Source organism: Pipistrellus hanaki (assembly GCF_964339955.1).
Source record: "Pipistrellus hanaki genome assembly, chromosome: 1".
NCBI classification, from domain to species: Eukaryota; Metazoa; Chordata; class Mammalia; order Chiroptera; family Vespertilionidae; genus Pipistrellus; species Pipistrellus hanaki.
Window position 1 is genome coordinate 15,628,199 of NC_140503.1, and position 72,089 is coordinate 15,700,287.

Here is a 72,089-nt window from a genome sequence, read left to right on the forward strand (position 1 = left end):
AACCATATCGACACAGAACTAACATATAAAATGTGATTCACATGTCATTGGTTAGAACCAGTCACATGGCCACATTTAGAGGCAGCTGTGAGAAATATGGATGCAGGTGAGCATTCATTTTCCAGTGAAAACTGTAGGGACTGTGGGGGGTTGTCCCATTTCTGTGTTGGCCAACTCTTTATGGCTCTCAGGAGAGTCAATAGCTCCCACACACCCCAGCGAGGGAGATATAAAAATTAAAATTTTGTTTCAGAACAAAGCCAATGCAGAGTTGATAAAACTTGTCATCTGTAACAGCTCTCAGATGGGCAGAAGCCATTCTGTGACCAACAGGGGCCAGTACGGATCCAGAAGCTGGCACTCTACCCAGATGTGTTTCTCCCCTCCTGGAAGAAGAGAGAAGGAGAAGTGTGAGCACAGGCCTGAAATATTGAGTTTTCCTTCCAACGTGAGGAAGCTTCAAACAGGCCCGTGGCTAAAATAATGCCTAAATTTGACTGCATATTCAACTAGATTGAATGGAATAGACCAGAATGCCATAAAAAAAATAATGCTGTCTGCTCTCAGCAGCTTGAGGGAACTTGAGAATGATATGGAGTCAAGTTATAGAAAACTAAAAAGTTATAGTTCTGTGCCCCAGAGTGGGAATGTGTAAATGTATACCTGATCTACTATGTTTATTTTCGTTAAATTGTCTTGTTCCCCCTCAAGCTGAAGGCAATATGTCAAAACACTTTTACCTACTGCAGGAAAGAGTGCTTTAAGTGCAATGTCGGGATGTTAGATATGGAAGAGATCACATAGCAATGTTAGACTCGAGCAGTTGTTATAAATACAAGCTTCAGTGATGGACAGAGCTTAGAGCAATCCATGGCTATGCCATGTGTCAACCCTAAGATTTTGAACTTGACATTGAGCCTCGACTTCCTCCTTTATGGAGCAGAAATAACACATACTTCACAAGGTTGGTGGCAGGTTAATGAGGATGGGTGTGTAAATACTCTTACCTCAGGTCCTGGCACATGATAAATGCTCAAAACAGTATGGCCGGAACCAATCCCGCTCCCACTTTTTCCAACTAAGCACATACTGAATCAAAAGTCTCAGTGGTTCACTAAAAATCCACATCCAACATTAAAAGCATTAATTACATTATTCAGGTTTAAAAAGAGTATTCATTTCCACTCACCCCCAAACCCCTACCCCTACTGCAAAAAAATAAATAAAATAAAATAGGTCAGAGTCTAACTACAGGACCATCTCTAGGGACAGGAAGTCCAATCCAAAACAAATAACTGGCAAAGAGAAGCAATTATAGTATACATATTCCGTGAGTGTGTTTCTGCTTTAAGGCCAAGATCAAGCTATAACACTGTAGTTGTTATAAAAATATATAATTTTTTAATTTTTTTTGCAAAATCACTCTGTTGACATTTTGGAAGTTTTGCTGTTGATTATACACTGAGGATGAACAAGCTGAACATTCAAGGCCAAATTAGTCTTCAGCCCTTGGCTAGAACTGCACGTTCTCACAGATACAGTTAAAACAATGGTGTTGGTATCTGGGGGTACACAGTGGCAACAATAAGAGCTAACAGATAATATCAAGATGAAAGAATTCAAAGTTGGGGGTTTAATAGCAAATGTTTAATAGCAAACCTATAATCTCTGCATTCTACCATTTATGAACAAATGCACTGCAGTCAGCATTTCACCATGCATAAGTCTATTTTTTGGATTTAAAATACCTCTATGAAGGATGTGCAGTACTATTTTCGTTTTACAAAGAGAAGGCTCTGAGAGGTGGCCAACCTAGACAGTGATCAGAAAGCAGGATTTCAGCCAGGCTGACTCGGAGCTGGTCTTGATTCCCTTGGTGCTCAGTGCCTGGGCAGTTATCTCCGCGCTTCCCAAGTGCAGAATATGCCTCCAGTTTTGTTCAAAATTTGTGCTTAACCAATGCACTGTTTCTTCCTTCTTCAGGTTATTGTTTATTCTATTTTTTAATTGATGCTTTTGGATAAACAAAGATGAACAAAACCCCACCTCTAAACAGTAAAAACATGACCACGTTTGTCCATAATGACTATGAAGCCCATCCTCCCTGACAAGTAGAGTAGCCACAGTCACAGCCTGGAAATGGCAATCGATTGAGCCCAAGTAGTCACTCTGCCTTCATAGACCTCATGCTTAGGGACTATAGTCAATGATATTGTAATAACTATGTATGGTGCCACACGGCCACTAGACTTATCGGGGTGATCACTCCTTAAGGTATATAAATGTCTCATCGCTATGTTATATATCTGAAACTAATACAATATTATATATCAACTATAATTTAAAAATAATTTTATTTATTTTTATGTTTTAATATATTTTTATTGATTTCAGAGAGGAACCGAGAGGGAGAGAGAGCTAGAAACATCAATGATGACAAAGAATCATTGATTGGCTGCCTCCTGCACACCCTGTACTGGGGATTGAGCCTGCAAATGAGGCATGTGCCCTTGACCATAATCGAACCTGGGACCCTTCAGTTCACAGGCTGATGCTCTATCACTGAACCAAACTGGCTAGGATGAAAACAATTTTTTAAAACCTCATGCTTAGCCACTATTTCTTAGTTGTATTAGTAGCCATGTCAGCAGAGGTAATCACAGATCTCTGATATGTAATCCTAACTCTGGAGTTAGGCAATTTTTGGTAAAGCAATTTCTCTGAATCTCTACTCATCAGCAAACTGGGACTTGGACAGCTGCACATTTGAGTAATACAAACATGTTATGTGGTAATGTCTGTAAAAAGCAGTGACAGAAAATGCCAGGGAAAATAAACCTGTTAAAATAGGGCTCCCAATGGCCTGGAGAGGGCTGAAGGTATTTTTCAAGGCAGAAGTTAATTCCAAAATAAATGACAAGATTAAAACAAGAGACTCCTGGATAAGATTCTCTATATCACACTTGTAACTGACCTCATCTTGAAAGGCTCTCAAAACATTTTTTTTAATTCAGATTCTGGAAAATATTCTCCATGATAACCAAGTGCAGGCAATGATGATGTTACCCTTTCTAGTCCTCAGAGCCTTGTTTTTTATTTCCCCCCCTCTCTCTTGTGGTATCATTTTTTCTTCCTTTTTCTATTTGTTCTCATAGCAGAATGATGACTCTTTGGCCATGATGAGCTAGAGCCACCTCTTATAGTAAATATAAGACCAGTCTTCTCCATGGTGAGTCAACCTCTCATCCTCTAGGACCTTTTACATCTCAGCATCTTTCTTCCCTGGGATGGGTGTCCGCAACTCTGAGGCTAAGGATGAGTGGGAGGAAGTTCATCAGTCACAAACACTAACACCCGGAAGAAATCTTCAGATCCACCAGCCTTTCCTCCCAATTCACATTTGGCGAACATTGAACCTTTAACATGTACTGAGCTAGCAGTTTCATTGCATTGACTCACTTGATTTCATATAATCTGTACAATGATCCTGTAAGATCTCCATTTTAGAGATGAAGCAAAACTCGGATGTGCTACCTGCTTGTCAAGTAGCTAAGCAGTAGCAACAGGTTGCCCATACTGAGTTCTCTCCCTCAGGTGAGGGGACAAATTGGTTTCAAATTCAAATCAATCACAGTTCACTGTCCATAAAACCCACATTCTTCTGTGACCCAGAATAATGAACCAACAACAGGCAGAAAGTGAACACAAAGACAACATGCTAAATGCCAAGGGTGACATGGTTTGAAAAGAAAATTTTCATTAAAGGAAAAAATATATAATTTTGCTGTATATTGTTTACAGAGTGGTTGTGTTTCATTTCTTGACACTGAAGGATGGTCAGAAATGTTTCTGTCTAGATTGCCTTACAAAATCTAACTCACCCACAGTTACATTTTGCTTGTTTCGGTGGTGAGAATGATGAGCTAGGGAAAAAAAGAGACTGATAAATAGCTTATGAACAAGACTGCTTCGTTGGTCAGATTAGGTGATGAAAACTTCTTTGAAAACCCGTGAGGAACATTCTTAATGGAAATTATTTGCACTTCTCTTCTTGGGTCGTCCTCGTTTTTCCCCCCTCCATGCTGTTGGTTGGATTTTGGCCTCACAGTCACCACTGTGCAGAAATGTAGTAGCAAACACAATGAAAAGCCTTTTCACATTATTATTTTCTAAAGCAATAAGACATGTGTGACCTGGAAAATCAGTCCCTCCAACGTGTCAGGTAAGGAGCTTGGATGATTACATTTTTAAATGCCGCCTCCTTCACACCAGAGAGGAGCCAAGAGGCAAAATTCCAGCAGTGTAGGGTGGACGTTTGCTGCCATCTACTGGCCGGTGATGGGGGAACAACATAGGATCCTGGATTCCCCAAAAGGAAAATGAGAGAATTCGAAGTTGGGGGTTGGGTGAAAAAAAAACATTCTTTTCATTTTAGGTAAGAACATCCCTGTGGAGAGGAATTTCTACAGCCAATCACGGAAACATATGCAACTTTGTGCTAAAGAATGTTTAATAGCAACCCTCGCCTATAATATCTGGACTCTCTCCTTGAGTCTTCGACCACAATAAGTCTGAATACATCCACATACGTTTTCCTTCTGGTGAAGCTCAAAACTGAGGAGGAAGAGCACAGTAGCTTGATTACTCATCTGAGCTTTTCTCATCAATAATTACTAGCTGCCTGTAACTTCAGGGTAGTTACATAACTCCTCTAAACATAGTTTTCTTGTTTACACAGAAGATGAAAAACAACCATACTTCACAGTGTCATTGCTCATCTTTTATCCAACATAGACTTACTGAGATGCTGGCATGATGATGGAATGTTGTGATATGCAGAAACCTCCTTGCAAACTATCCGACACGTGTAAGCTCTCATTAAAGACAAGCTGTTGTCACCCCTTAACGTAATCACTGCTAACTTCACCTGACAATGAATAACGAGTCCAAATTTGCGGTACTGAAGGGGGAAAACTACCCAGAATGATCTCTCTAAGAAATTAGAAACTTTGTTTTTTTGTGCCTCAAGGAAGATCATGGCAAGGAAAAATGGCTATCCCAAAACAGACAGCCAGACAGCCACACAGATCAGAATTTCTGCACTGATTTAGTCTATGTGAGGAGTAAGACGTATCCCAATTCCAGCCCAGCTATCACAATGGTCTGAGAGATGGTGAAACCTTTCACTAAGGCCAAGAAGTTTGAAAGAATGGATATATGTGGAGATTTAAAATTACTGTATTCCAATCATTTCATTTGAACACATATATTTGTTCTATGAGCACCATTTGTGATCTAGTCAGATATACAGAGCCAGGCCAGGGGAAATGGGAAGTTACGTTCTTGGCAGAGAAAAGATAAATAAAAATAGAAAAAGGACCACTTTCTCCAGAATATCAACAAATAAAATGTGTAAGTATTTTAAAGCATTTTAAAATGGCATTTTAAAGCACATTCTCAGCCTTATAATCATCACTATTAAGATTTTTTTTTGGGGGGGGGGGAAATCATGTCATACTCATAAGTCTTCTTCCAACATATTCAACTATAAATGTCATTTAATAAGCTCCAGGAATCTGTTGGCAAAGGTAACAATTGTGCAAGATCCCAAGTTGAATGGTCACAAAATCTAACTCCAAATACATAGCAAGTCACTTCATTTAAATCAGAGACCACATCATTGCTCAGGAAATTCCCATTAAGGAATGGGAAGAGACACAGTATAACCCAGAATGGCATACAGCCAAGAAGCATATAGCAAAGTACATTCAAGGATGGATTCTGAAACCAGGATGCCAGAGTTCAAATCCAAGCTTGGCCATAGACTGGGTGTGGCGGCCTTGGGCTGGCCATAACATGTCTCTGTTTCTGTATTTCTCCCCTATAAACTGGAGGTGAAACAGTGCCTAGGTTATAGAGTTGTTCTGAAGATTAAAAATAAGTCTAATAAATGCAAATCGCTTAGTACAGTGCCTGCTATGTAGTAAGCACCATGGGTTACCAGTAGTTATTACTATAGAAGCAAAGGACATTGAGAATGAATAATTTTTCTTAACAAAGAAAAATGCTGGTCTTTCAGATTTTTTCTTTATGTTGGTAATTTTCAAAGGGTTTTTCTGTTTGCTTTTTTAATAGGATTAATTTTTAAAAATAAAATCTTACTCAAGTCCTAATATTTAAAGGCAAAAAGCAGAACTGAATTGTCTGAAGCCTGGTGGCAACCAGTCTCCTACCCTTGAGATCTCCTGAGTGATAACTGCTATCCCACAGGGGAACCAAGGGTATCCCCAGAAAACTAAGAACAGTGAGAAAAACAAGGATTTTTTCCATTTGTGTTTCTATGCACAAATTTTTTTTAATGAAAATATAGTTGATACGCAATCTTATATTAGGTTCAGGTATACATCATGATTCTGCATTTATGTACCTTATGAAGTGATCACCATGATAGGTCTAGCAACCACCTATCACCATACAAAGTGATTACAATATTATTGAACATACAATATTCCCTGTGCTGTACATTATACCCCCATGACCTTATTTTGTAACTGGAAATTTCTATCTCTCATTCCCCTTCATGTTTTTTTTTTTACCCATTCCCTCCCCACCAACCCCTCTGGCTACCATCAGTTTATTCTCTGTGTCTAAGAGTCTGTTTCTATTTGTTTTGTATGTTCAGTTCTTTGATCTCTTAGATTCACATGTAAGTACAATCATGCAGAATTTATCTTTATCTGACTTATTTCACTTAGCACAATACCTTCTGCATCTATCCATGTCATAATAAATGGCAAAATTTCATTCTATTTTATGGTTGAATAATATTCCACTATATATATATGTAGCACATTTTTTTATCCATCATCTATTGATGGACACTAGTTTGCTTCCATATCTTGGCTATTGTAAATAATGCTGCAATGAACACAGGGGTTCATATATCTTTTCAACTTAGTGTTTCTGTTTTCTTTGAATAAATGCCAAAAAGTGGGATTTCTAGGTCTATGGTAGTTCTGTTTTTAATTTTTTGAGGAACCTCCAAACTGTTTTTTCATAGTGGCTATATCAATCTGCATTCCGACCGAGTGCATGAGCGTTTCATTTTGCTCTATATCCTCACCAATCTTTGTTATTTGTTGACTTTTTTATAAGAACCATGATGACAGGTGTGAGGTGATATTTCATTGTGATTTTAATATGCATTTTTCTGTTGAATAGTGATGTTGAGCATCTTTTCATGAAGTGTCTATTTAGATCCTCTGCCTATTTTTTAATTGGATTCTTTGGTTTTTAGATGTTGAGTTGTCTGAAGTTTCTATATATATTTTAGATATTAACCCCTTATTAAATGTCATTTGTAAATGCCTTCTCTCTCAGTAGGTAGTCTTTTCATTTTGTTAATGGTTTCTTTCACTGTGCAAAGGCTTTTAGTTTGATATAGTTTCATTTGTTTATTTTTGCTTTTGTTGCTCTTGCATGAGGAAATATTTTTTTTTTAAAAATGCTATTACTAAGACCAGTGTCAAAGAATTTACTGCCTATGTTTTCTTCTGGGATTTTTATTATTTCAATCCTTAGATTTGTCTTTAACCCATTTTGAGTTTGTTTTTGTATATGTTACTTTTAAAAAATGGTCTGAACTTTTTTTTATGTATCTGTCCAGTTTTCCCAACACCATTTGTCATTTCCCCAATGTATATAATTGACCATATATGAATGGGTTACTATCCGTGTTTCCCCAAAAATAAGACATCCTCCGAAAATAAGACCTAGCGCATGGAAAGATAAGATATCCCCTGAAAATAAGACCTAGAGCAACTTTGGGAGAATAAATTAATATAAGACACTGTCTTATTTTCAGGGAAACAGGGTAGTATTTCTTGTGCTCTCTGGTCTCTTCCATTGATTTATGTGTTGGTTTTTGTGCAGTGCCATACTGTTTTGATTACTTATAGCTTTGTAGTACACTTTAAAATCAGGGAACATGATACCTCCAAATTTGTTCTCTCTTAAGGTTGCTTTGGCAATTAATGGTCTTTTGTGGTTTCACAGAAATTGTAGGCGATTTGTTCTAGTTCTGTAACAAATTTTATTGGAATTTTTATTAAATCTGTAGATCACTTTGGGTACTATGAACATTTAAACAATATTAATCCTCCCAATCCTTGAGCATTGTATGGCCTTCCATTTATTTGTGCCATTTCAACACAAACCTTTGTGAGAGTGAGCTTGACTTGAGCAAATTGGAACCAGAAACACCAATGGTGAAAGATGTATCTATTCTCGTGCCCAGCCAGCATGTGTCTCCCAGCTTCTGGAATTAGTTCTTAAATCACAAGTAATGAAAAGACTAAATACGGACTGCATTTGTGAGTACCTGAGGGAGATATAGTGCTTGATTCTCCAACTCCAGTCTTGTTTAGTTACTTGCTATTCATCTAATGACCACACCACCAGAGGAGGATGAGACAAATGAAGAGCTATTGAACGTTACAAAACAACATAACAAAATAAAGCAATCTAATTTCAGACACACATTCCATAAGTCTTGGTGTTCGATGACTCTAAAATCACAAACCTCGAGTTAGGTGGAGGTAGGTTAAGTCTTAAGTATATGCAACCAATAATATATGTCTTAGAATGACAGTCTCATTCTAGCTCTCCCCAGCAATGGCACTTCCTAATGCTGACTACTGTCTTGCTTTTCAAGGCTAAGGAAATGATGCTTCTGTTCACTCTGAAGTTGGTGGTGGTGGTGGTGGTGGAGGTGCCCTCTAAGTAGTGTGGCTTTGAACTTCAGCCAGCAGCATTAATATTCCTTCTTGAACATACCTAATCAAAAGGATATTTCTACTACATGAAATTTTTCAGCCTTTGAGAAATAATTATGTTAGTTTTAGCACTTCTATAGTAGCTCCTTTTGAATATGCCAGTAATATATTAAAGGTTCATAATGATCAAAAGTCATTTTTATAATATCTGTGGAAGACCAACCCTAACCTCAGATGTTCATTTTCAAAGCTTGTTCAATCTTGGAACTACATGGAAGTTTTAGAATAGATTCCAATATATATTTCTGTTTTTATAGGAGGCATCAGTAAGTTTTCCCAATTCTGTATGTTCTATTAAACCACCTGACATTGGTGATGCTTCATTAAAAGGTTTGTAATTAGTCTTCCCTTTTAATATTACCTTAAAGGTTGAAATCTTTTTAATGCTATTTTGGTTAGAATATATTGAGTCTTTCAGGACAAGACCCTCCTGTCATCTGCCAGAATGTCTTCAAAAATACACAGGAAAATCAGGAAAATGCTTAAAAGTGTATTTTTTTGGTAAAAACACAACAGTTCAATAGTTTTCCATTTCCACCAAAAGGGAAGTAGTATATAAAATAATCTGAGAACCCCTCCCATAAGACTATGAAGTAGAAAGATAAAAATTGGGTGGCCTAGCCATGATGACTCAGTGGTTGAGCATGGACCTATGAACTAGGAGATCACAGTTTAATTTTTAGTCAGAGCACATGCCCAAGTTGTGGACCCAATCCTCAGTGGGGGGCATGCAGGAGGCAGTCAATCAATGATTCTCTCTCATCATTGATATTTCTATCTCTCTCTGTCTTTCCATTCCTCTCTGAAATCAGTAAGGATTTTTTTTTAAAATTGGGTAGTTTGCTGGATAAATGTGACCTTATGAAAAAGGAGGAAATGACTATGAAGGCTCTGCTGTGTAAACTAAATGAATCCAGAGAGAGAGTAAACCCACCTCCCATAGTCAACCAATGATAAATGTTGGATTTATTTCCCAAAACATCATCTTTCAAGAAAGCAAATAAAGATTGGATACCTCAGAATAAATAATACTTGATCTTTGCTAGTCAGATATTTCCAACTGACAAATTAGTATAAATATTTGAGATACTAAAAAAAAAAATTGAAGTCATTCTGCTGAAACCAATGAATACAGCTCTCATGAGGTAAAATGGGGTTGGTCTTAACATGAGAAAAGAGACTCAGTATAGAGATGGGGGTTTCCAGGTCTCTCACTATAGTTCCAAACTTCTTTAAATAAGAATGGGACCATTGTCCAACTGGTGTTTCTTAATGGTTAGGCATCAACCTATGAACCAGGAGGTCATGGTTCGATTCCAGGCCTAGGTTACTGGGTCAATCCCCAGGGGTATGCAAAGGGCAGCCAATATATTCCCTCTAATTGTTGATGTTTCTATCTCTCGCTCTCCCTTCCTCTCTGAAATCAATTTTAAAAAATTAAAATTAAATGAATGGACATTAGAGTCCAAAAGAGACATTATATTTTTACCCTCTTCCTGGGATGAATGTGTTTCATATTACACTTCGGACACTGCTTTAAGCTAAGCATCTCAAAGATAAATCTAATCTTTATTTAGTCTAGCCATAAAAGATACTGCATTAAATGTGGGTTAAGATATAACTTTTTATTGCTTTTTAAACAATACTTTTAAAGAATACCTTTATGTGTTCATAAGTTGGTTAATAATAATAATAAGCCCCAGAATAGTGAGGACAAAAATTAAAGATTTTAAACAGAAGCAAGTGACAGCACAGTTTCCTTTCAGCCTCTTTGTGCTTTACAATCCAGGATCTTGAACTTGGCTCCCTGAGGAATCTCTCGTATTTTCAGAATGTCAGTAATTTTCTCTGAGAATGAGCTCTTAGTACATATAAAGTCTTGTGATCAGAAAGACCTGGTTGTAGTGCTGCCCCATGGATAAGGTAGAAACTCCATACCTCAGCTGTCATATCTAACACATGGGAAATGACGATAATTATTACCTTAAAGATTTTTTAAGTAATAAATAAGATAAAACATTTAAAAAGCACAATACATGACACATAGTAAGCACTCAATAATATTAGCCATTACTAATATTATTGTTTTTACCCCTCCAAAATGTGTACCAGACAATCTCATGGTCTGAGGTTATTTTGCTGCTGCTTACAGATCTGAGTCATAAGAGATTTGACTCCAATTCAGCTATTATTTCCTAAATTAGCCATCTTATGTAATTAGCATCTCCTGATTTGTGTGTCTGGGCTGTTTCCCCACCCCCCATAATTAACTCTTCTTTTTTCTCTTAAACAACATTGCCACCCATGTAGGTTTTTAAATTATAGCTTTCATAGCCTTAGCTTATAAAATTGCTCAAATTGTCATCTTTTATGTTGTTGTTTTTAATCTCAGTCCATCAAGAAAAAATCCTCAGGGAGGGCCATTCTGTTCCTCCCTCACGTAGGAAAGTCCATCCCAGAATATAAAGGGGAAAAAAACACTCTGACATTGGCTTTGTCCCAACAGTGAAATGACCCCCCTACCCTCCTCTCGTCCAGCTGCTTCCTCAATATTCTCAGTCAGGGCTGTGTGACTGATGATATTACTAATTTCAAAAGTCACACCGACCTTTGAGTGACATGTAGATGAACCAAATAGACCTGCATCCCATTCACTTTCCAAACAAGAACATGGAGGTCCAGCATATACTCCACCAGAATCAGAGGGCAATTTGGGCGAAAGAATAAGAGATGCTGAAAACTCGGAAATGAATACAGCTCATTGTCCCATAATCCTATGCGTCCCTGCCAAGTGCATCCTAGCAGGTGGAGCCTAAAACAAAGAGGGAATTGGCAAGCAAAGGAAAATTGTCTTCATGTCAGAAATGTACATGTAGAGTTGGCCACAGAGAGCAGACACTATGAGCACAATATAGTGCTATTTCTTTTTACTTTGTTTTTCACATCACCCTTTCCCTTCTCTGCTTCAACCCAATTTTATTTTAAAAAGAGAAAAATCTTAATGCTGAAATTTACCAAGAAAATGTATTTCACTCCCAATGAAAATCAGCAAGGTTGCTGGTTCTCTCATCAATTGTGTAAATATCGTGCCGAGTAAGAAGTTTAATGGATGATGCAAGAATATTTTAGCAGATAGATCATCTCAAAACGTAAGCATCATCCAGTATACATCAACATAAACTTCTCAAACTATGGAACTAATGAAAAGCTGGAAACTTCACTAGTTCCATGTTTTTCTACTGTGACCTTTAAAGAGAGATCCATCTACAGTTAGTTCTTTTTTTCTTATAATTTGGAAGGTGTTATTTTCCATATGAAAACAAAACAAAACAAACAAAAAAGAAAAAACAGAGATGACTTTCTCAATCTCTTGGACTGAGAATGACCATCTCCTCTGATGAAATCAGTCAGCATGAATATCAAATGTCTCCTTTTGTATATGTCTATATATAAAATATTGAAGCTACAATTTTGCCTGAAATTGAGAAAATTTAAGCATTTCAGTGGTAAGAAATGGAAATGGTTTTAATAAACTTCTGAGCATTTGAGCACATTGTCTGGGACTGAATGATCATGTTAGAATAATCTCATTCAATGAGCCCATATTCCTCTGAAAACAGTCCTATAATTTTCCCCATTTTCTCAATTGAGGTATCTGAGTCTTGGGATGCATGTCCCATGTTAAGTAGTACATCCCAAAATAAATGAGAAAAAATCTAATCAGTCTGATCCAATGTGCATTTGCTTAACCACTGAGCTAAATGATCCTAAAGAAAACAAAAAGGAATTAAATATGTAGAGTTTGAATTAATATCAGTTAAGAGAATCCTATCTAATAAAGAGGGAATATGCTAATTGACCCCCACACCATCACAAAGATGGTGGCCTCCACAGCCAATAAGGAATGAATATGCTAATTAACTCTCAGTCCCTCAAAGATGGCAGTGCCCAGTCCCTTTAGCACCACCGGGGCAGCAGGTGTGTGGCAAGGCTCCACACTCCTGCCTCTGGAGTCCCCCAGTCCCTTCAGGCCCCCAGCTGCCCAGGGCTGACCCGAGGCACAGGCAAGCCTTGGATAGCAGCTGCCCAGCTGCCCAGCCACCCAGGGCCACCCAAGGCTCAAGTAACCAGGGCCAGGAGAGGCTTGTGCTACCATCAGTGGTACAGCAGAAGTGTGATGGGACATGACCTCCCTCTGATCATTGAGTCACCTCCCGCCCCTGAGGGCTCCTGGATTGTGAGAGGGGACAGGCTGGGCTGAGGGACCTCCCCTCCAGTGCATGAATTTTCAGACACTGGGCCTCTAGTATATCAATAAAAAAGAATCTACAAATAGTTCTGAGATATAAGCATGAAGGGAAGAATCAATGTGAAGGAAAGGAATAATGGAGAAGTGATGAAACGAAATTAGACAGAAATAAAGTCTCTCGGAATCAGCAGCTCGCCATTCATTCCTGTTTGAGAAACAACCGCACTGAGAACAGAGTAAAGGGCTCTTTGCTTCCACATGAGGAAGACAAAGCATCAAGCATCTGAAGCCCAGTGTTGTAGCTGCCACTCTCTTCCTGTTTCCCTGCTTGAGGGTCCAATTAAAATAGAAAAAGGCTGGAGTTAGTGTTTTTCCGTTACCAATAGCTATATATTATTTATTTTGATTTCTCTGGGCATAAAAACCATTGAGCTGGTGATAAGAAAAAGAAAAAGGGACAAGTGCCTGCCATCTGCTTAGATCATGAAGGAAGTCTGTCAACAGAGCACTTAATATAGCTATTTCTTCCCAAGAGTGCTTATCAACTGTAGGACTGTGGGTCACTGAGCCCTGTGTACAGGAGGCTTGGCCAATTCCTCCCTCTCCACAAATCTCAATGGCCATTGCTTCAGTGCATCCCACAAGGCACCAAACCACCTCTGTAATTAAAAGCAAATAATTCACTCAGCGAGCTTGGCTCAGTGGTTGGGTATTGACCTGAACCAGGAGGTCACAGATTGATTCCTGGTCAGGGCACATGCCTGAGTAGTGGGCTCAATCCACAGAAGGGGGCGTGCAGGGGGCAGTTGATCAATGATTTTCTCTTATCATTGATATTTCTATCTCTCTCTTCTCCCTCTCTGTTCTTCCTGATAGCAATAAAAACATATTTAAAAATAAATAAAGGAAATAATTCCACCAAACAGCAGGAGTCACTGAAGTGTCTAAATGCTAAATGAATATCCAAATAAATCAATATTTGCATCATTTAACTGGTTGTAAAGTGCTAATCAAATGTAAGGTGGTACTGGGATACAGATTGCTTTCGTGTATTATGTCCTGACATCTCAATAACATGGTGACAGTTATATTGACAGCTTTGAATTGACAGTTATATCAATAGTCTGTATTGCATTAACAGTTTTAAGATAACAACACAACATGGTGGCCCAAATATTTCCTCAAAGGTCTCAAGACTTGGAAGTGGCGTAGCCTGGACTCAAAGGTGAGTGTTTTCTTTCCCGTCCCAGCAATGTTTCCACTTTATCAGAGCCCCTCCTCTTGGTTGTTTTCTGTTGTTACATGAACATCTTACACAGTTATGCTTGATGAAGATGGAAGACTGTGCCACTCCCATATCTGCCTTTTTTGCATAAGGATTATTTAGAGCTGAAGGCAATTGAGAAAAAAGCAAATACAAGAAAAAACTCTTTGCGCTCCTTCTATTTGCCTAAAACAGGATATAATTCTTTTATTCTAACTTCTTTTTTATGTATTTTATTTTTTTATATTTTTAAATTATAGTTGAAAATCAATATTACTGTATACAGTGGTGCCTTGCATAACGAACGCCTCGCACAGCGAATTTTGGACAGGTTTTTCATGAAACCATCGGCCAAAAAGCAGAAAATGGATGAAGATGTGCAAGATTCGGTAGACTCTACTTAGTCTGTCTTAAAATTAAAAAAATGTGTGTTTTTTTTAAAAAAAAATTATGTTTTTAGATGTATCTAAATAAAAATATGTCATCTTAGCATATTTTTTTTATGTCATCTTAGCATATTTTATGCTACAGAACGAATTATTTTTTTTAACATGTATTGTTATGGGAAAACGTGTTTCACATAACGAACTTTTTGCATAACGAGCTTGCTCCTGGAACGAATTAAGTTCGTTGTGTGAGGCACCACTGTATTAGTTTCAGGTATACAGCCTAGTGGTTAGACAGTTAGATAACTTATGAAGTGGTCCCCTAATTATAGTACTCACCTAGCCTCATACATAGTTACAATGTTATTGACTACTAGAAGATTGGCGCAAGAATGGGTCTTCCTTCCCCTGGCTGCCAGCATTGCCTTCAACCTGGCTGGAGCCACCTTTTCACTCAGGCCCAGAACAGCCTTTTCACCTTCCCCGACTGCCCAGAGGCCAGGAACAGCTAGGGCAATGCAGAATGCCTGTGTCATCACTGCCCACGCCCAGCCACTCAGCGCCTGTGTAGGCAAATTAACCCACCATCTTTGTTGGGTTAATTTGCATACTCACTCCTGATTGGCTGGTGAGTATCACGAAGGTATGCTCAATTTGCATGTTACTCTTTTATTAGTGTAGATATTGCATATGCTGTACTTTACTACCCTGTGACTATTTTCTAATTATTCATTTGTATTTCTTAATTCCTTCACCTTTTACATCTACCCCCCCCCCCATATCCCTCATAGACTGCCCTCAGTTTTATTCTCTGTATCTATGGGTCGAACGAGACATAACTATGTAAAAATGCCCCCACTGCCCCTTTTTATTAGGAGGACAGAAATTAATCACTGGAGACAACTCTAGACCCTTCTCAGCCCAGGGGTGGGATGGAACCAGAGGAACCTTCATGACACACTTTACTAATTAACCCTTAACTTACAATTGTGTTCCCCATATGTTTATTTTCCCCCAGTTTGCTGCCCCTGGAGGCATTTTCTTTTGTCTTATTTTTCACAAATTTACTGTAAGATACTGTTAAAAGCCCAATTTCTAACTACCTCCTTAAGTGACTCATCACTGAGGTTTCTCCCATTTGACAGTAATAAACAGTTTGTTTTTCTTGTTTGCTCTGCCTTTTGTCAGCATAATTTGCATAGCCCTAGCCACTGAACCTAAGATGGGTAAAGGAAAAAGAAAAATGTTCCTCCCCTACAGTGACATAGTTTATGTCAGTAATGTTAAAACTATCTTTTGGAAATATTTTCTAGCATTGGTTTATTAATTAAATAAGAACAACAACTTTAGGTCTTCCAGTGTCTTTATCTGCCTGCTGTTTTTGAATTGTCTCATGCATGCTTATAAAAGCGTACACATTGTACCCACAGTTATTTGATTTCATGTCAATTTTTCAAGAAAAGAATTTCTTCATGTCTGCCTGAAACAGATTAGTTCAATTTCCTCATTTGCACAAAATCTGAATAAACCCTAATGAAAAAATAATAATATTCCAAAGTGGAAGAACATATTTGGCTTCCTTGAAAGCTACTGCATGATTTTTTTAGCCATGGCTCATTGTCCTTAAATATGCTGGTTTATGGGCCTGTGATAATCTGATTAAAAACGGTCTAGAATCAGTGTACTTTACTAAAGCCAAACCCCTTTTATCTACCTTTTCTGTCCATGAGAATTGACACTGTTGAAACTGGAATAACTGAATGTCTGAGCAGAACTCCCTTTCTTTACAAACTACTCACACGTGTTCCCAACTGTCAGTGAGCTGGTGCCCAGTGGCTCTTGGGTTTCTTCATGTAGTTAGTCCCTGCACTCTAAGCAGTTGACTCATAGGTAATGTGGTGTGAAGCTCGCTTTTCCAATTGGAGTTCTCTTTTTCAATTCCAACCTTTGTCAGTGGTGATCGAATGTCATCACCTATACATTGACTTTTGATCCTAAATATGCCACAAAGCATTCATCTCAGAATTGTTCCAAGGGGTGACCATCAGCATCTCAAAAACCATTACCAGCAAGCAGTATATTTCATCAATCAATATATGCTGTATTTTCTTTAAGACTCTGAAACGAATCCAAGTCCTCTCAAACCTCTAGCCAAGTCCAGATGCCTGGAAAATATGAGTGATTCTCTCCAGCACCACCACCCCGCCGCCCTATGATTGACTCTGTTATATGCATACTTTGCAAAGATTAATGTTTTCAGGTAAATAATGTACCTGTCACTTCATTTGGTGGGAAACAAAAAGACAGGTGAAAAAGGGAGCTGAAGCTGATTTTTTTCCCCATACATGTAGTTGTTCAAATCCAGATGATTCTAAGGTCTGATTTTGGGGAGCAACAAAAAATGTTCAAATAACAAGAAGCACCCAGCATTACTGAAACTCAACAATGTCTATGCAAAAGGCAGCTATTAAAAAAGAGAAAATTGGGAAATTGTGGTAGACTAAGAAGTGGCCTTGTGTAGAATAAAGGTTATTAACAAAACTGCAAATCTTTAAAGCAGAATAGGATGTAAGTATAAAAAGAGGAACAGCAGCTGACAAGTAAGTTTACCATTTACATATTCATTGTGAAGAAAGGGCTGTTCTAATGTTACTACTGGTAATTTATATTAATAACTTCAGAATATTTACAAAGGAGGGAGGGAGGCAGGGATTTTCAGTATGGTATTAAATTTACAACATTCTTAATGAAAAAGAATTTAGATGATTTTTGTTCAATTCATAAACCTAATATTTAAAAAAGAAATTATAAAAACTAATACAAACATAGATTAAATGTATAAATAAACATTTGCCTAGCAATATTTTGTTGAAGGTCAAGGCCTTTTCTTTGAGACTGTCTCTAATAAAATTTTAGCTCACCTTTCTTGCATAAAACCACATCCATGTCCATCCAAAATTCCCAGTTCTAATTTCTTTAAAGAAAAAAAGCACGATTTAAGCAATTAAAGAGAAATCTGATTGCAAGATCCTTGAAGATATTTTTTTTTGTCCATTCTCTTTGAAATCTCTCACGAACACCTAATTTTACTTCAATTTGTTTAACAATTTGCTTATATCAAGCCATGAAAAGGCATTCAACTTTGTTTTATAGAAAGACGTTTGTCTCTAACATTAGCTAATATATCATGAAGTAAATTATACAATTAGAATAACAGGCATGCATACAGAAACCAAGAAAACTGCCTCTTGGTAAGACTATAACTCAACTGGTGGGCACAGATAGTGGTCTAACTCAGGAATGTTAACTCAGGTATACGGGGGCATCAGTCACACGTTCATATCTTTTAGCAATTGCCATAATAATGCCTCAGTAACAAATTCACAAATAACTGTAGTGTCTCACAACAAATACTTACATTTCTCATTCACAAGTTTCTGGGTCCTTTGGGGTTAACCAAACTGGGCTAAGTTAAGATAAGACATGCTCTGTGTATCACACTCTGTAACCCAGACTGAAAAGAGACCTGGGACTCAAACTGGGAACTGTTCTCGTGGTAACAGAAGAAGGGCAAGAGGGCCAAGCTAAACCACACAAACACATTTCTAGCCTCTTATGTCAGATCCAACATTATCCCATTGGCCAAAGTTAAGTCAATGTCCAAGTCCAAAGTCATGGGCTGGGAAAGTACACTCCATCTATCGTGAGGCCACGTCCAGAGTGTGGCTGCATAATTTCACAGCAGGGAAAGAATCAGGGCCAACAATGACAATGTGTGACAGAGTGAAAAAGCAGTGTTTAATCCAGAGAACCTATTAAGTGGAAGTCAAGAGAGATTGTATTATGCTTAGTTCCAAATGAAGTAATGAATACAGTGAATTCTACATTTATTTCTTAGTTCAGTCATTCACTATTTCATACAATCAACACAAATACATTGTGTTTCTCTTAAGTGCCAGTTTCTCTGGAGAGGAGAGATGAAAAAAATAAGTAAAAAATCACCTTTGCCATTGAGGACCTGATGGATCATTTATGACAAGAGTTAAATAATAATAATAATAATAATAATAATAATAATAATAATAATGGTTCAGACTAGACAGTGAAAATGAAACAAGTTGGTTATTTGACTCTGAATGCCTTGATTAAACAATGATTTACCTTCTTAAGTATGCTTTTGAATGAATCTATAGTATACTAATAAAAGGGTAATATGCTACTGAGGGTGGACATCTTCCAGACGTCCATCCACATATCCAGGACAAAGCCACAGTCGTTGTGGGGCCCGGGGCTCAGGCCTTGAAGCCGCTGAAGCTGGCAATGGCAGCAACAGCAAGGTGATGGGGGCGGCACCTTCCCCTGATCAGCCTGGTTGCCTCTGGCAAAGGGAGGCAAGACTGTGGCTTAGGAACTCTTCCCCTAAGCCAGTGTTTCCCAAAATGTGGTACACGTACCCCCAGGGGTACAGGAAGAGTTTGGTGGGGGTATGCGTTGCACCAGAGTTTGGTAGGGATATGCACTGCACCGTGTTTAGCTGCACCTAATTCTATGTTCTCATGAGTACGAAGGGTACTCAGCATTATGAAAATTATAGAAGGGGTACACATATGTCAAAAGTTTGGCCATCAGTAGGACATCCCCTGAGGGCTCCTGGACTGTGAGAGGGCACAGGCCAGGCTGAGGGGGGACCCGCCTGCTCAGTTCACAAATTTTCATGCACCGAGCCTCTGCTTAATAATAAATAAGCTAAAGTGCTCTGGACATTTTTAACAGCAAATAATTATACTTTACCTTTACCCTTTCCCTTCAGGTTGTCATACCTTATATATTAAGAGTAAGAGAACAAAGAAATATAATATATTCCTTAAGACTGAGACACAGCAGTGATCTTCAGAAGACACCTGGGTAACACCAAATCAATAGACATTCAGTCACTTAACAAAGGAGAGGAAAGATTTGACAATAGGAGAAGTACTGTCCTGGATATATTTCTATTTCTCCTACTATCTGCAGCAAATATTAACACAGGATAGAGGAAAGAATACTGAATGAGCTAAGATCCTTCTATTTTCTTTTTTTGTTTTTTAAGTGGATGAAGAATTTAGACACTTAGGAAAGACCCTGTAGAATTCTAGTCCTTGATCTGCTACTAATTAGTGGTATAGCCTTTGGCAAATTACCTGGCACTTCCCTTGAAACCTTCTCTGATTGTTCTTTCCCTCCCAAGGCTGGGAGAGATGGGACCCCTTTATTCCTGTATATCTTAATCCTAGCTCTACTACCTTGCTAATTAAATTGTTTTACAATTGTTCTGGATATATTTGTCTCTTGCACGACTGAGCTCCTTGAGATCAGAATCAATGTTTGATGCAATTTTGTAGGAAAACTCTGGGAAAGAAAATAAGACTTTTTGATGACTGATCTAAAACACAACTCTACTAAAGGCTCCTCTGAAGTTGTGTGGAAATCTGTTAAGTTCACTTTGGCTGAGGATATCCCAACATTTGCATGAAAACAAATTTCACCCTCTGCCCCATAAAGTATAATAATTTATATTACAGGACCCAAGCCCAAATTTAATAGGGTAGACTGATAGTTTATTCTTCAACATTGTTTTAAAACAACTTTTGAAAAAGAACTCAGTCCTTTAATTTGCCATCTTTTGGTTGTTGATTAATAATAAAAATGTACAAAGATGAAAATCTTAATATTTCTTGGACTTGCAATATCTCTCTCTTAATACAGCCTTTAAAAGGCCCTTGCTATGATCTAGGAAAAAATGCTTGAATTAGAGATAAAGTGACTTTCACAAGATAACCATAAATCTCATAAATTATGGCTTCAAAATTTACATCAAGTCTAATGTTTATATATATTTTTAAAATAATAACAAAAAAGAAAAATTGCTTAATAACTTGCTTCCTTGCATGTCACATATAGCACTTATTTTTATATGTCACCCTGACAACTTTTCACAAATGTTCCTCGGTATAGAACTTGCAACTTTTATTTATGAAGAGTTGCATAATAATGGGCAAGCCATTTGACCTCCCAGTTTTCAGTTCTAATAGGACCTTGATCTGTATGACTTTCACGATCCCTTCTATATATACCCTGGGCAACAGAGCAATTAGATTGGGACTTGTAAATATATGTTACAGAAATGGGATTTGAGGTGTATATATATATATATTAAAAAAATGACTCAGAAGGCTTAGACATTTCTGGGGAAACTCTTTTGTACCCCATGATAGGAAGTTTTCATTGTGATCCCAGAGTCTTGGGTATAAGAAAGACATTCCTTTGTACTCAAACTTGATTGAGGTCTGCCCCTGAAGTGTTGCAAAGGAGTTACAAAAAGCTGAAAGCTTTTGTAAATAATATGAGATAATTTAAATTATTCTAAGGAGTTGAGTGTCAGAGAGAGAAAAACAGAAAGAGAGACGAAGGGAGAGAAGCAAAAATTATGTATATATACACACACATACACATACATACACATGCACACACATAGATCATTTGTTGTTAACTCATTTTCCAAACTCTGATATTGATTTTTATTATAACACCCATTTTGGAAGAATTTGTAATAAAATAGGCAAAGTTACATATCTACCAAGAGCTTAATTGGTGATTGTGTTCTGATAATAAAATAAAGTCTAATAGATGATAACTTTTCATATAGCTTTGGGAATTTACTCTAAAGAAAAAGATTCATGTGTGAGACTATTCCGTGTAATATTATATAATAAAAACTAGAAGTAAAGTCTCAACATGTCCAAACGTAGTGGCAATATTTCAGTGAAGGAGCTACAAGGACCATAAGGCCTCCTAAGACCCTGAGCAGAGATCCCTTGGTTATTCTATGCTGCAACCTCCCCTCAGGACCATAAAAGTATTCAATATGAAGAGCCCTTTGCCATCATCTTCTCCAAACTTCTCACTTGATAAACAGGAAACTGATGGCAAGGCTGTGAAGTGAATCACCCACACACTGAGCTATTGATAATCACCATAGTTGCCCTTTTCATAGCACAGGAGTGAAGGCTCTCAGTCTTCCTTGTCTAACCCAATAACCATCAGATCTCACTCTTTCTATCACAACTATATTACTCGGCAAAATACCTACTTGCCACTGGCAGCATTTTTCTTATTCATTCAGTTTCCAGAAGGAAAGTTAACATCACTCATGTGTTCAAAAGCTACTCTCCTGGTGCTCATGGCTGCAAAGACACTATCATATTGCATTGGTCTCCATAGATGATTTCCTAAAGGCTTTGTAATGCCTAGTAAATCTGGGCTCAGTCTGTGATTTGTAAAAACCAAAATCCCTGGCTTTTCTCATAAAACAAAGCAGAAAGCTTTCCCAAGTCTCTCTTCTATCTTGCTTCTGGTACAAGACTTGGCATGCCTTTGAGTAGATTACATAAAATGTCTACCTCATGAAGACCTATACTTTAACTTCTGGTTAATCATATGTTTTAGAACTCTGTTAAAAGGTTCAAATAAATATTTTGCATGGAACCCAAATTTGATTTTTGCAAAGCATAGTAATCATTTCAGGTCGTAGGAAAATTATGGAGGAAGCTCTAGAACTAAGCCACTAAAAGCCATCTTCTGAGGCTAACATGCAAATGGATTGGCTGGGTTCTGTGGCTTTTAAGGCACAGTCGCTTAAATGATTGTTTAAATCTTTTTTTTACTACATCAGTATTTAAAATTCATTAGTATGTTTGAAGACAGGAAACCTGTAACAAATTTCATGGAAAAGTGCAGACAATTTATTAAGTAAGAAGTAATAGCTTTAGTGACCATAAGAATTCACAACATGTGTGAGTCTGAGAACATACCGCAAAGATCACCAGAAGCCTGGAGTAATCTGAAATTGGCTATCCTTACTGCAGCAAGCACGTGCACGCACACACACAAAAAAAAAACTGTCTTCCCTGAAGCAACTGATTCCCCTTTAAGGAGTTCAGCTCCATAGCCTACTCTTGCCTACATCAGCTCTTCTTCCATCTCCATTGAAGGCAGGTTAAGCCCTCTGGGTTATGTAGAGCCTGGAACATAACCTGAAATACAACACGATTAAACCCATCATCAAAAAGCCTTCATGACTACCTTGTTTGGTTTTCCTCAAAGCACCACTGTGCATATGGAGAGGTGTTTCATAACCTTGCTTATTACTTCTTTCCATTCAAGAACATAAGCATCCAAAAGGGATGTTTTCTTGGTTGCGATGGCTCATTTGAAATACACTCCATAATTAGCAACTTTGAAAGCAAAGAGGCAAATGTTGATACGTGTATTATTAAAGCAGAGTAAGGTCCCCCAGACCAAATTAAGTACCTGATTAAAAACGTCCATGTTAAAAGAAACAAGAAGATAGGGAGCTGTGCTCTCAGCAATCCCAGTTGACTTACTACTGATTAAAGTGCCTGTTCAAGCCATATGGGAAGACCCAGACCTTGGGGCCGCCTTAGTGATGAGTTTCAAGTGCCCCAACTTGAATGCAGGTCAGCCAGAATCAACTTCAACAGGGTCACCTGAAGGTAAGAGATAAGAGATTGGAATGAGACCACTGATGTTCAAAGAATCACAACGTAGTGAAAAAGTAATAGTTGAGAACTCATTCATTCTCCAACAAATCTATTTTCTTTTCAAGTGCTATGCTAGATGCTAAGTTATAGGCTTCCAGATTTATTGTTTTCTCTGCCACTCTTGATCTTGTCAAGACTCCTACCCTCAATACCTCTGTTTCCAGGAGTAAATTGAAGGAGTGGGAAGAAATGATGACTAAAGGAACCTTACTTGATTTTAGAAAAAAAGAATGGAAGTTAAAATCTATATAAGCTTTCACTTTATTGTTGGAGGCAGTATATTTTCATTTAACCATGTTCAAATTGATTTTATAAAGACTTTTAAAACTCTAACTCTCTGCCAAACTTCTAGAATTGTTTGCAATAATCAGCAACAGCCATAAAATAAAAGCCAAACTTTATCACGTTTGTCAGACAAAACTGTCGCTTTAGAAGAAGGAAAGTTCCTAAAACTCATGCCCAAGAGAGATAGGAACTACAAAACACCCCCTTAACATGTTGGCAATTGTGGCAGGCAAGAGAGGTTTTAATGAGCTGCGTAAGGCAGCTCAGTGGCACTCTGCCTGGACTCAACTCTGCATCTCACATCCAGAGTAGGTCTTTGTTTAAACAAGCCTGACTTTCCAGAGTCACTTTCACCCTTTCTGGTTTTCTCCTAGGGCAGTGTGTTTGCTTGAAAGAAAATTCCTTCCCCAAATGAAGGAAGCCACCTAGAATACATACACCATAAAATTCAATTTAAGTGTTTTAAAAAGCTGAAAAAGAAAACACACTAATGTAATAATCCTAAAGAGTCTATCTTAACGAGCATGCAGACTGTGGCCAAGTAAAAATGATTGTGGAAATCATAATTTGCAATTTCCTGCCTCATTTAAACACTCCAGGGCCAAATTACCATAAATATCTTTCTTATATTGAAATTCCATCTTTCCAGAAGGTAAAAAACAATCTACCTTTATATCCAAAGTAAATCAAATGGAAGAAAAAATTACACAGTCACCTTGGATTTGTCATTTCAGCCTTCTGACTCTCATCAATTAATGAAGGGTTTTAGATTTTTTAGTCTCTTGCTAGCACTAACATTATATGATTCTGATATACAGGTGCTACCCAGTAATTGATGGTTACATAAATCAAACAGAAGTAAGAAGGAACCAAGAAGTAAAGGCAGTTATAAGCATACATCTCAGATCTCCTTCAAAATGTTAGCCAATAGGTTTATTTTCTTTATACTATTTTTTTTGGTGTATTGACTTCTTAGCTGTCAACACCTGATACTACTTCTTTCACAAGACTTTAAAAATAAAATCATTTTAATACAAATTCTAAGAGATGACTTGAAGCTAAGAAGGTAAATAAAAGGTGAGGATGAATAGTCATTCATTGATTGAACGTGACCATAAGAATTCACAACATGTGTGAGTTTTGAGAATTATTTTCCATGTTTCATATCATACTCTGAAAGCATTTTTCCTAATATTCTTATTTCAAGGCTCATTCTAAGAGGAGGAGGAAGAATAGAAGAAGAATGAAAAGAAAGAAAAAGTATAGAGTCTATTACTATAGACTATTAGGGGTCAGTATGAGGTTATGGGAATGAAGAGGAGTGAGAAATCCAGGGACACAGCTTTGCACTGATTAGCATTGTGCTTGATCTTGAGTAAATCAGGAGATCTCTGAACCTTGATGGTCATCTGTGTAGTGATTTGGCTGGATTATTGATTATGAATGATGTTTACCATTCCTTTTAACTCAAACATATTATGACTATAAATGAGTAAAAGACAGTTATGATTTGAACACACAAATGGAAGATGGGAAAAAGTCCCAAATTGTCATCTTTTCAAGATCAAGATAAATTTTGATGGGTTTGGAGAGAGGAGGGCTATCTCTCACTTGCTTGTTTTGAACCTGCCATTAACATTCTCTTTTCTCTCTACTATGTCAGCTCCAGGGGATACATTTTACCTTACCACTCCTACTAAATTCTGAATTCACAATATGCCAGAAGATCATCAAAGTTGTCCCATTCCTTTCTCTAGGGACTCAGCAACAATTATTAAGAGTATGCCATTTATATCAAATGAAAGCAGCTTTGGGAGAGTTGAGGGAGTGAATATGAAGCTTCTTGTCAGCGATTGTAGATGGAGGTGTGATAGGGGCCACTGAAATACAGATAGCAAAAAGGAAACATTTACAAAGCACTTAGAGAGTCTAAGATGAAAATATTATTAATGCCAATGAATATTATTCCATAAAAATTCCCCTTGTGACTGATGAGAAGAAGCTAAAATCTTCAAATAAAACATTTAACTCACACCTGACAGCAATTTTTGGAGTACAGACAAGCAGTATTAGTAATTCCATTCTTAGCCCAGGGAAAACTGTGCAAAATAGAATAGCAATAAAATAAATGTCTGTGGTTCTTGAAAAAGAAAAAATATGAAGAGAAAGGCCCTCTGGCAAAAAGAGTAAACCCCATGTGCTAGCCTGAATCCCTCCCACTTTCAATTAACAGATTAAGGGGATTACAAAACTCATGCTATTTCTGCACTAGTCTAACTCACACACCAGTGCACACACATAGCTGACCCTTTGCATTTGTTGATCATTCCCAAACAACTTCCAATGGCCTTTGATTTGTGATTGTCATTTTGCTGAAACCCCAGTATGAATAAACCTGGAGGGTGGAAGGAGAGTTTACAGAAATGAGTCAGTTAATGATCAAATCAGTAACTACTTTTCAATGTGACTTCACTATTCTCTACACTTCTTTTTGTTTGCATTCGTTTCCATAAAGCAATATGAAAATCCCCACCACCCTTCCAAATGGGGAAGAACTATAAGCAAATGATATATTTTATAACATCAACCTAAATGTTGAGACGGGCTGGACAATTGCATGCCTTACGGGACCATGTGTAACCAACTGAAAAAAAGAAAGCATAAGAAGATGAAGTAGCAAAATATATTTGGGTATCATAAATTGGATTAGAGAACGCAATTTAGCCTTGCCACATTTAGGCTTCCCACTGTTTTCCTTTTAGAATTAAACACCTACCCAGTCATAAACGACAATAAGCCATTGCTCTCAGCAGTAAGAGAATGAAAACATGTATGCCCTGAAATGGGGATGCTCTGAAAAGATAGAAGGGACCTGGGATGGAAGTTTATTGACCACTTACTTGCTGTCATCAATCAAATATCCTCTACTTCCTAGAGAAGGAGTAAATTAATAGTAAATAGTATGGCAAGAAATGTTACTCATGGGAAGCATGTGGACACTGCTACTCAAATTCAAAAGTCTCTCATCCTTCTATTTTGTTCCTGGGAAAACTGGAGTATCCTATATAATAAATGGCTAATATTCAAATTGTCCGCTCCACCAGGAGTTCAACCTGGAATTTGACCAGGGGGTGGGGCCAGACGGCCAACTGCCCTGGGGCCTTCTCTCCAGCGGGCCCAGCCCCAATCAGGGTGGGCTGGCTGGACCCCACCATGCATGAATTCACCAGGCCTCTAGTGTACTACTAATAATTGAAGGAATAGTAATACAAATAATATTCCAAATCAGTCAGAATCAGCAATGAAATGTTCATTTTATTATAGCCATTTGAAATGAGGAAAGACTTACTCAAGTAAAAATATTCAAAGGAAAGGTTTGATATCATATTCCTGGAACAAGTTTTCCTGCAATGAAAAGTGGTGAAGGTTAAGACAATATTTAATAGGGCATACTTTGTAATAGATATGCAAAGAGAGTTTTGAACTATTTAATTTTATTCAACTTAAGTCCTACCCCAGAAAGGATGACTTGACCTCAGGCAAAACAGCTCTTGGCAGCTGAGACAACTCTGATGGAGCTGAAACCTGGAGGCTATCTTTGCGGGGGGAAAAAAAGAGAAAGAGAGAGAGAGAGAAATTCTTCATGCTAGGCAGAAATGCAAGGCTAATTCTCAAGGTAAAGGTAAGACTCCAATTTAAATAGCCTTCTGTGCCGGGTATTTTTCTCTTCTTCCCTCTAAATCCACTTTCCACCCTCATCTCTACACTGGTGCTCCAGAAAGATGATCTTTATTGATTGTACAATGAGTTTTCTTGCCCTTTCATTTGCTGTTGGGTTCAGCCAATAGAAATTACCTGCATAACATCAAAGGACATGAGAAGAAGGGTAGTATTCTCCTCCTAAAAGTCACTGATCCTTCTAGACAACCCTCTGTTACAGCTATAGCTTTCTCTCCAGGGGTCAGTAATCCCTCCCTTCTGGACCCTTCAAGTAGGGAAGGAGTACATCACCACCCTATGCTGGATTCCTTGTCCGATGCAAATCTCCCTTTACTAAGCTGTGTTCAAGTATCCCTTCTCTGACCTTAGCTAATTCACTCTATGTTGAGGTCTCTAGACTAATACCTCTCAAAGGAAATAAAGAGGTCCACTACAACAAATGGGGGCAGGTTGGAAATAGGAGGAAAAATTCTTAGGGCACAATTAATAAGGCTGACTTTGAGGAGAAAGCAACAAGTCACAATTTTGCCAGGAAAGCCTATTCCATTTCATGCCTCAGTTAACACCACCCATGTGAATCTTGGAGCATTTAAACACATATAGTTTATCTTCCTAGAACCCACTAGGCCAGAAAAAGGCCAGGACCTCTTGTTCATAAGCCTAAGGAATTATTAAACACAGTTTATAGCCAATAGAATCCCACACACAGCTTGAGTAAATAATAAAGTGAGAGCAGTTCAAATTATGATCTATCACATGTAATCATAAAGTCTCACAATGAAGACAAGTAAGCAAGTCTTCATTTTGCAACACTACCTGCCAAAGCCAGAATTCTCTTCAATAGCATGTTTTTGCAATACACATATTGCAATCACTTTACCAGTTAGCTGAGCTGCATTTACCACAAAACTAAAGAGGTTTTATGCTTCACAGTTACTAATCTGTATGAACCCCTTCCAAGGCTCCAGGAGGAATCCTAACAATATGTTCACATGGTCAGTATGTGTTTGTAAAATTTACCAAGATAAAAATTTTAATCATAATTGGTTAAGACTGTTATTGAACCACTCTACTTTCCCCACCATTGAACTTCCAACTGTGTTGAATGATGGAGTGGCTACAGGTGTTTTTACAATTTGACGAATCAGCAGTCCAGTTGGAATATATTTCATTTAAGTAATATATGTATATGTTTTTCATTCACTTATGCTTATAGTTAAATTTTTACAAGCCCTCTCCTCATAGAAATGGACTTCAGGAATATTCCCTCTACCCATGGTGCCACTTCACCCGGCACCAGACACAAAGGTGCTGAGGCAAAATGCTGCCATGATGTAAGCATGGGTCCCAAGACCAGGAGCATGAGGAAATTGGGGGAGAAAAAAAGGGTTGAAAGGTCTAGAGCAAGAAGCTAGTATGTGCAATGATGTGAACAATTTTACCTATCAGATGGGTAAAATCATAAGTAGGGTCAGTTCTCAAAAAATGCATAATCAAAACAAAAGTTCTGCTGAGGCCGGTTTGGCTCAGTGGATAGAGTGTCGACCTGTGGACTGAAAGGTCCCAGGTTTGATTTCGATCAAGGTCATGTACCTTGGTTGCATGTACCTTGGTTGCAGTGGAGTGGTGTGCAGGAGGCAGCTGATCAATGATTCTCTCTCATCGATGTTTCTGACTCTCTATCCCTCTCTCTTAAAAGTTCTCTTCTACCAGAAATTGACTCAATAATTCACAAGATACAATTACAAATACCTATATGTCTTTTCTTTTTTATGGGAATTATACAAAATAAGAATTGAACAGAATTCTTAAAGTTAAAGGATACATATCTATAGCCATTTTACAAAAGAGAAGAATGTCTGTATATGTATTATTATCAAAATTCCCCCCAAAAAAGTGTCAATCAACCTCTCTAAAGGAAAGACAATTATTTTTCTATTTCTTCAATAGATATTGATATTAAAAATGCTGTTATGTGAAGAAGCCATCAAAATAACTGCAGAAAAAATATATAAGACACAAGTGACAGGCTGTCAAATAAAGTAGAAATCATTATTTTTCTGTACTTTTTTGTTTGTGATATTCATTACCTTTTTTTTTTAAATGTGTTTTTATTTATTTTAGATAAATATAGGAAGTGAGAGGGAGAGAAACATCAATGAGAGAGCAACATCAGTTAGCTGCCTCCTGCATTCCCCATTATGGGGATCTAGCCCTAAACTAGAGGGACATATACCCTAACAGGGAATGGAACTGGTGACCTCTTGTTGCATGGGGTGATGCTCAACCAACTGAGCCACACCAGCCAGGGCTTCATTACCTTTTCAAAAATGTGTACTTGGTTGTGATTTCTTTTTTCAGATAATATTCACTTTTATATTGAATTGCATATTCAAGAATTTTTATTATTTTTCTTAAAGAGGCCTATGCCCAAATTATAGAAGCATAAAGGCTCATGACAACTAGACTTCCCTGCCAGCTGGCCTCAAATAGAGCATCATATGTTCTAGGTTCAAGAGCTAACTCCATATATATACACAAAGCAAGCACTACATAGGATGGAACTTAAGGAGAGGTCTCCATGTTAAAAAGAATATGTCATGAGGCAACATAATGATTTCCATCTGCCCAGAAATGCAACTTAATTGCCTCAAGAAGGTTATCTAGTGTAAGATGTTGTCCAACAAGGAGCAATGAAGCTGGACTTCAGGGGAAAAAAAAGGTGCTTTCTAGTTCTATCTTTTCCTATCACATCTTCTAAACAGAAAGAAGTCAAGTAATTTATCTGTGTCTTAGTTTCTTTGTGATGAAAATTAGTTGCCTTCTCCACAATATTTTCATTACTATCTATACAAAATTGACCAAACTGATCTCAACCCTTACCCCACTTACTGAGACTTCCCAGACAACCCTCCACCCCATGGGGCTCTATCTCTCCAAATTCTACTCCACTGAGTTCTCAATTGCCCCACTTTATTTCACTTCCTACACCCACTGAGCTAAGCTGTAGACCCTCCTACTTCATTCTCTAAAAACACTTAGACAAGGATGTTTTGTACAGCAGGTTTCTACTAAATATTTCATAATGGGGAAATATATAGCCCAGTGCTTGACCAAACATTATATTGAATTAGTATCAGACATCACACTGTGTCTCAAAATTCATCAGACATTTCTTCTACAGGAAATATTGATATTTCACCTAAGGCCATACGTGTCCATAAACACCAAGCGCCTTCCTTGTTGGGGTTCTTTTTCCTAAGAGCCTTTCTCCGGCTTTCTCTCTTCAAGTTTCCTAAAGCCTTTCTTGACTTTATTGTATAAATCAATTTTCATCATTTTGTCTAAATGTATCCCAAATAGAAAATGCCCTGGGGTGATGGGGTGGTTATACTTCATAAGAAAATAGGTCTATTCAGGCATTTGAAATGAAAAAAGGAGGTCAATTCTCTCTCAAATAACTCATTCTGATTTCTTCCCTGCCAACCAACTCAAACACATGCAGCTATTTAGAATAAAAAAAGCTTTCCCAATTTTTTGGCTTTAAAAAGCCTGTAAGAAATTAAACAGAAAACTATTGGGAAAATGTTTTTAAAAAAATAAATAAATAAAAAATTTGCCGAAACCAGTTTGGCTCAGTGGATAGAACGTTGGTCTGCGGACTGAAAGGTCCCAGGTTCGATTCCGGTCAAGGGCATGTACCTTGGTTGTGGGTACATCCCCGGTAGGGGATGTGCAGGAGACAGCTGGTTGATGTTTCTCTCTCATCGATGTTTCTAGCTCTCTATCTCTCTCCCTTCCTCTCTGTAAAAAATCAATAAAAATATATATTAAAAAATGAATTTAAAAAATTTATACCAAGATATAAAGTATACATTAATGGAATACCACTGTCATTTGTTATATTATTTCTATCATGTGGAAATTTTATTATTGCTACCTCTAGGGCTATCATATTGCATATCCCTTTTGCCTGCCATTAAATCAAGTCCTGTCATAAAAATGTGCAGCAGATTAGATGGTAATACAAGGAATCAATCACAGTGAGATAAGACAAATGGATACTGCTATTCAGATCACTGTCTAGGACATCCTCAGAAAAAACTAGCTATATTATCATCCCAGGAAGGGCTGCATCGATTCATTCTTCCAATGAAGACAAAAGGTCCCACCTCATGTATATCAATTGGCTTTCTTGAATGTCTAATTCCTATCTATGAAATGGGCCCACAAGATGAGAGAAAGAAATTATATCCTCCTCAAACATGAAACTTTCTTTTAAATAAGAGAATTCTAGAAAGCTTTAGATATTATTTATTCTAGTAGTCCCATTTTAAAGATAAGGAAAAACAGAGACCCAAATAACCTAACTGGCAGATGCAGAATCATAGCAATTTCAAGGCTAACTGAACACCAATCTAGCTCTCCTGGCCCAGGCCATTCTCATTTTAAGAATGTAATTACTTATTCCAGTTTGGGATGCAAAGAATATTTATATTTGTTTTATTTATTCCAGATACAGATTCTATGGAGCATATACCAATGACATGCCAATTCAAAATATTAGTGCTATGTTTACTCAAACCAGAAATCTACTTGTTTTATAACTTTTAATTTTAAATTCATTTGATATGCTTGACTTGTTAATATCCCTCATTTTTACCCCTCTTCAAAAACAGAACGTTGACTTACCAGTGAACACTCAATGCTATCAGCATTTAATTGCATATGGATTAATTATAAAGCGAGGTGGGAGTTTTAACAAAGGGATCAATCCTTTCATTACAGGATTAATGAGTTTCTAATGGTTCATTCATGGTTCATTGGTGTACCACACCTCCATGCCTTCCCAATGCCAAGTTGAACCCTCTGATGCCAATCAAGGTGTTAATCACTGTCCCTGACAGCTGATCAAGGGCATTAAACACACCACACACACACACACACACACACACACACACACACACACACACAGAGGGGGAGGGAAGGGAGAAAAGAGAGCAGGGAATAGACAAAAATAATAATAATCTCATTGTGTTAATATTATGATAAGAGATCTCAAAGTGTACGCTCCCAATAAACTGTATTAATCAGGTCTATTGGTTGTACATGACAGAAAGTCACTTGTAGTTCAGGGAAATATATAAGAGCCAGAAGAAAAGGGAATGCAGCTGAACATCAAGGACCACCATAATTTCCATCACTTCTGTCATCTCTGCATCTTTGTGCATTTTTATTTCATTCTTGGAGACTATCTTTAAACCACAGTGGAAAGCATGACTGCCAACATCTCCCCTGCCTTGTACCCCCAGTATGCAATGGATGTTCAAGCTTTGAAGTCCCAGAAAAGAACATAATTGGCCCAACTTGAATAGACATTCATTCTTAGATGACTTGCTTATAGTCAGGCAGATGGGACCTCACCAGGCAAAAATGTCAAGACTGAGGAAAAGAAAGTGCTAGTTCCAACAGAAAGAAATGCTTAGTATATAGTCAAAATTGTAGTTCATTTAATAACCACTAAAAATATTTTCAATTAAGAAAGCCATGCATATATCACTAGGGACACCAGGGTATAAGTGGTGCTGGTCTCTGTTTCTAAATGCAATGGTTCTGTACCTTGAGCCAGTACCCTAACTCACCAAGCTTCTTCAACCTCAGTAACTAATTCAAAAAATGGGAATAAATATTTAAAATTCATGAAGGCAGAAAACTAGAGCAGGCATGTGGGAGCTACGAGCATGTGCCTCACAGACCTCCTCCATGGAGACTGAACTAGACCCAGGGCCTCAGCTGCTGTGCTTTGAAATTCATTGCCTGGTTTGTGCCAAAACTATTCCCAGACAATGACTAAAAATGGGGTGGGGAAAGTTGCATAAGGCAGACCCATTCCAGGGAGACAGAGTACTCTACTGTCATCCAATTTTGGCTCAGACTCACCAGTGGCTTTACTGTATCTTTCTTAGACTGCACTAACTCTCCCTCTTTCCTTCACTTGGGATCTTGTACATTATGGTCTGATGGATGTCCCCATTTTTAATTTTTTATACTTTCTCCCTATTTTTTTTATTCAGTCATGTATCCTAATAAAATCCTTGTACCTTTAGTTCTATCTGTGTACCTGCTCCTCAGAGGACCTAATACAAGATGATATCAAGTTTCCTTCATGAGCTATAAAATGATTTAATGCTTTTTACCTATGACAATAATTCTCACAAAGGACTGAATAAACTGAGAATTTTTTTAAAGTACTAATTCCAATGACCCCTCCTATATTTTATATCTAGATTTCTATATTTTATAAAAAGCGTCTTGTAGCCTAGCCAGTTTGGCTTAGTGAATAGAGTGTCGGCCTGTGGACTGAAGGGTCTTGGGTTCTATTCTGGTCAAGGGCACATACCTCGGTTGCAGGATCCATCTCTGGTCCTGGTTAGGTTGCTTGTGGAAGGCAACCAGTTGATGTACCTCTCTCTCATCAATGTTTCCCTCTCTCTATCTCTCCCCCTCCCTTCTACTCTCTCTAAAAATCAATGGAGAACTATCCTTGAGTTAGGATTAACTTAAAAAAAAAAAAAAGGTCTTGTGGTAAGTGTATTAGTCATAAGAGTTGTTCAATATTTCTTTTTACCATTTCCCCCATCTTGAGGGCATTCAACAGGACTAAACTTCTTGATTTCTTACTATTGGAAAAGGAACATATGACTAGTGTTGGCCAATGAGGTTTGAGAAAGAATAACATATGTTATATCCAGGCCAGAATATTTTTTTTTACCAGTGTAAAATCCTCCTACTCAATACTACTACAAGTGTGAGCTAAAAACTGGTCCATAAACTATTTTCCCCCAGTTCATGACAACATAAATATAGAGATGGAAATAAGCATTTATGAAATGTAATAGTAATTTAACATTGCTGTTACAATTAATCATGCAATCAATAACTTAAATTTATGAGATTTTATAAAAGTATTGGTCCATGACATATTAGAAATAAAAAATAAATAAAATTGGTCTTTTAACACAGACCTTTGCTTTAGAATTTTTGTTATCCTCTGGCACCATGAATAGCAATGTTCAAGATATTGGCTATTCTAACTTAGATCAAAATCCAAAATCCAAATATGACTGAGTGGAGCTCCCACCCCACCCCGACCTTAACCTCTTATGAAAATAAGAAATGAATAAGAATTGAAGACTATTGGAGAAAGGGAGATGGGTGGAGAGAAATTAGAAGAGAGAGAGCTAAGAAACCAGGTTGACTAGAGTCTACAGAGAAATGTCAGCCAGTAGGAAACCCCTAATGATAGGGAAGCCAATGGGAACTGTTTGCATTATTGGGATGTATATGTTCTAATGTCCTTACATTTATAGAGCCTCAGGTTGGTGATATCTCAGGGCCACGGAGTCATTAGGAACATATCTCACAGAGGGTCATATCTGCCAAAAGAGAGCAACACCACACACTTTGTTAAAACAATCCACACACCGAAGTCACATGGCAAATCAGAAATTCAAGCCACCCTTAATTTAAAGAAAGCCCTACAGCACACACAAATGGAATTTGAGCCAATTACATTTCAGCCTCCAAGCACAGGGTAGCCCTAGTTGACAACAGAGCAATAATGATAATAGGTAAGATTTGAGTGTATATAAAAACTTAGAATAAGCAAGTGTGATTACTAACTTTCTCCAGTTACAAATTATACATTGTTCTGAGGACATCATTCTGAGTCATCTGATTCCAGCTTCTCATTACCTTTTAGTTATTTTTCAACTCTGTAAATCATATAAAATTACAATGAGATGAAAATGACTCTTAACTATGAACATGTAAAATAATTGTCTGGTGAAAGGAAAATGTCCCTCCTCCAAGAAAATGTTGCATCGTCTGAAAATTAATTTCATTATTATTTGATCTATAAATCTCTGGGTCAGAGAGTTACATCTCTCTTGAACCAGATACAACATCTGCCTAACCCCTGCACTAATAATGAGTTAAGTAAATCTTTAACATATATTTATTTTCTATCTGTATGAAAATCATGACTTTATCTTTTTAAAAAAAAAATTGGTAGTTTCCACTTTCTTAAAGGCTTTCCTTTCTTTCTTTCTTTTTTTAAAATATATTTTATTGATTTTTTACAGAGAGGAGGAGAGAGGAATAGAGAGCTAGAAACGTCAATGAGAGAGAAACATCGACCAGCTGCCTCTTGCACACCCCCTACTGGGGATGTGCCCGCAACCAATGTACATGCCCTTGACTGGAATCAAACCTGGGACCTTTCAGTCCACAGACCGATGCTCTACCACTGAGCCAAACTGGTTTCGGCTGACTTTATCTTCTTTTAAATTACCTTTTTGACAAGCTGGGTATTGTACTATATCTTTTACATATAATATGTTCAAACCATCTTCCCAACAACTGGAATTGAGTATAATTATAACTCCCATTTATAGATCAAGGATCAATAAATGACAGCTCAGTGAGCCAAATCTATCCTGCCCAACTCAGTCTAATGTTATCAGTAAGATATTATTGGAACAGAGTGTGCCCTTAGGTTTGTCAATTGTCTGTGACTGTTGCAGCAGAGAAGGGGTGGCCCGCAAAGCCTGTAGTTTATTATCTGTCCCTTCACAGATAAGTTTTCTAAACCCTGCAGGATGAGAAAACAGGCTTTGAAAAGTTATAAAAAGTACCCAAATTCCCACTATTAGTGAGTGGCATAGCCCAGACTATTAAGCCTCTCTCCCTCTCCATTGCCTTAGAGCTCCATGCATGTGGGCTTTATTTTCATTTGTCCTTAACCAGAGCTGCTCCTATGTAGCATAATGTGATATCTTTAAAGAAGAGCCCTTTCTATTTCCAAATTCATGCCTGGAATTTCTTTAGGAAGGAACCATTCATTCATGTTGCAATGATAGATAAGGCAAAAATGCCTGAAAGAAGAAAAATTAGAAGTTGTGTGAAGGTGGCACTTCCTGTTCTCTGTCGAAGAGGCCAGGTGATTTATTTGTACCTGGAGGGGAAAAAATAAAGGAGTGATGGTTCAAAGGGAGGCTGGCACAAACGAAAACTGAGGTTGACTAAGAGGAGGCAGGCACCTAACTCAGCATGCCTTCATCTTTCCTTTCCCTTAGCACTCCCGTCTGCTTTGTATTTTGTTGTCAAAAGTGGGGATAAAATGTTGTAACCTCTTATCAGCCTATGTCAACTGCTGAGGACCTGGTTGAAAATGGCAGGAGCAATTGTTATGTCTAACTGTTATATGAAATAGTTGTTAACAACTTTCCTTTTGAAATAGTTATCCCTCCTTCCTTTCCCCAACTAGCTCCCTACTCCCAAATTACCCTAATTAATGTGTGTGTGTGTGTGTGTGTGTGTGTGTGTGTGTGTGTATACATATGTGGAGGAGGGCCCACATGGCTTCCCTTTAAAGAAACAAGTGCACAAAACTAAAATAAATGAGTCCTGCTCAACACTCCTGTATTGATTATAATTTTTAAAAAACTCACAAAGAAGAGAAAGGCCAAGGTGTCCGGGAAAAGGCTAATTGGAATTTTAAAGGGCAATGAAAACCATATAAGTGGGATTCCCCTTGAAATTCTACAAACTGCTAATGATTAAATATTTGGGGAATCAATTCACTAGCTATTCAGCACAACCCCGAACAAGAGGGCTACAGATTTTGGATTTTACTGTCAGTACTTCCAAAGAGAAGAGGAAAAATATGTACCAAATAACACTGCTCTCTTACCTCAACCAAGTCTTGAGGAAATAGCAAATCTCTTCAAACAAACCAAATGATGTATCTTTCAGCCTCAAAAGGCAACCTAAGCAGTGGGCTGTATGGTGACCAGTAAGAAGAGTCACCACAGCACACACCACGTTCTCTGAGAACGGACACAGTCCACTCTTGTTATTTGTGGAACTGAAGTTCTATCATCTCCACATACACTGACTTAGTTAATACTAAATCATTGTTCTAGGCAAAATCTAGAAATAGGATCTGCCAAATATTTATGTTAATTGATCACTACAGAGCCTTGTATTGTATGTGTTTCTGTTTAAAGACATATTTAATATATATTGTTGATTCATTAACATTAAACTCATGCCCAGCATTGTAGGTCATGCTTTAATGAAATTTATCTATCATATATATTTGCATCTAACACATACTCCATGAGGCAGCTTACAGACTCCTTAATTTGGAAAAACTAGACAGCCCTTCAGCACTACACTTAAGAGCTATGTAAAACAGTGAAATCACCACCAACAATAACAAAAATGTAAAAAATGTGGAACTAAATAAACCACATGCCCTGGCCAGGTAGCTCAGTTGGTTAGAGCATGATCCCATATGATGAGGCTGCAGGATCAATTCCCACTCAAGGCACATACAAGAATCAGCCAATGAATGCATAAGTAAGTGAAATAATAAATTGATGTTTCTCTCTTGCTCTCTCTAAAAATCAATACATTTTTAAATATTAAAAAAAATTTAACAAAAGACACTAGATGAGAACTAAAATGAGAAGACAGAGCACAACCTTGTTTGACTTCATTTAGGATTGTGGGTCAGGTGACTCAAATTTTTCACCACCCTACCCATGTGCATGTCTAAATGACTACAAAAGCACCTTGAGTATTGATTGTGTGGTTACAAATAACTTCTAGCAAGTAGACAAATTTGCAAATACAGAGTCCATAAATAATGGGGATTGACTCTATTTCCCCCCAGAAACTGCATAAGCAGTAAATAATACCCTGGGAATAACACAAACAGATCAGCATGGCCAGAATAAATAATATAAACATTTCTTAATACTAAACACCTCAGGCACAAGTATAAAATACTGTGAATTCTTTAAGGGAATGTCAAGTTGAACACTTGGCATGAATGATTGGTGTATGGGGAAAATGTTGACTGCTTCATTACCTGGCAGAGATTGTGTGAAACTGGCCATTCTTGACATCCAGGAAGCTGGCATAGTAATTGATTTCCCAGTTCTGTAAAACTAAGCATCTAAAATCCAATCTCAAGCAACCCTAAGGGTTTTCCATTGTGTCCTTCCAAATATCTTCAAACCTGCAGCACATTAACCTTGAGAATATTATAAGTCTACTACAGGCCTGATGCACAAAATTCATGCAAGAGCAGGCCTTCCTTCCCCCGGCTGCCAGCACTGGCTTCCCTCTGGGACCCAGAGTTCCCTCTGGCCGATGCAGGCACCTGGGACTCGGGTTTCCCTCGAAGCCATGCCTTCATCCAGGTTTTTTAGAAGATGTCGGTCTAATTAACATATTACACTTTTATTATTATAGACTAGAGGCCAGGTGCATAAAATTGTGCATGAGGTGGGGAGTCCCTCAACCTGACCTGCACCCTTTCCAATCCAGGACCCCTCAGGGGATGTCTGACTGCCTCTCGCAATCTGGGACCGCTGGCTCATAACCACTCACCTGCCTGCCTGCCTGATTGCCCTTAACGACCTCTGCCTCGCCAAGCACCCTGGACCCAGGATTCCCTCCGCCAGCCAGTTGCAGGAACCCAGGACCTGGGCTTCCTTCCCTCTGGCCGGCCACACGCACCCAGGACCCAGGCCAGCTTCACCTGGGCCTCAGCCACAGGCACTGGTACCTGGGACCACGGGGCAGGTGGCTTGTCCCTTTCCAGGCTGCAGCCCCAGATGCTGGCACCTGGGACCTCAGGGCAGGCCACTTTTCCCTTTCCTGCATGGCAGCCTAGCTGATCCCCATTCCTCTCTCCCCAGTGTTGAGCGTCTTAGCTGTTATGGCATTATGGCATGAAGGCATGACAACCATTTGCATGTTAGCTCTTTATTATATAGGATAGGAATAAAACCGTGATGTACGGTGAGCCTGTTAAAGAAAGGCTTGAGCCCAGGCCAGTGTAATTCAGCAGTTAGAACAATGCCTTTGTATGGAAGGGTTGCGGATTTGATTTCTGGCCAAGGGCATGTACCTGCAGGTTCCATCCCCACCCTGTCAGGGTGTGTGCAGGAAGCAATCAATCAAAGTGTCTCTCTCATATCAAAGTTTCTCTCTCTCTCTCTTTCTCTCTTCCTTCTACCTCCCTCCCTTCTGATCTCTCTAAGGATCAATGGAAAAAATACCCTTTGGTGAGGATTAAAAAATAAAAAAGGCTCCAGCCAAGAAAACAATGATCACTGAGAAGTCAAAAACAACAAAATGTTAAAGAAAAAGCTGTGTTTCACTGAAAAACTGTGCATTGTCTACATACAGCACATTCTTTTAGGCTACAGGATTATAACTTTTTCTTGTTGTTATTTTGCAATGCTTCTTTGTTGGAGATAACTGATAGAAATGTAAATTCTATCCAGTCTGGGAGAAATTTAACTGATTCCTTTTATCTGCAGTGGCGGGGGGATAGTTTTGCCTCATTGGCAATTTATTTCAACATTCCTCTGGTTTCCAGAGAAGTTTATGGTATTTTAACTTATCCTCTGAACCAGTTATAACATCTGCCTGATTCCCTCTGTTTCTTTCTACCCTCTTAGGTACAATGCTGGGGAGCCTTCAAATTAAACTAGCAAAAGACAGAGTAGCAGGAGAAAGGCACACAATTTTTATTAATATTAATGTGTATTGGGGTTCACAGAAAAGAAATGACTCTCAAAGGAAGGGAGACTTAAGGACTTGTATACATTTTAACAACAACAAATGTTTGGGCTCTAAGAGATGATAAATCATGAGGAAGTTACCAGGAAATATATGGGGAATCTAATGGAAGTCTTATTTTTAGTAAAATCATCTTAGCACCAATTGATTCTGTCTCCAGTCATAAGTGGTCCTCTCTTCTTGGGTGGGGTAGGAGGTTATGGGTAGAAGTGGACAGAATACTTACTGAAAAATACACAGTAGTACTCGAAGATACAGGAAAAATTCATCTATTTTCAGATGTTTCACATTTACTAGTACAGTGACTCATGGATCAGTTCTCCAAATTCTGAGTAAGCCAATATGGGTGAAGCTTTCCCTTTATACCCTTTGGTTTCTTTGTACCCCCAAATATGGATCAGACTTCTGGACCTTTCGCAGGCTTTGCCAAAAGCCCAGGGTGTTGGGATGGGGGCCATGAGACCACACCTAAAGGCCTAGCCCTGGCACCAGCACTGATAACCCCCTCCAGGGGTTGTCTATGGTTCATGGTTTATGGCCTCTATAAAATGGGAGTATTTAGGTAAACAGATCTTGCAAGACCAGATAATTAAGGAAGGGGCAATGACTAGACTATAGGCTAACAGGAATGTGCATTAGGGATACTGATTAACTAGGTACAGAGCATTCTTTCACAAATGGAGTTAATTAGTGGCTAGCAAGAGTGTGAGTTGGAAGGCAGCTTACTAGCACAGATTCAGATTGCTAGCCTCCCAAAAATGTCTCATGTTCCCCATCAATACCTTCACAAAGGGCAACTTAGGTCCTACTTTTAGGTAGATGGTGAGGGTGGGGAAGGGGACAGAGAACTCTTCCTGCATCTGTTGATTCTCAGCTGCTGTCAGCCCAAAATAATAAGTGGTATTTATTGGGATGGCATATTCTGATCACCATCATCTTATAGATGAGTAAAATAATATCTTTAATGAATTGTCAGTTTTTAAATCTTTGCAACTGGCATTACTTTACCTTTTTCTAAAAAGCTATTCCCAGGGTTTTAATTCCATTGTGCCCTGAGGGAGGAACATGAGAAGATACAAGTCAGATGTTTGCTTATGTATAGTCTTATCTATCACTAGAGGCCCAATGCTTGAAGATTCGTGAAAGAGTGGGCCTTCTTTCCCCTGGCTGCCGGCACCACCTTCACTCCATCTGGAGCTGCCTTTCCACCTTCCCATGCTAACCAGATGGAAATAACACAAGTGCCCCACCACCAGCTGCTGGGCACCTGTGTATGCAAATTAACCCACCATCTTTGTTGGGTTAATTTGCATAATCACTCCTGATTGGTTGGTGGGCATCATGGAGGTATGGTCAATTTGCATCTTTTGCTTTTATTAATGTAGATAGTATTCACTGTACCTACAGAGCACAATTCTATAACTGATGTGGGGAGAAGGTGAGGAGAAAGAGCACCTAGGAGAGTGTTGCTGTGCTCTGAATGGGGTTAATGAAGGGACATATTTTAATTAGAGTAGAAAAGAGCTATAAACAATGTACTCAAAGGTGTTTAAAATCTTGGAAGGCACCCAACTTGGGATAGTACTCTAAGTAATTTTTTTGTTTGTTTGTTTAATCCTCAGGATTTTTTTTTCATTGATTTCCAAAAAGATTGGAAGAAAGTTGCAGAGACTAAGATAGAGAAACATTCATATGAGAGAGACATATTGATTGGTTGCCTCCTATACACACCCTGACCAGGGTTATGGATCAAGCCTACAACCAAGGTACATGCCATTGACCAGAATTGAACCTGGAACCCTTCAGTCTGCAGATGAACACACTATCTACTGAGCCAAACTGGCTAGGGCTACACAGTTTTTTAAGATGGCTCATAGAGAATAACTCATAAATTATGTTGCTCACTCCTCTAGAGCATCAGGCATCCTCTAAAGGTAGTTACTGCCCACTATGTACCCTGCAGTTAAGAAATCATTCTACACACACACACACACACACACAAGTTATTTAGATAATAGAGAGATCCTCCATTATCTAAATGATATTCCAGATGAATCATTGGTAGAAATTGTTAGACTTTTCACTGAGGAGTTTCAATAGCAGTTACCAGAAATACAGAAATTCATAGGTGGTCAGGATTCCAGGAAATCTGAGAGACATTCCCAGGTTGATCATAGCTACCACATTCCTTCTACCCTCCACACTGGGAGAAACTTAATCATGATCTGGGTCTGGAAGCTCAGCTCAACTTTCAGAGTAGCAGTCATGCAGCTATTCTGACCTCAGGAAAGAGATTCTTAAATATCCCAGTCCATTAACTCCTGGATTCAGACCCAAACCATTCTTGCTACTTAGTCAACACAGTTGCAATGTCTCATTTCCAATAGCTAGGCTTTAACTTTATTCCCAGATCCCACTCACTGCCTTCCAAATATCATATGCACATGTAGCATTTGTTCATTAGTTCATTAGGGTCATCTAGAGTTCAATGTCCTTCTTTCTTATGTGCACCCTGAGTTCCTTTTTGGGAAAATTCTTCTGTGTGAGTGCTCTAGGCAGGAAGCAAGGTTCACCTCCTACCTCATAACCCAAAGGGGCTACACTATTTGCTCCCTGTCCTGGTATACCAGTAAGATGGGCGCGTGACTTGGGTTTGGCCAATCAAATATGTAATGTGCATTTGCTTTTAAAAATATTCAATTCTACCAGGTAAATAAGTGTATATTTATTAAATATATATATACACCATATTTTCCGGCGTATAAGATGACCCCCTAATTTTACAGTTGAAACATAGGTTTAGGCCTATATTCGCTGTATAAGACTACCCCCCAACACCAGTTCTTTTTTTAATAGACCGCCTCTCTGACTCTGGCCAATCTGAGCAGGATTTTTACTAGAACCCAGTGTACATGTTCTGTAACCGAAGCTAGAGCAGTCTTTACATGTTCTGTTTACTAGAACACAGTGTAGCTTCGGATACAGAACATGTACACTGTGTTCTAGTAAAAAGCCTGCTCAGATTGGCCAGAGTCAGAGCGGCGGTCTATTATAAAAAGAACTGGTGTTGCCTCGGAAGTGGGGGGTAGTCTTATACAGCGAATATAGGCCTAAACCTATGTTTTAACTGTAAAATTAGGAGGTCATCTTATACACCGGAAAATACAGTATAGGCAAAAACTTTTAAAGTGTGTTTAGCCAAAACCGGTTTGGCTCAGTGGATAGAGCATTGGCCTGTGTACTGAAGGGTTCCAGGTTCAATTCCAGTCAGGGGCATGTGCCCTGGTTGCGGGCATATCCCCAGTGCGGGGAGGGGGGAGAGGGTGCAAGGGGCTGCTGATCAATGATTCTCTCTCATCGATATTTCTAACTCTCTGTCCCTCTCTCTTCCTCTCTGTAAAAAATCAATAAAATGTATTTAAAAAAATAAAATAAAATAAAGTGTTTTCAGTATAAGTCAGTAGTCGACCACTGCATAAGGCATTACCCTTACCCAGAAGTCTTGACTTCAGGTTAAAGATATTAGTACATTATTAAAATGTTTTTTAAGTGTTTTTCCTTAGCAGTGGTTGACAAACTCATTAGACAACAGAGCAGCAAACCAAGGTGTGGCTCACGAGCCACAGTTTCCCGACCATTGGTATAGGTAAGAAGCATAAGATAAGAAGCCAGCAAATAGAGCAGGTGTGTATCCAACACAGATAAGAATGAAAAGACCAACAGATGCCTAATATTTAAAAAAATAAATAAAAAAAACACCTGTGTACTAAACATAGATGTGACTAAATATACAAGAGGCACCAAATATTCAGGGTACACTAACTACATAGGGACACTTAATACATACGATGCTTTGCTTCATCACCCTTTGGTGACACCCATTCTGACTCCATGTGGCCTCTACCCAAAAAAGGCAAATACAATCTATGGCTTCTCTTCAAGCTAACCAGCAAGCTCCCACTATGACTACCTGTACTTGTCCCTCTGTGTCTCCAATAGAGTGAGAATGTGTCATTGGCCCAAGACAGCAGCCCTCTGTGGGCTCATTTGCTCAAACCTCAATTTTGCTCCTCATTAGCCACACCTTTAGTGGAGACAACTAATGTTGCACAGAGATGTGGGACATATGAACATTGCATGTCCTAAGATCCAGATTGTGTAGCCCTTCCATGTGCATGATCCTAAGTGGGTTACCTCATCCCAGGCCCCCCCCCCCTTTCTTACTGTGTGTTTTAATTTCATTTCATAAATCACATCATTTGAGCATCTTAATTTGGTCTATGAGGTTTTCTGTTCTGTGACTTCTGGGATGGGCTGCCCTGCAGTACATTTGAAAGCTAGCACTGCCTCAAGGTAATTCTCCTCTGTCCTGGGACTTTGAGTCAAGTATGAATGATGCGAGGCTGGGTCACAGCAGCCTGAGGCACAGGCTGTGCACTTGAATCTTGGCTGCAGTGCCCGCCCACAGCCTCTAGGGTCCTCCTGATTCCAATATGTTTTCTTTATTTTTTTTTATAATTGTAAAAGATGGCATACATAGGAAAAGTATATAAAATATGTGTAAAAATTGGCAAATAATTACAATACAAGCAACCATGAAACCTCACCAGCAGGGTAGAAAAATTAAAACCAGATGTAGGAGTGAAACTTGCCCAAGACTAATTCTCCTGTACTTTGGCCTCAGAGGGGAAAAAAAAAAAATGTTGGTTTCCTGCAATGTTCCATAGAAATGGGCTATGGCCTGTTGTTTAAGGCAAAACTTATCTTGGTCAACAGTGAGACTTGGATCACAGTCTTCCAGGAGAGGAAGAACGCTGATTTGACAAGGCCTATCAGTCATTTGCTATGTCACAGAATTACAATTACCAGACTTAGACAACAGCCCGTGAGTTTGAAGGCATGGAGCTATCTCCAACACAAGACTAAGCTCATAGGAAGGGCTGGAGCCAAGGTTTATCATTATAGCTAGAAGCTCCAAAGCCCAAGGGTTGCAATCCCTCCGCCAGAATCTCATATCTAGGTCTACTAGACATCTGTGAGCTGCCCAGTCACAGATCTGCACATGTTCCATTGACACCGTCTTCATGAAATTCCCCCACTAAACTGGACTCTGGCAGGGACAGTAGGTGTTATCCCTCATGACTTATCCTCATTTGCATGATGCAAACACTGCCAGCACTTCAACCCCCACTCCCATGTACCCTTCCCCAATTACATTTCTCTGTCTCTCCTAGAGATAACCACAGTTCCGTCTTTGGTGATCATTATGTTCTTGCTTTTCTTTTATTCTGCCACCTAGAATTCAGTTAAATAATTCTGGTTTTGTCTCTTCACTTATTTTGAAACTTTACATTGTATATAAGATTCATCTATGTTGTTGTGCAGAGAAATGCAGGTTATTTGTTGCTGAGAAGTTATTTATAGGTTCATTCTCTTAAAGATGAGCATCTAGAAGTGGAATTGCGGGGTGTGCTTATGAGCAATTTTGAGGAGACAATGGCAGAGAGCTCCTGACATAAATGAAAGTCCTCTTATTCGCAGTCTCATCTCCACATGGTACTGATTTTTTTAATGTTTGCCAATCTGGTGTGTGTGTGTGTGTGTGTGTGTGTGTGTGTGTGTGTACGTGTGTGTGTGTGTGTGTGTGTAATAATATCTCATAATAGTTTTATTTTGTATTCTCCTTGTTTCCAATGAGACTAAGAACCTTTTTATATACTTACTAGAGGCCCAGTGCACGGATATGTGCACTGGTGGGGTCTCTTGGCCTGGTTTGTGGGGATTGGGCCAAAACTGACTCTCTGACATTCCCCCAGGGGTCCCAGATTGTGAGAGGATGCAGGCCAGGCAGAGGGACCTCACCAGTGCACAATTGAGGCTTGGGAGGGACTGTGGGAGGGCTCCAGGGCGTGTCTGGCCCATCTTGCCCAGTCCTGATCAGCCAGGCCCCAGCAGTGAGCTAACCTACCGGTCTCTGCCTCCTGGTGGTCAGTGCTCATCACACCTACCAGTGGAATGCTCAAACAGTCAAAAGGTAACTTAAGCTTTTATATATACTGTATATAGATAATCTACTTAAATTTACTCTTTTGTTAAATACTCATTCCAGCTCTGTATATAATACAAATTTCTATTGAGTTGTATGTCTTTTTCTTATTTTATGTTTGTAGGAGCTTTGTATATATTTTGGATCTAGATATTTGGTAATAAATATAACAAGATACAACATGAAATTGTATGCCAGCCCTTCAATGCCCAGCTGGAAGAGCGAGAGGCCCACAGAAAGGGGGGTTACAGAGATAACATTCATAAGCCATTGCCAAATGACGTCATTTGCTAAACCAGACAAGTGAAAGCAGTTTTAAGTCTCAATAGGGGATTTCAGATCTTATTGCCATTTTTTTATCTCTCTTATCAGGAAACCTTGCAGGAAGATTCACACTTTACTTTTTTCCAAGTGGTTTATTGATTTGTAGACTCAGTAAAATGTGCGTCAATTGAACTAACTATTCCCTTTAAGAAAGGGGAGTGGGGACTCACACTGTGCTGAAATTAACAGGCACAACAAAACTGCCTCTTAGAGTTCAGCCACAGCACAATAGATGCACACAGTGTGAGGGCAATCTGGAGATTAAATAGCTCTACTTCATCCCCAGCGGTCAAAAGCCAATAAGTACACTCATTTCTTCTTTCTTTGGCTTCTTCTTCCCTTTCCCCAACACGCACATTGCAAAGAGATTTTGTGCACTACTTAATAGAAAATAGATTTTCTTCCCATCCTCCCATTTGCTCTTTGTATCACTAGGTTTTATTTTTCCTCACTATTTCTTAAATGTGTAGCAAGCTTTGGATCCTTTCTTCCTCAATGTCCACTTAACTTCACATCTTCTCTGATCAAGTCACAATAGAAATAATGTCTATGACAAGATGGCAAATATGCCACATTTAATCAATAATTTTTCTTATAAAAAATGTATCTCATACATGGAAATGATTCTACTTGACCTAATTTTATTACTTCCTCTTGATAATGAATAGAAAAATCTCCTTTTAACTTGTCTGCCTCTGGTTCTTGTGCCTAATAACTATAATGCTTGGAAATTATATAACCTTTACTGACTTCAAAATCTTTGACACAATCACCACATTTTATGCCCAAATTGTTATTGAGATAGGTAAGATCTATAGCATTATCTTTTTGTTTCTTGAGAATGAAACTGAGGCTCAGAAAGAATAAATGAATAATCTAAATATATAGCCAAGACCTCATCTTGACTTTTATTACTCCTTGGCCAGTGCTCTTCCCAATATGATTGTCCAATATTGAAAGTTTTTATAGGTGGTTATAATAATATTTATTTTAGGCAAAACTCACTAATAATCAAACTGCAACACTGGCCATAGTCAAATCTTTTTCAACCCTCTGATGCCATATTTGACATAAGCATGCTATCACATGGACTATAAGAACATAATTTGTATGATAATACTATTATAAATATTACCATTGCTAGGATTATATAAGTGGCTAATATATTGAATACAATCTTATTGGTGATTTTTTTTAGTTTTCTTTAGCTATTCACAATTAAAAATCATCTTATTTTTTTTATTGAGATTAAGAAGCCAAACACATTCCAATAAAATGTGTTTAAACAAGAAAGGTTAAATTCCAGGCTTCCTTTGTTATTAGCCTACAGATTGAGTAAACAGGCTTTTTGCAAACATAGTTAGGTCTTTATAATGATACATAAGAAGCAGGGGACCATTGGTTTCAGGGCACAAATCTGATAATGCAATCTGTCCATTTATTTTATATTTGAATACTTAAGGCTGGGTAAAATTCAGCATTGGAAATAAAGAATTTATTTAAATAGGATTACTAGACATGAAAGAAGAATGTGCAAGAAAATTTATGTTACATGTATTATTTGTTAAATCTTCTACTCTGATTATCCAAGACTCTTCTGAAAGAACAAAGGCAATTTCTTTTTTTTAATGCTGTCGTTTATTTAATTCACTATTTTGTTTATTTAATTTCATTCACTTGTTAATATGAGTGATACATGTAACCTCATGGATGAGCTAAGAGATTCCACAGAAAGGGAACCAATTGCCACTTGAAAATGAAGACAAGCTTGCCAGATAATATATCTAATCTGGGGAGAACAAATAGGAGCTTCCCTTATAGCAAGCCCAGTTTCTTTAACTGTCATCTGAGCATCAATGATTTTCTATGACATTTAGCAAGACATAAAATAAGCAAGAATTCTGTGGTTTTCATGATGTCCATCCTGGTATCACAAATTCCATGGCTCCATAAACTGGTTCCAATATTTCAAACAAACTAATAGAACCAGAGCAGCTCTTTCACTCTTGTCTGCTGTTTGCTGGCCACCCTGATTCTGAACTTCTGTATCAGCCTGAGCTAGCACACTTCAGAAGATAACCCTTATGAATAATATAATTTCTAACACAGAAATTACCCCAGACTTCTTTATTTCAGCAGTCTATTCTTCTCCTGCTTCACAATAACTAATTTTGAGTTGGATGTGTTTCCCCAAATTTCTGTAGAGGAGCTATGGAGTGGCTTTGGGAGAACTAGTTCTTCATAATTTAATCACCCCCCGCTTCCACACACACACAAGATACTGCAAGAAAAAATAAATTCAACATGTAATAAAGAAATATGTTGTTTTAGACAAAAACAGTATAAAGAAATAATCTGGTCTCCTCCTCTAATCAGGATGCTGGCAGATGCTGGTTAGGATATTCCTAACAAATTCACTTCCCATCCTTGATAAACTCTGCTTTTGCCTGGGTAATGGGCAACAAAGTCCTCAGGAAAAAAAAATGGGCCACTTCCTTTTCCCTAGAGATTGAACTCTGACTAGTGGAAAACTATCATGCTAGTGATTGGCTCAATGCATAAACAAGATATAGTTCTGTCCATTGGCAACTGAGGACAAATTGGCCTGGGGCTTCTAGAAAATATTTTTCTTTATGATACAAAGAGAGAGACCCCATAAGAACTCTTTTATTTCTTCTTGCCTGTGGATGATGTTTTTAATGTTTTGGGATCATGGTTGGGCTTTTTAGGACAAGGATGTAATGCCATCTTATGATGATGAATAGACAAGCACAAAGATAAAGTCTGCTTGCTGGGTATGGTAGAGTTAAAAGTTAGAAAGAGCCTGGATTCAAAGAGACATCATTCATCCATTGTCCTATCTCTGAACTGAAATACAAAATGTTCTTCTGTTTTAATCCATCTCTATGGAGAAATTTTGGAGCCACGATGGCCCTACTGCCCTATTGATAACATGCCTAATTTCCCTACCTTAAGCTTTGGTTCTCCTTAAGAAATTTAGCCACAAACCTACCCCCACTTCCTACCTTGTCTGGATTTTTCTCCAATTTAATAGCAACAAGAAAACAAACAGTTCAAGCTCCTGTGCTCAAACTCTGACTTTGAGTTCCCTGGTCTATTTCGGTCATTTGAAAGAAACAAGGGATGAAGATATACTTCATTGCATATGCCTTTGATGGCAAATAAATGTAAGGCACTTAATATAATAATTAGCAGAGGCCCACTGCACAAAATTTGTGCACCAGTAGGGTCTCTAGGCCTGGCCAGTGATCAGGGCCAATATGTGAGACCACCAGCAGAGTAACTGGGTGGGGGGGGGGGCCCTATTGGCATCTGCCTTGGCTGGTCTGGGGCCTGCTGGCTAGGAGCAGCTCCTGCATTGAGCACCTGCCCCCAGGTGGTCAATGCGCAAGATAGCAACTGGTCATTTCATCAGTCATTCCACCATTCATTCCATTTGCATATTAGGCTTTTATTATATAGGATCTTACTTTGGGGAAGACAAAAGTAGTTTTAAGGATGAAGTTCATAGTATTTTTTTTAATTTCTATTGACAGAAAGTTTGAGAATCACTATCATAATTCAGGTATTGATTTTGGCCCCATGGAAAAAATCTGGAAGATGAGTCTCTTTAGACCTGGTCAACTGAAACCCTTAGAAAATTACAGGGTAATTATACAAATAAAAAATCCATGTTTAGAAAAAGCTTAAGGTAAAAAACATACTTATACCACTAAATATTCAAAACCATCTAATTAAATAAATAATGGTAGAAAATCAATCAAGTACACTATGGTGTACCATATACTTAATACAATAATTAAAATAGTATTTGCATTAGCATGTAAAATGTTGTTTTGCTATGTAAGGAAGCAAAATAGAGATAACAAATGTATAATGTAATTTTTATGAACCATGATTTAACAGGACGTAAAGTTGACAAGAGGAAAATATTACTAACATGTGAAAACAGTGACTATATTTGACAATAATAAAAATGGGCTATTTTAATTTTCTTCTCTTTATTTTTCATTACTTTCCAAGGGTTTTTGTACAAAAGTTTATGAGCTGCTAAACCCAAGGTCATTGCCACATTTGGTTCCTTAGTGGCTTCCTTTTGGCCACAGCCTGAAAATGCTTGCAAATGTTTCCAAATACATTAATATATATCACACCAAACCAGATGAAAACTGTAAGTTTCAAACCAAACAATCCAGAGGTTCGAAAATTCCAGATGTTTGTTGGAGAGTCAACTAAATTACCAGATCTTTAACTGCTTAGCTTTGCTGCCCATTTGGAGTTTCGGCTTTCAGTAGGTAGGTGTTGAAACAACAACAGCAGTGAAGATTTCTAAGAAGATGGAGCAGGTGCTCTGGTAGAGAAGAAGGGCACAAACGTTTGTTCAGCAAATATCTGAACTACATCTGTACTAGAGCAATGAATCGCTTCCAAAGAAATACCCAACTTTTTAATAGAAGCATGCCTGGTATAATATCTAACTGGATGCTTCTATTAGTATAGAGAGAAGGAGAGAAACATTGCCACTGATACAAGATGAAAGGATAGTTGTGCTCCATCATGAATCTCCTATAAGCCTCTAAATCCTGCCTTCAAGAACTGTAAAGATTCATTTAACCAAAAGCAGGGACTGGCATTTTCTATAATAGGCACAGCTCCTTCGCTGTCTTCCTGCCTGGAAAAGTGCCAAGGTATTAACATTTAAATCACCAAAAAGGGAATTTGACCTCTCTCAGTTGTTCCTATCCCATCGAGGCTATTTCTGATGATAGCCTCAAACTTCCCAAGGGGATGGAAAACCTCAGTCTATTAGCATCGGAATCAGCTCACAAGGAAACAGCTGCAGCATCCTGGAATAAGAATTAGATGGGGAATCAGGAAGCCTCACTTCTAATTCTGGCTCTTTTGGGAACACCTTTGACCTGAGGCAATCCACCAAACCACTCAGATCCACTGATTCTTCATCTTTAGGAACATGATGGGTTGATCTCTAAGACTTTCATGATCCCTGTATCCTTAGCCTTCAAGTAACCTGCATGTTTGCCCTCTGGATATCCACAGAATCCTCCCAGAATCACCTTTTACCTTAAGGGGTAGAAAAGCCTGTGTTTGCCCCATGTTTTCTATAAGTTATCTGGGAATGTATGGTCTCAACTGCTCCTTTTGCTTAATTTCCTGCTTCTGCTGCATTTTCCATCACTTCACTTAAGTCCAGCCATATTCTTTTCTCTCTCTACCTTTTCACCCCACACTGTGAGACTTTTCTTTCCCTTTGTTTATTCCTTTCTGCCCCTCACCCTCCTCCCCAAAAACAAGCAAGATGGGTTTTGGAGAAAACAGAAAATTGACGAGAGAGACAGTATCCAAAGGAAAACAGGTTTGAGAATCAATATACAGGCTAAAAAAAATTATCCAACCTAACAAGGGAGATTGGGCAGAGGAATGAACACCAGGTCCAGAGCTATAAATCAACAAGTGAATACATAAATGGAGGAGAAACCTTTACAGAAAAATTCCAAATAATATATGAGGGAACTGTAAAGGTGAAGAATCGTGTTTTCCCTCTACCCTCCTAAATTCTTTAGCTGGAGCCCTGCAAATTGGACTTCTTTAGACTAACAAAAGAAAAACAAACAAGTACATTAATGTGTAGAGAGCATTCAGTGACAAGTAACTCAAAGAAGTGGTTAAAATATGGGCTTATTGGCATCTTAGCCAAGAACAATAACTTTGCAGAGAAGTGACAAAGGAAAAGGGTTTGAGGCTTGCAAGGGTGGGCAAGTGTGGTAAGGTAAGTAAATGGGGAAGACCAATGCAGGATATCGTTTCCTTCAGCACCAGCTTCCTGCCTTCTTTGTGGCCACAAAACTTCCCCAGGACATAAAATATTTTTTTAATTATAAATATGCTGAAATTGAAGGTGATCAAAGTAATTTCAGAGGAAAAATAGGAGATGGGTCTGGATAGGTTATGGAAAGCAGTCCCCATATCCTTTGAAGATTTATTCAAAAATGAGGTGAAAGCTAGGAAGGCATAATCACTAGAAAGCAGAAAACATTACTTAAAGGAATTTTTTTCTTTAAGGTGTCGTGTAAGGAACAATTCCAATGTCCAAAGAACTATACTTTCCATTTAGAAAGCCTAAGTCAAGCTGTGGCCTCAGAGCCATGCATTTACTTCCTTCCGCCATGCTTATAACAGCATATTGCCCTTGAAAATTTTGAGGAAAACCAGAAAGGCCTGGAAAAAAAAATGCCCTGCTGAAACAAGGAGAAATGACAGTGACTGACTGGCTTGAACAATGCAAGATTAAAATTGTGCCTGCCTATAAAGCGACAGGAAATCCAGGTGGAAATCTGACTAAAATTGCCCGCTGTCTCAGGAAAGAGCCTGGGCAGACAAGTCACCTTTTCATGCAGGGCATTGGCTTCAGGCTCTCTGTAAGTCACATTGACTGAGCTTCCTGGGGGGATAAACACACAAAAACAACGCTTATTCTCCTATACGCCCCACAGCTTCCACACACCTGGAGGCCCAGTTTACTGCCCTTTGCTTGCCTTTCACACCAACCGACTGGCATGGGAGCTCTGTGGGCAGAAGTGGGTTAGATGGGCCTGGGGAACAACAATGTGAAATACAAACTGCCCTTTTGTCCCTCCTGTGGGGGTTCACAACAAGCCACCCCAAGATGTGTCTCCATGGTGTGAGGTTCCTTTGAGCTAAAGGTAATTTTCGCTACAGGCTCAAGAGAAATGTTTGCCCCTCCTCTTAATGGCCTAAAAGAACCTTAGTCAGGAGCCTTGCCCATAAGAGATTGTCAGTGACAATCTCCTTTTGACCCACCTGTATGGCATGGCAAACTTTCATTTACTAAACATCTGCTCTTCTGATCATCCTGCAGTGACCCTTTGAAGTCCCCAAGGTGCATTACCTCATTCCCAGCTCAGAATGGCTTAAATACTTACGTTCTCCCTCTTGGGTATAGGGGGTCTCTCTCACAACTGTGGGGTTCCCAAACCCATGTACATATTAAATTTGGTTATTTTCTCTTGCTAATCTTTCCCATGTCTATTTGATTATTAGACCCACCAGAAGAACCTTGAGGGTAGAGGAAAGTTTGTTTCTCTCTCACACTCCCATTTGTCAGGGGAGGGTGTCATATCCAGAGGATGAAAGGGACAAAACCATCTTTCCCTTCCTAATTATTAATACACTGCCAATCACCAGCACAGCTGCAACAGTCATCCGAGTCCCACTTCCCTCATGCCCTGAATCTATTTCACCAGCCAACTCCATCAATTTAAGCAGTGAAATCTGTTCAAATCTTTCCATCTCTACAATTACCCCCATAGTTTACCTCACAGATATCTATGATAACCTCACTTTGCCTTTGGTGTTCTCCAGCTTATATCTCTGCATGTGGAATTCTTTTTATCTATTATAATGGGACTCGTTAGCATTCCAGAATCAGACGATTGGAGTTGTTCATTTTTGAAAAATTGCAATTGTATCTTCAACCAAATTTTCCACTTGCGCTTTCTTCTATTTTCTCTATGAATTCTGATTAGATTCCTGTTGGGTCTTCTCGCTCTCATCCATGTCCCTTTAAATTTCTTACATATTTCCAACTCTTTGCTGCATTCCATGCAATTTCTTTAGTCCTATGTTTCAGTTCCCTAATCTTCATTTCAGTTGTGTCTAATCTATAGTTTTATATCATCCTTTGACCCTAATTTCAATTATTACTTCAATTTATAACTCGTTGATTCTTTTTCAAATGTTCCAGGTCAAAATTCATGGTTTCTCCTTATTCTCCTATTTATTTAAAAACAATAAAACATACTCATTTTCAGTTTCTATAGTTTTTTAGTCTAATTTGTGGTTTCTATCAACTCACAGAGGCTTGCTTTCTTGTATCTTTAGGATTTCAAACTCATAGGATAATGTGAAAATTTTGAAGTTATATTGTAAACTGCATTCTTCTTGGGAGAGTTTATATTTGAGTTTTCCAGGACCTTGGGAGTCTAATTAACACTAAATTTTAGACTTCAGAGTTCCAGGGCATCACAGCTATTATGAATTCAGAGTCCAAACCTGCTTGAGTACAGGTTGTAGTCAGAAATTCTCAGGGCATACTTTTTTTATTTTCTGCTGTACTCAAAGCCAAGGTCAACATAGACAAGTGTCCATCAGCCCCACCCTGGGAGGCAAGTTTTCCGTGGTTCACTCAGTGAGGTCATTATCCCTCAAGGCTCCTAGCTTTGTGAACAAAGTACAGATATGACCTCCTACCATGCTTCGGCCTGATTCAATTCCAAACTATAGGCTGTCAGGATGGTAGATAACACAGTATGCTGGGGCCAACTCCTGCTCCAGAGCCTGCTTACCCTGTGGATTCATATTTCCTTTCTGACTTGGAAAGAATTTTATTATTTTTCCTCAACCTCAGCCAGACATTAAGGACCATGAGCTTTATTTTTTTTATATCCAGTATTTTCAAGTATGCTATGCAAGGAAGGTTTTCTGCAAAAGTCTAATTTGTCATCGTTTCTAACACAGAACTTTCAATGGCCTCCTAATGGGTCTCTGATTTCACTCTCACCTCTTACAACCCATCCTCCACCTAGCAGCCAGAGCGTTCTTCTTAAATACTCTTGACAAAAATAGAAGTAATTAATACAGATCTCACAGGCTATTTTCAGAATCCCATTTGCAAACACAACCCTTCCCTTCCAGGTCTGCTTGGGAAATGCACCATGACTAATTATGAACTCACTACACATTAGTGACATATGTAACCTGGCCCTCAGCTTTAGACTTTCAGAAATCATTCAGCTTGCTAAATTTCTTGTCCTTTAGATGGAAGTTTAAAATGGAATTACACTTCTATCCCAGTATCAGTCCTTATTTTTTCTCCTCAGTATCTCAGAGTCCTAGATTCTGCATCTGCTGAATTAATTATCTGTCTTTCATCTCACTTTCTGAGTCTATTCTCCCTTCTCTCTCCTTCTAACCTGGTGAGATACCACACAATCCTGTCATTCTCTAAGTCATTTAAAGAATGTAAGCACTGAGCCGAGACCGGTTTGGCTCAATGGATAGAGCGTCGGCCTGGGGACTGAAGGGTCCCGGGTTCGATTCCAGTCAAGGGCATGTACCTTGGTTGTGGGCATATCCCCAGTAGGGGGTGTGCAAGAGGCAGCTGATCGATGACTCTCTCCCATCAATGTTTCTAACTCTCTAGCTCTCTCCCTTCCTCTCTGTACAAAATCAATAAAATATAAATTAAAAAAAAAAACCCTGAATTTAAGAAAAAAGAAAGAATGTAAGCACTGAAAAAAATCACAATGACCACAACTTCCCTATATTTAATTTTTTTAATCAAAATAAAGTATATATTTTAAATGTCACAATTTAGAGGCGGAGCTTGAAGATGGCGACCGAACAGATGGACTTGTTCTGACCCCGGTCCCAAAACAGATAGAAGCAACATCTGAGTCGCTCAGGGAATGTTGATTAGCAGCTAAGGGGCAACGGATCACTCTAGGAAGGTAAGGAAGTGTCCGCTGGACAGGTTTTCCTGACCAAGCGGCCAGCACTCCCGACTTCTCCCGGAGCTCCGGGCTCGGCGCAAAGGCGGCGCCACCCTACCAGGAAGGGAGAAGCTTCTCTGAGGCCTGGAAAACCCACAGCCGAGGAGTCCATCGAGCACCTGTGGCGCCCTGATCGGAGCAAGCGCGTGGATTCAAGAAAGCTCTTCAACCACCCACGGAAAGGTCAGAGTTTGCGTGGCTAGCCTGCGAGTTCAGGCTACCATAGCCCCATTGCTCCCGCGAGGCCCCGCCCCCAGTGCGGCCCAGAGCGCTGCGGCTCCGGAGCACCGCGAGGCCCCCTGAGCGCCAAGGCCCCACCTATTGATATATTGTAGCACCAGAGTGCCGCGAGGCCCCGCCCCCAGTGCGGCCCTGAGCGCTGTGCCCCGGAGCGCCGCGAGGCCCCGCCCCCAGTGCGGCCTGGAACGCCGCGGCCCTGCCTATATTGTAGCCCAGGAGAGCTGCGAGGGCCCGCCCCCAGAGAGAAAGAAGGCCAGAGCAACCAAAGTCTGGGAGGTCAAACTGGTAACCCTGACACCTAAGGGCTGAACTACAAACTGCCTTTTTTTTTTTTTTCTTTTTCTTTTTTCTTTTTCTTTTTCTTTTAATTAATCAAAAATAAATGGACACAAATAACTAAGATATAGCCTACCTAAAATTAAGGACTACCTTACAAAACTGAGGTGCAGTGGAATGCTGGGAACTGCAAGACTCTCTGATCCAAGAACCAGGCATACCAAATACAATAACAGAGGAAGTGATTGAACTCTACTGGACAATTTTATGCTAATTATACTATTCTTTATTTTATTTTCATTTTTTACATTTTTTATTTAATTTTCATTTTTTACATCTTTTACTTCAGAAACGATTTTTTTTCTTTTTTCCTTACTTGATTTTACCTTTTCAATTATTACACTTTTCAATCTCTATCATCACTATTACTACTGCTATTTTGCAAATTTTTTTTTTCTTTTCCTCTCCAGTACCATTTTACTTCGTCTTTATTTTACATTGGGAGTAACCTTCATTCTATTTTAATCTCTACTATAGCATCATTCAACCCTATCTCAATTCGACCTTTACCCCATCACTCTCTTACTAAACTTTAGTCTCCAGTTTATCCTATCCCTTTCCGGCTTTAGTTTTTCCTCTATTCTTTCTGTATACCCCCTGCTAAAGCTCTCACTATACTCATAGACCTAAGTTACAACCCCTGATACAGGTGTATAAATATCACTCTCTGCACTATATTAACTAGTTAAAAAAAAAAAAAACAAAAAAAAAAAAACAAAACACACACACAAAAACGGTTCTACTTTCTATCCTTTTCTCATTGTTTGAGTGAAGGTTGATTATTGTGAATATTTGTGCTTTTCAGTGAAATTGTTATGCTTATTCCTGTGTTGTTATTGTTGCTTTGTATTTTTTTTTAAATCCTCTGTTTTTGTTTGTTTCTTTGACTTCTGTATATCATAACCTTACTTAATAATAGTGGATATTGTATTGTAGTTTGTATTAATCTCCAAGTATTGTTACCGGCATTGGCTGGGCTCAGTGGTTGATCAATGGCAATTTTCTCCACATATATATAGTTTGTTTCCCATTTTTTTTAGTTTGCTTCTTTTCTCTCTCCCTCTCTCTCTCTCTCTCTCTCTCTCTCTCTCTCTCTCTCTCTCTCTTTCTCTCTCTCTCTCTCTCTCTTCTTTTTCTCCCTGTTTTCTAACTTCATTTTGTCATTACTTTATTTCTTCTTTGACTTTTTTTTTTTTAATTTTTATTTATTTTATTTTTACCTTCCTTCCTTCCTTCTCTCCTATACCCTAATTTGCCTATCGCTAGGGGTTACCTTTATTAGAGGTTATTAATATTGTAAATACATTCCTGTTAAGTGCCTCTCGTGTTGTACCTGGTAGTGTTGTATTTTGCACCTATAAATTAACGCAAGAGAAAGAACACCACATAACCAGACATCCTGAAAAGAGATACCATGGGAAGACAAAGAAACACCCCACAAATGAAAGAAAAGCAGGCATCACCAGAAAAGGAAGTAAACGAGCCAGAGGCAAGCAGCCTACCAGAGCAAGAGTTCAGAATAATGATTATAGGTTGGCTAAAAAGAATGGAAGAGAAATTTGACAATAACCAAGAAGAAATGAGGAAGAACCATCAGGAATTGAGGAAGAACCAAGAAGAAATGAAAAATGACATCACTACCATGAAGAACTCAATAGAAAGCATCAAGAGTAGACTAGATGAAGCGGAGGACCGCATCAGTGAGCTAGAAGACAAGATGGAAAAAAATACCCAATTAGAGCAGCTTCTAGAAAAAAAGATTAAAAAGCAGGAGGAGAGCCTACGGGAGCTTTGGGACATTACAAAACAAAATAATATTCGAATAATAGGGGTTACAGAAGGAAAGGAAACTGAGGTAGACGTGGAAAAAGTATTTCAAGAAATAATGACAGAAAACTTTCCTGAGATAGAGAAGAAAAAACCCACACAAATCCAAGATGCTCGCAGAATCCCAAGCAAAATGAATCCCAGAAGACAGACGCCAAGGCACATTAAAATTAAAGTGGCAAACAACAACGACAAAGTAAGAATCTTAAAAGCAGCCAGAGAGAGACAGAAAGTTACTTACAAAGGAACCCCCATCAGACTAGCAACTGATTTCTCAACAGAAACATATCAGGCCAGAAGAGAATGGGATGAAATATATTGTACAAAGTCATGCAAAGGAAGGGTTTGAATCCGAGAATACTGTACCCAGCAAGACTATCAATCAAAATTAAAGGGGAAATCAGGAGCTTCACAGACAAAAAAAGACTGAAGGAATTTATCTCCACCAAACCAGCAATGCAAGAAATTCTAAAGGGTCTACTGTAAAAATAAAGAAATAGGAATTGAAGAAGGAACATGGGTATAGAATAAAAATGCCATCAAATGAGTACCTATCAATAATAACCTTAAATGTAAATGGATTAAATGCTCCAATCAAAAGACATAGGGTGTCAGATTGGATAAGAAAACAAGACCCTTACATCTGTTGCCTACAAGAAACCCACCTCAGAAAAAAAGATGCACACAGACTGAGGGTGAAGGGATGGAAAAAAGTTTTCCAGGCAAATGGAAAGGAAAGAAAAGCTGGGGTAGCAATACTTATATCTGACAAATTAGATCTCAGAGTGAAGGACATAACAAGAGATAATGAAGGCCACTTCATAATACTAAAGGGTACAATCCAACAAGAAGAAATAACCCTGGTAAATATATATGCACCCAATACAGGAGCACCCAAATACATAAAAAAACTGCTGGAGGACATTAAGGGAGAGATTAATAGCAATACAATCATAGTAGGAGATTTTAATACCCCACTGTCACCCTTCGACAAATCATCTAAACAAAAAATCAGCAAAGAAATATCAATCCTAAACGACTCACTAGACCAGATGGAATTAATTGACATCTTTAGAACATTCCACCCCAAAGCCACAGAATATACATTCTTCTCAAGTGCACATGGGACATTCTCAAAGATAGACCACATTTTGGGACATAGGCAAAGTCTCTTCAAATTCAAGAAGATAGAAATCATATCAAGCATCTTCTCAGATCATAGTGGCATAAAACTGGAAATTAATTACAATAAAAATAATCCAAAGAAATCAAATACATGGAGACTAAACAACATGCTATTAAACAAGGACTGGGTTACCAGAGAAATCAAGGAAGAAATTAAAAACATCCTGGCAACAAATGACAATGAAAACACAACAATCCAAAATCTATGGGACACAGCAAAAGCAGTTTTGAGAGGGAAGTTCATATCCTTACAAGCCTATTGCAAAAAACTAGAAAAAATGGTAACAGATGAACTAACTCTACAACTCAAAGAGTTAGAAAAAGAGCAACAAGAAAAGCCCAGTGTAAGCAGAAGGAAGGAAATAACAAAAATCAGAGCACAGATAAATGACATAGAGACCAAAGAAACAATACATAAGATCAACAAAACCAAGAGCTGGTTCTTCGAAAGGATAAACAAGATTGATGGACCCCTAGCCAGGCTAACCAAGAAACAAAGAGAGAGGACCCAAATAAACAAAATCAGAAATGAAAGAGGTGAAATAACAACAGACCCCACCGAAATACAACAGATTGTTACAAAATACTACGAACAACTCTATTCCAACAAACTAAACAACCTGGAGGAAATGGACATATTCCTAGAAAAATACAAACTGCCAAAACTCAATCAGGAAGAATCTAAAAATCTCAATAGACCAGTGACGTGGGAAGAAATTGAAACCGTCATCAAAAAGCTTCCAGCAAACAAAAGCCCAGGGCCAGATGGCTTCACAGGAGAGTTTTACCAAACATTCAAGGAAGAACTAAAACCTATCCTCCTCAGACTATTCCAAAAAATCCAAGAGGAAGGAACACTTCCGAACTCCTTCTATGAAGCCAGCATCACCCTAATACCAAAACCAGATAAAGACAACTCAATGAAAGAGAATTACAGGCCAATATCCCTCATGAACATAGATGCCAAAATCCTCAACAAAATTCTAGCAAATCGACTCCAGAAGAACATCACAAAGATCATACACTATGACCAAGTAGGATTTATTCCAGGAATGCAAGGATGGTACAATATCCGCAAATCAATAAACGTGATACATCACATAAACAAATTGAAAGATAAAAATCATATAGTCATATCAATTGACGCAGAAAAAGCATTTGTCAAAATCCAACACCCTTTCCTGTTAAAAACTCTTAAAAAGGTGGGAGTACAAGGATCATACCTCAACATAATAAAAGCTATATATGATAAACCCACAGCCAACATTATACTCAATGGGCAAAAACTAAAACCATTCCCTCTAAGAACAGGAACAAGATGCCCACTCTCGCCACTCCTGTTTGACATAGTTCTGGAAGTACTAGCCATTGCAATTAGACAAGAGGAGGAAATAAAAGGCATCCAAATTGGAAAAGAAGAAGTAAAGTTATCCTTATTTGCAGATGACATGATATTGTACATAAAAAACCCAAAAGACTCCATTAAAAAACTAATTGACTTAATAAATGAATTTGGCAACGTAGCAGGATATAAAATTAATGCCAAGAAATCCATGGCATTTCTATACACCAACAGTGAAACTACAGAAACAGAGGCTAAAAAAGCAATTCCATTCACCATCGCACCAAAAAAATTAAGATACCTAGGAATAAATTTAACTAAAGAAATAAAGGACCTATTTGCGGAAAACTACACGACACTGAAAAAAGAGATAGAGGAAGATGTAAGGAGATGGAAGAACATACCATGTTCATGGATTGGTAGAATCAACATCATCAAAATGTCCATACTTCCTAAAGCAATCTATAGGTTCAATGCACTCCCCATTAAAATACCAATGACATATTTCACTGACCTAGAAAGAACTCTCCAAAAGTTCATTTGGAACAATAAAAGACCCCGAATAGCCACAGCAATTCTGAGAACGAAGAGTAAAGTAGGAGGGATCTCAATACCAGACTTCAAACTATACTACAAAGCCACTGTTCTCAAAACAGCCTGGTACTGGCACAAGAACAGACAAATAGATCAATGGAATAGAATTGAGAACCCAGATATCAACCCAAATCACTATGCTCAATTAATATTTGACAAAGGAGGCATGAATATACAATGGAGTCAAGACAGTCTCTTCAATAAATGGTGTTGGGAAAATTGGACAGACACATGCAAAAGAATGAAACTAGATCACCAACTTACACCATTCACAAGGATAAACTCAAAATGGATACAGGACTTAAACATCAGACGGGAAACCATAAAAATACTAGAAGCATCCACAGGTAGCAAAATCTCAGACGTATGCCAAAATAACTTCTTCACTGATACTGCCCCTAGGGCAATGGAAGCTAAAGAGAAAATAAACAAATGGGACTACTTCAAAATAAAAAGCTTTTTTACAGCAAAAGAAACCATCAATAAAACAACAAGAAAGCCCACGGTGTGGGAGATCATATTTGCAAATATTACCACTGATAAAGGTTTAATCTCCAACATTTACAGACAGCTTATACAACTAAATAAAAGGAAGATGAATGATCCAATTAAAAAATGGGCAATGGACCTAAACATAATATTTTCAAAAGAAGACAGAAGGAAGGCCAAAAGGCACATGAAAACATGCTCAAAGTCACTAATTATCCGAGAGATGCAAATCAAAACAACAATGCGGTACCATCTCACACCTGTCAGAATGGCCAACATCAACAAATCAACAAACGACAAGTGTTGGCGAGGTTGCGGAGAAAAAGGAACCCTCGTGCACTGCTGGTGGGAATGCAGACTGGTGCAACCACTGTGGAGAACAGTGTGGAGTTTCCTCAAAAAACTGAAAATGGAACTCCCATTTGACCCATTAATCCCACTTCTAGGAATATATCCCAAGAAACTAGAAACACCAATCAGAAAGGATATATGCACCCCTATGTTCATAGCAGCACAATCTACAATAGCCAGAATTTGGAAACAGCCTAGGTGCCCGTCAGCAGATGATTGGATCCAAAAACTATGGTACATCTACACAATGGAATACTATGCTGCCATAAAGAAGAAGGAATTCTCATCATTTGCAGCAACCTGGATGGAATTGGAGAGCATCATGCTGAGTGAAATAAGCCAATCAATGAAAGAGAAACACCACATGACCTCACACATCGGTGGATGATAAAGATCTTTATAAACTGATGAACCAAGAGACAGATATAGAGAAAGTAAAGCAACAGGCAGACTGTCAAATTACAGTGGGGAGGGTAGGGATATCAGGGGGAGATAATAGACCAACCGAAGGACTTGTATAAATGCATATAAGTACAACCAATGGACATAAAACTATGGGGAGGGAGGGGATGTGTGGGAGGGAGGGAGGAGGGCAATAAAAAAAAATCAAAAAAATATGTGAAAAATAAATAAATAAATAAATTTAAAAAAAAAATTCTTAAAAAAAAATAAAATAGGACTTATTCTATATTAAAAAAATAAATAAATAAAAAATAAAAAAAAATAAATGTCACAATTTACATGTATGCTAGTAAACTTTCCAATTGGTGAATTTGGTATATGTTAATGAAATTTAATCTTATTCTCATAATCTCCCCTACATTCTCTTTCTCTCTCTCTCTCTCTCTCTCTCTCTCTCTCTCTCTCTCCCTCCCTCCCTCTCTCTCTCTCTCTCTCTCTCTCTCTCTCTCTCTCTCTCTCTGTCAGTCATAATGTGCATATTGAGAAATACGCCAAATAAATATTATACATAGAAGATAATCCTGAAGGCTTAAGCCAATTGAAAAGGTTGGGGTGAGGAATTTATGTCACTTCTTCATAAGCATAGCCTGGCCAACAATTTAAATCCCAACAATAGACATCAATAGTAGATATCACTGTTTTCAAGGTCCCTCAGGCATTCTCACGTGTAGACTGATATTCTTGGTCATCTCCTTCTCTGCTTGAGTCTCAGCTTCCACTGTATTGTTGGGCCTTCAGCTCCTCTCTGTTAAACTCTTCGTTCTTCTCCTAGAACCCACTCGCAATTATCATTAACTCAAGTGAAGAGCCATTTCCTAACTCATAGCAAGTTCAGGCTATGATCAGAGGGACTAATCTTCAAAATCAAACATGCCTATTACTTTGCACCTCAAAATTAAATCCCTAAGAGTAGTCCCACACTCAATTGTCAACAAACAAGATAAAACAACAAAAGAATCCCCCCTTATTGTGAGAACTCATTTGGAAATCCATAGTTGCTATGAAGATTATTTTAAGCGGAAGATATTGGAGATTCAACAGATACAGAAAAAAGCCTTCTCAGAACTTTCCTTATCTGATGAAAAGCAACAACAACTTGGAAATGAGGCTTCCATTAATTATAGCTTCAGGGTGGGTTTACTTCTAGGAGGAAAAAGAGAATAAGCCTGAAAGTCCACTTATATCTGCATAGACAAATACTATCACAAACTTATCTCCTATATGTTTTCCTAAAAATACATTTGTCTTCTCTAAAGTAACCTCTGTGTTCTTCCCATAGAAGGCTTGTTTCCCTCATTCCCTTTCTCGTACCAAATTTCCCCTACTAAACTTCTAACTTGAACCATTTAATGAGCTACTTACTTTGTATTCTTACATATACAATACATACAAATAAACTTTTTTCTCCTGTGAATTTGTCTTTAATCAATTTAATCTGCATGTCCTACCAATAATCCTAAAAGTGTAGAGAAAAAGTTGTTCCTCTCTGACAATATCACACACAGATATTCCCTTCTGTATTTTTACTAGAAGCCCGGTGCACAAAATGTATGCCTGGGTAGGGTCCCTAGGCCTGGCTGGCGATCAGAAATGATCTGCAGGAGGCCACTGGTGGGATAATAAAGAGGGCCCTCTCTGGCACCCGCCTTGGCTGGCCTGGGGCATGGGGCATGCAGGCTGAGGGCAGCTCCTTTATTGAGCATCTGCCCTCTGGTTGTCAGTGCACATCATAGTGACCGGTCATTGTGAATTGCATTTTAGGCTTTTATCACATAGGATGTTATGGTTTTATTTTAAATCTAATATTAAAATTAGCTTATAGCTATCTCTTAGCACATGACAACTAATAGTTATGTTTGCTCTCAAAGTACATTCATTACAAGCCTGAGGTACTGGGGGCGGGGGGGGGAATGCATTCTAGGATTACCTTTCCCAAATATATCATTTAGTTTGGCTCTTTAGGACAGTTCTTCCTTGATCTTACCTCCTTGCAGGCTAGGTCTAAAGTCAGCACTCTAGTAAAGAGGAGATACTCAATAAGTGTTTGCTGAATTGAATTCATCAGCATGTTGGTTATAAATTTAATCTTCACAGTAAAATGAGTCCTATGATAATTATTTTTAGACACTTTATAAATGCACTGAAAGATGTAATTATAACAAAAAGTAATATTTACTGATCAAATGATACCAGTTAAGTACAACTTAAGCCCTGTTAACTGGGGACTGCAGGAAACCTCTATGACATGAATAATGTATCCCACCCCCAAGTGAAAAGAGAAGAATGAAGAGCCACCCCAGAGCCAAAGTTTTACTTTTTCCTCAGGTTTCCCACTTCAACTCAGCCTATGGAAAAAGAAGAACTGCTTCTATGGCTTATTCAGAAGAACAGATATATACATAGAAAATCTTCAGTCTCCCCTACATATTTCTAGCTCTTGTTAGGCGAGAGAGAGAGAGAGAGAGAGAGAGAGAGAGAGAGAGAGAGAGAGAGAGAGAGAATGTTTTGGGGTTAATTACTTCTTTTGTACACTCCCAGCAGTCTTTATGGAACCTTTTTGTGAATTCTTATTCTCCCATTAATTTTTTTAATAAATAAGTATATTACATTAAAAAAATATAGGTATAGTTTTATCTTTAAAGATTTTTTTTAACCTAATTTAATCTCTACACCAATTGGGTACAGAATTGGTTTGATAAGCATCTCAAAATTTCCACTTTTCACCTCCTTCAGGACAGGAAGAAGTCCAAAGGGAAATGCCTGGTAAAGACCATGTTTCCAAGTCTTAATTCTGGTCCTGAAATCTGCATCTATATCTGTGATTCCTTAAGTGACCTTGAAATGGAGACGGCAAGGAGAGACAACTTCTAACACTGCCAACATCCTCCTGTTCATCCTATTAGAACCTCAAAATAAACAGTCTATGCTAGGAGCAGTAGATGACACAGAAAAAAAGACCACAGAGGAGGAGGTCAATGAATTTTAAGATGCATTTGTTTAGCCAAAGGGCTGGGGGGGGGGGGGGGGGGCGGTGAAGACATTGAAGAAAGAGTCTTTGAAAAGTTACTGATCTCCCACTGGAGGCTGGAGTTGCTAATTAGTGGCTCCTTCCCAGCACCCAGCACGTCAGTTCATTGTGGTAAGAGATGTGGTCTGTTTCCAGTATAAGAGGACAAATTAAGAGCTTCATACAGTTTTCATTATTACCAGTTAGATATACTTGGCCATTTCTAGTCAGCCTCCAAAAGGCAGTCCTTGCTCTTCACCCACTTAGGACCCAAAAGGTTTGAGCATGAAAAAACTCCAGGGAAGCTTCATGACCTTTCAGTGTCCTTACATTTAACTCTGTAAACGTTCCAAAACCCACAATTACTTGTGATCAAGCAATTATTCAGGTTTAAATAATTCAACACTAACTAACTCGCTCATTTTAATTGCAGAGGTCATTTCCCTTAAAGTTTACAATACAATCTGTACTCTGGGAAAGTGGTAGAGAATGGCAGACCCTCTCTGAGGCGGACTTAAATGATTTTTACCCTCAACCATTATTCGGTTGATGGCGACTCTCGCTTGAATGCATCAACACTTCCTTTTGATTCTGACTGTTGTTTCCATGCTTGTGAATTTAGTCCTTATAAGGTATGATGTGACATGGTCAGATGACTCCTCTGAGCTAAAAAAGAAAATGTCCTTTAAAGACTCTATTGCTTGTAATAATTATCAGACCTCTTTATCCATGCCCTATCTTGCATTCCCAGCCTCACTTTCTAGGGAACACCACCACCCACCCTGTATCTAACCACATGGGATAATTTGCTGTTCCTAAATGCACACATACCTTTTGGCAGTTCAATTTTATCCATAGGCTGTACCCTCTGCATGAGATGCTCTATCCCACTTTTTTTGGCCAGAAAATTCATTCTTCAAAATAAAGCTTAACCAGGCCAGCATAGCTCAATGATTGAGCATCAACCTGTGAACCAGGACTTCACGGTTTTGAATCCCAGTTGGGGCACATGCCCGGGTTGTGAGTGCAAACCCCAGTGTGAGGCGTGCAGAAGGCAGCCAATCAATGATTCTTTCTCATCATTGATGTTTCTGTCTCTCCCTCTCCCTCCCTCTCCCTTCCTCTCTGAAATCAATAAAAATATTTTTTAAAGTTAATAAATAAAGCTTAAATGTCACCTCTCAGGGGAAACCTTCCCAGATTTCTTTCTGGAAAGTTATTTGCTCCCTCCTCAATGCTTCTGGAGTTCTAAATACACCTCTTTGATTTTTTATGATCTGTCTCCCACATAGATCTCAATCTTCTTCAACTGTAAAACAGTCCTAGCACATAGCAAGCACTCAAATGATCATCCAATACATTTGGGTGACTCTCCCACTTGTAAAATTCTGTTAACAGCTCATACCTAAAAGAGGTGCTATAACATTTATTGCTCTCTTAATGCTTGCAATTAATACACACTACCTGCCCTGTTTCAAAATGGCATTTTTAATGATTCAATTAACAACTTTAAAAAAAAACTGTCCTCCTAATTTATTCCTTCTAGTATTACTATTTTAAACTTTGCCTCTCACTGTACGTCAACCCTCTCTGGGCAAGTATATCAAACTCTAAACCCAGATCCAATTATCTAGGAGCACAGTGATGTTCACACTGGGGCCTTGAGTGTGATTGCACAAGGGACCCAAATACTAGGCAGTATCAGGAGACCCAATAAATTCCTGCCTCTTCTAAGAAATTACTAAGATATAATTAAATTTCATTCACAAAGAAAAAGCTTCTGCATATTTATTGGCAGAAGGCAAATGCAGAAGGGAAAATCTTTGCTTTCAAGAATGCTGAAGATAGAGAAAAGCAATGCAACATGTGACCTCTTCTACGAAGTTCTTTCCTCCTTTCATGCCTAAGCAAAAAAAAAATATTCAGATCTCTCTTTCTACTTAATTATTCCACATTTTGGCCTTGTCTTTCTGTCTCATTTAAAACTAGTAGAAAGGCCGAAACCAGTTTGGCTCAATGGATAGAGAGTCAGCTTGGGGACTGAAGGGACCCGGGTTCAATTCCGGTCAAGGGCATGTACCTTAGTTGCGGGCACATCCCCAGTAGGGGGTGTGCAAGAGGCAGCTGATCGATGACTCTCTCATCGATGTTTCTAGCTCTCTATCTCTCTCCCTTCCTCTCTGTACAAAATCAATAAAATATATTTTTAAAAATTCAAAAAAAATAAAATAAAACTAGTAGAAAGATCTCGAGAGCCTACATTTGAATGAGATAAATGACTGGCCTTCAAGGAGTTTACAATCTGTGGAGAAGATGAACATATTAACATATGCCATAACTAACTCAAATATAGGAGGGTAACATAATGGTTCACTTAATTTAGTGAAGAATACAACTGAGGGAGTATTTTCTTTTAAGTGAGTATCAAGGAAGGCCTCTGAGCACTGAAGGATGAGAGGAATTTACATAAGTGGCACCATGAATACAGACACAAAGCATGAAATAAATGATATACCCAGGAATAGTAAGTATCCCACCGCAATTGAGATAAAGTGGGAATATACATGTGGGTATATTTTTAAAGATTAATTCTGACAGAATCTTTGGAGGGCAAATAGTCAAGACCTTAGGAGTTATAAAGAGAAATTTACATTTTGTAATTTTTCCTCTGAAAGTGTTACCTAATTTTGAACAAACCTAAAACTTACCAATAACTAATCAAGACAATGATGGCACATAGACCACATTTTTACTATCCTTTTGTTTAATATATTCCCACTATAATTTCTTTCAAATGTAACCAGCTCTAGGTAATTTTGGGTAATGGATGAAAATCCCAGTTCTACAACTTTGGGGGAGGGACTGTAGGGAAATTATGTAACACTATTAAATTATCAAGTCTTCATCTGTACAATGGAGTTAATTATAATAATGGTTACCTTATAGGTTGGGTTTACTATATATATAATATATTAGAGGTTGCTAGCACCACCTTCATGCTGGCACTGCCTTTGTTCTGGCCTGGAGCCATCTTTCCACCTTCCCACACTGCCCAGACGCCCAGAGCAGCTAGGGCAGTGCAGAAAGGAATGCCTCCAGCCACTCAGTGCCTGTGTATGCAAATTAACCCCCATCTTTGTTGGGTTAATTTGTGTATTCACTCCTGATTGGCTGGTGGTGTCACAAAAGTATGGTCAATTTGCATATTTCTCGTGTGTGTGTGTGTGTGTGTGTGTGTGTGTGTGTGTGTGTATGAATCCTAACCTAGAAAATATCTCTATGAGATATAAATGGCATCTATTAAATGCTAACTCCTAAACACAAAAAATCTAACTGGATGGCAAATTCTAGATCCATCCCAAGGTAGATTTGTTGTTTGTGGGTTTTGCCTCATTGCCTGGATTGTTCAAGTAGAACAGTTGTCCTTCATTAGGGCTGGGCAGCTGGGTGACTTTCCAGCAAGCTAGGAAGAATATTAAGAGATAAATATGATCCAATACGGGAAACCCAGTTAAGTTAGGAGAGAAAAGTAGCATCAGAGAGTCCTGAAATCTCAGGTGGAGTTATTTGTTTTTGGTTTTCACGTGGAATTTTAATCATAGGTAAGATTCAAATTCTCTCTAATTTAAGGATGGGAAGGGAAATTAAGTTTATTCACACATAATTTTAATTGGCCTCGAGCTTCAGTTGCTGTGGAAAGGCAACTTTCAAATCAGAAACTGGAAAACCTTACTCCTATCACATGTTTCCATTCTGGTCCTAAGTTTCATCTCTTCTATTTTCTGCCAACTTGGAAGTTGCATGGGGCCTACTGAATAATTGGTGCAATTTGCTGTATTGACTTGCAAAGATGCAAGTTCACACAAAGTACCATCAGTCTCTCTGATCATTTAAAGAAAGCTCATTACCAACCAAATAATTCATGAACTAAGGCCCATCTACAAAGGATAATTTGCACTAATTGTACTAAATTACACTGATAAATGCTACAGGATTCAGAGATAAAATCCTCGTTGTGTCGATATGGAGATATTTTCCAAGGTTTCCAAATGTAGATTCTCACTAACAGGTGCTGATAATTCCACTTTGTGATGTTCCTTCCAACAGATTAAACATTAGTCCTCAAAAGTACTTGTGCTGCCTGGAGGTAACCAGCAGCCTTCCACAAGCAATCTGGAAGTATTGTTTGTCCCTTGATTGGAAGAGAATGTTAGTTTCTTGACTTTGAGATCCCCATTGAGACCAAACAAACTCGAGTTTGTCAAGTGGATTCTCTCAGTCTCATCCTAGGAATGGAGCAGTGGCTGGCTTTTTTACAACCACCATAAGTCACTCAGAGTAGCTTATTCTGCAGGTCACTGGGAAGCATAGGCTAGCCCTCTGCAATACTCTGAACCTGGGTCGGCTTCCAACCTAACAGAGCAGTTGTATAATACCTCTTGAATTTTGCCCTCAGTTCTATACCCTCTTCATGTAAACACCCTATTTTTCATGAGTACCACAAAGTTCATCAATCTGACTACTGTTCCACATTCAATAGCCAAAACCACATGGCCATCACAGTCCCTGTGTTTCTTTATCTCTCCATCTTGTTCCTACTTATCCTCAGGCCCCCTTTCACTCCCTCCGGACTGTCATACTGTGGTGCTCTACACCTTACACAGCCATTTTCCCCTTGATATTTTCAATCAATCCAGCCCACATTCCTGTCATGGAGCAGCCTTGACAGCTTCCATGTTCTATTCTGGACTCTGTCAGAAGGAAGTAGAAAGAGGGCTCATGGGACAGTGTCTATAAACTCCACAGTAGTATTCAATAAGGTCCTAGGCTTCTACATTCATTCACCACTCATTCACTAACTCACCCAGAGCAACTTCTAGTCCTGCAAGCTCCATTCCATTCATGGTAAATGCCCTATACAGGTGTACCATTTTTTATTTTTATGCCATATTTTACTGCACTATTTTTTTATATTATGATATGTTTATTTACACAAATACCATTGTATTACCATTACCTATAGTATTCAGTACAGTAGTATGCTATACAGATTTGTAGCCTAGGAGCAATAAGCCATAGAGCCTAGGTGTGTGATAGGTGCTATACCATCCAGGTTTGTGTTAGTGCACCCCATCATTTTCCCACAATGACAAAATCACCTAATGAAGGATTTCTCAAAACATCAATTTTAATAAAACTTTATAAAATTAATCTCCATTAGGTAGGGATATGTCCCAATATCTAGTATAATGTTGACACACTCAATTAATATAAATAAATATCTGCTAATCAATAAATATAAATTAGTTACTTACTAATTTCTAGCTGGGAAAAACATTTACCAAGACAAAGTTTCTTTTAATAAAATATCATAAAGAGTGTGTGGCTCCATGTACCCAAAAATGCTTTATAAGTGATTTATAAATCTGGGGATTGACCATCCAGGATATTAGAAACTTAACTTGAAGACTGGCTCCACTTTAGGGAAAAGCAGGAAGCAGATCACACTCTGGAGAATTAAAGCTAACTTAACAAAGCAACTTCAGTTCTGGCAGGTACTGAGGTTTTAATTTCACCTGCTCTTGTGTTCTAAGAACTGTGAGTTGAAAATAAAATTCCAATTGTGATCTGTCATTTTTTTTTATTATCCTTCAGTTTAACGGTCACAAGGAGCTTTAGGGAAGGTAGCTGATGAGAATCCTTCAAGATACATAATGTAGAGATGATATTTGGAAGTAAATAAAGACCTTTGGGGGACTGTTTAATGAAATGTACTTCTTTAATGAAATGTACTTCTTTAAAAAGTAAATAAAGACCTTTGGGGGACTGGTTTAATGAAATGTACTTCTTTAAAAACTTATTTCACCTAAATGACAGTGCTACACCTAAATGACAGTCCTACATCTAGGACTGTCATTTGGGTGAAATAAGTTCTTAAAGACTTGGTTTCCTCCACTTGGGGCAAGAAATTCCTTCCTCAGCCTCAGTTTTCATAAGGTAGTGGAAAACCTTTCCAAATTCCTTGGTAAAAGTAATGCAAAATGATACTTTTGCAAGATAAAATGTGTGACACTAGTAAACACATTTTGGAACTTGGAATAAAGTTCTGAAGAAGTATGGAAGCCAGGTTCTAAGCCTTGAGCACCTAACAGATCCCCATTCTTTTCTCACCTGTTTGTCTCATTTGTTTCTCTTGATGAGAACAAGTTGAGAGAGTAGAAAATAGTAAAAAGGATGAACTTAAATAAAATCTATATGATTGATGATCTTCTCA